At 43.4% G+C, this 72,089-nt stretch overlaps 1 protein-coding gene across 1 annotated transcript; it reads right to left on the bottom strand.

Annotated features, from left to right (window-relative positions):
• Window positions 1-19,285: 19,285 nt before the first annotated feature.
• Window positions 19,286-57,368, bottom strand: LOC137359216 (deleted in malignant brain tumors 1 protein-like). Its single transcript, XM_068025275.1, has 16 exons — window positions 57,056-57,368; window positions 53,583-53,615; window positions 52,514-52,828; window positions 40,140-40,454; window positions 37,304-37,618; window positions 34,154-34,468; window positions 32,721-33,038; window positions 32,557-32,637; window positions 32,157-32,474; window positions 31,966-32,007; window positions 31,454-31,564; window positions 28,383-28,490; window positions 23,956-24,066; window positions 22,066-22,197; window positions 20,493-20,649; window positions 19,286-19,839 (listed from the first exon to the last, which is right to left on the bottom strand). Exons 1-16 carry the CDS (start codon window positions 57,366-57,368, stop codon window positions 19,836-19,838), a joined length of 2,988 nt encoding a protein of 995 aa, XP_067881376.1. The 3' UTR covers window positions 19,286-19,835.
• Window positions 57,369-72,089: the final 14,721 nt, after the last annotated feature.

Below are 72,089 nucleotides of genomic sequence, written 5' to 3'. Positions count from 1 at the left end.
ACCACATCTAGATTATTGTGTATACTTTTGGTCTCCTGAAGGAGAGTATGCATGCATTGAGGGCAATTCAGAGAAGGATCACGATTCGACTGCTGAGGTCAAGGGGCTGTCTTGTGGGGAAAGGTTGAACAGGTTGAGCCTATGCTCCTTTGAGTTCAGAAGTATGAGAGAAGTATTGAAACATGCTAAAGTATGAGGGAGCTTGACCGGGGGATGATGAGAGGAAGTTTTCCCTCGAGGGGGAATCCAGAACTAGGCGGCATCAGTTGAGCATTTCAGAAGGAGATCAGGAGGAATTTGTTTTCTAAAAGGGTGATGAATTGTTGGAATTCTCGAGCCCAGAGAGCTGTGGAGGCTGAGCCATTGATTATATTCAGTCTATGGTGGAGAGAATTTTGAACTCTCGTGGATTCTGTGGTGATGACGAAGAAGCAGGAAAGGGAATTTGAGGCCAAGATCAGATCAGGAATGATCATATAGAATGGCGAAGAAACTCGAGGGGCCGAATGGCGTCCGCCTTCTCCCATTGCTTTTCTTCCTGCATACATAATCCTTGCATCTGATTCCAGTATAATTAGTTCTGACTTTAACCAAATAAAAGTATTGGGCTTGATTAACAAAATCATGACAGACATAAAGAAACTCATACAAGCCCGAACATCTAAAATATGAGGATATTCCATCATCCAACACCACATCCAGTAAAGAGAATAAACCAGTAATAATGCAAGGAATTGACTAACAGTGATCAAAGTTATTATGCAGCTGCTGCAGGACCAAATGAGCAGTGACTTATGACAATCCGTCATTCAAATGATCAAAGTGAACAGACGGCTGTGTAAAACATCCAGTGAGTAAAGCACTTTCAGGTACAGCAGTCAAATAATGCTAATTTACGCCATTAACAACTGGAGAAAAAGTGGCTTACCGGAAACTCCAAAGGCTGAAAAAATTGGATAGTAAATACGTCCCATCATATGGATTACTGGATATTTAGCTTCTTTGTGAAGCATTGACCTGTGTTGGTCTGAGAATCAGAGCTCTGGCAGTCACTATGAACTGATCCATTATAACAGATAGTAATTTATTCAGAGGATAAGTCTCCAATGACATGGGCTATACCCCTGATCATTGCTATTAGTGGCAGTCAATTGAACAAACATATTACATCAGCAACTTTGACTGCATTGTAAATAAAGTGGTGCAGACAAAACAAACATCTCAACATCCAGCAAATTATCTTCATCAGACCTCTGCCGGGGATAAGACTGCAAACGGTAATCATACAAGATTGATTCCACAATAATGCACAGCTGAGTTTACTGGTTTAAAATAATTGCAATGATAATATTCATTCGAAACTATTCATTTAGAAATGTCACCGATGTCTCCTCAGTATACACTGAATCCAAGGACGTAAGCAGTTAAAATGAGAAACTTTACAAGAAAAAAGTTTAATCCATGTGTGAGATTGCAGCTGATAACTTAGTGCAGGTGTCATTGGGAGAATGATACTCCTCTCTGTTATTTTTATTGCACATGTTTAGCGGTTTATTCTACTGTGGCTTCTGTAAAAATAGACCTGTGGCACTGACGGGCAATAACCCTCTGGTTCAATCCTGACTGGCAACAGGATCTCAACCTTCCTTCCATCCAACACTGTGCTGTACAAATCCATCCCTCAACAAGTCCAGCTCACCCAACACTGTCGCATTCACTCACCCTGATTAGATCTCAATCCGCACAACAACTTACATTTAAAATTATCGTTGCCAGGTAAGATCCGGTCATAACCAAAGCCATCATCATCTCTACACTCCTGTAAAACTGCATCAAAACTCACCCGTGATCGCTCCATACCTCCGAAATTGGCCGCTTATGGAAGGACTGACCTTGCTTGGTTCTGAACTCACTGATCTGACCAAAGCCAGAGAATCTCCAGCAATGGCTATTCTCCCACTACCAAAACTGTTCAATCAAAAGCCCCCGAACTAACGATTTTTGAATCCTCCTTATCCACTTCTGCATTCTTCCCAACGGCAACAACAACGACAGACATGGGATCATGTACTACATGTGTGCTGACAACACACAGCTCCAGCTCTCCACCATCATTCTCGACTCTCCACAGCCTTTGTGTGATCAGACAACAACTGTCAGTTTTGTGTGAGCTGCAGTTTTCTCCGGTTCAACGTACAGAACACCAAAGCAATCATCTTTTGCCCTACCACAAACACCCCCGACCTCTTTCCCCTTCGTAGTTGCTGCATCAGGCAGAAAATTATGTTTTGTAACCTTTACCCTATTCGTCCTTCCGATCTGAGCTTCCAATCTCACATCCTTTCCAAAATAAAGGATGACTACATCTGCCTCCCTAAATTGACGTTCTAGAGCCCTGTCTCAGCCCATCAGCCACTGACAAAACATATATTCGTCAACTCGACTTCCTCTCGGACAATCTACCACATCCTCATGCCTCTGACGCTTGCCTCTCAGTGAGACTTCCTTCCTTGTTTTCAAAGTTATCCATCTGATCAGATACAGAATCTCCAGTAATGGAATCTCCCCTCACCCCACATCAGCATTACCTTTGATGTTTCTCTTCATCCTCAATGGTGAATTTCCATAGGAGCTTTCACCGAAAGGTGTGGGCCATAATTTTACTTGTACACTGATGACATCCATATTCCCTCTCTCTGTCAAAGCTGCCCCTACTGTCTCTGTGTTATCAGACTATTTATGCAACATACTGTTTTGGATGGTCACAATTTTCTCCTATCAAATAGCGACAGGACTAAATCCATCACCTTTTGTCCTCACAAACTGTCTACCCCAGCCACCAATTCCAATACACATGATGGCTTCTGGCTTCGAGTTCCACTCGAATTGTCGCCACATTATGCTCCATACACGTGTTACTCCGTAAAAGAGGTGACCTTCTTCCACCTCAGCAGCACCTGCGACTCCACTCTTGCTCAGCCCAGCAGATATTGAAACACTCCTCTGTGTCTTTGTCACATTCAGACTCGACTTTACGAATGAACACCAGACTGACCTCCCATGCTCCACCTTTCATCCACTTATTTATCCAAAACATTGTTGCCTTTATCCTATGCCATACTGGGGTTCAGATCACTGCGAGCCAACAATAGTAATATCCTGACAATTTCAGCACATTGCCTTTGACACGAATCTGTCGCCTTGTTGCTGGCCAATTCCCCAGCCCAGCCAGCAGGCTGCCTCACCAATCATTGCTCTCTTTACTGATCGACATTGAATGGAGGACCCAGAAGTCTTGAGTTTATTTTTCTTTACCATGCATTTCAAAACCCTCACGACCTCCTCTGTCCCTACTCATACAATTGACTGTCGTGTTACTGTAATGCTTAATACACTTGTCACACAAATATCTGTCGAACAGTTATGAGATTTCAATATTACCCTTCGTGATTTTTGTACTTGGACATGCAAATCTCCCTGCTCCTCCACAGCTCCCAGCTTCTCACAATGAGGATAGCACTCTGATCTATCTTTCTTTGGTACAAAATTGAAGACCTTGCACCTCCCCGTATTGCACTCAATCGCCCCCAGTTTTACCAATCACTTAAATAATCAAGTCTCTTCACACCTTTGTTTCTATCATTTCCACCATTTACTGTGGCACTTAAGTTACACTCTTCAGCAAACTTAGATAAATGAGCCTCCATTCCCTCATCCTATTCATTTGGACATTTGATAAAAAGGTACCACCCGAGTTGAGATCACTGGGAGACAACAATAACAATAACCTGACAATTTCAGCACATAGCCTTTGACGCTAATCTGTCGCCACCCATTTGTCCAATTCCCCAGTCCAGCCAAGAGGTTGCCTGCAAGTAGAAACGCGTTATTTTTAGGCGGCTCTGATGTGGCATCTTGTCGAATGCCTTCTGGAAGTTCCTATAAATAAAACACACCACATTTACCACATTCGGCTTGCAGTTTTTTACCGGCCACATTCTTGCTGTTATCAGACCTATGCTGCAGAATTCTCTACTGAATCCTCTCTACCGTCATATAAGTGCTAACAACAATGCAATCGTCTGGTTATGGTTACCTTCCTAATACCTTTATTGGGCAGGATCGAAATGCCCATGAATAAATTGATATGACTTATCCTTCAACGTTTTTCCAGTTTAAATGCGCTAAATAATTTCAAGATGTTATTGTTTGGTTGTATTATCCTCCAGTCTTGCCCTCTCACAATCCATGCCCATGTCTTATTTTATTAAATATAACTCTAGGAACACTTGCCTGGTCCTACCATCTCTTCAGCTCCCACACTTCCTTTGATATCCTCATTGAAATTCGTTACCAATCTTTTGGTCATTTCTTATGTTTCCTTATTTAATTGTGTCTGTCTTTCCTCGGAGCACTCTGAATAACCTTGTGAAAGATTAGAGATATAGAGATATTGATTCTTGTACAGCAAAGACGGAGGCCATTCGGCCCATGCTGACTCACTTTAGAGCAATCAAGTCAACCCTACTCTTCCGCTCGCCTTAGACTGGCAAAGATATTTTTTTTCAGTGCTCATCCAATTTTCTGTTGAAATTATTGATTGCCTTTCTTTCCAGCACCCTCATGGGCATCTATTTCCAGATCAGTGCCACTCGCACATTCCCCCTGTATCCTTTGCACCTTCAACCTCACCATCAGTTAAATGGAACAGTTTTTGCTTGTCTAACCAATGTAAGCCTGTCATAATCATGTACAACTTCATGAATTCTCCCCGAATCTCCTTTGCTCCAGTGAGAATACCACTTGCTTTTCTAACCTTACATCGTGACCAAAACCCCTCAAACCTGGAAACATTCTGGTAAATGTCCTGTGAACCCTCTCAAGGACATTGAATCTTTCCTGGACTGTGATTTCAGAGCTAGTTGCAGCAACTTATTTGGGGTCGAACCAGAGCTTTATGAAGGTCCAGCAAATCTTCCTGGCTTTTGTACTTATGCCTCTATTTATGATTCCCAAGATCCCATATGCATTGCTAATCACTCGCTCAATATGCCCTGACACATTCAATGCTCGATGCACCTGACAACCAGGTCCCTCTGTTCCTGCATACTCTTTAGAAGTGCTCCATTGCCTCACCTATACCTTCTGTCAAAATGCATTACCTCAAACTTGTCTGTATTAAATTCCATTTCTCACGAGTCCTCCCAATCTTCTCACCTATCTATGTCCCTTTGAAGGCAGTTAGTAGCAGCCCCACCATTTGGGACCGTCCGCAATTTTTTTTTTTACTGTATTCCAAGGTTCAACTGATTTTAATATGAGCAACAAGAAAGAAAAACAGTTCCTAGCACTGACCGTTGGGGAATACCACTGTCTAACATGCTGCAGTTTGAATAAAAACTATTTAACTAACTATTTTTTGTAGGTGAGCCACTGTTGCATTCAATTGGACATTATGTGAGTCTCAACTTTGTCAACCAGCCTTATCTGTGGCACCCTGTTAAACAAGGGCTGCTGTGACAAGGGCTCCCTGGGATCCCTGGTGTACAGCAGAAATCTCAAAACCATCGAGAGGTCGGCTGCGTTTGCTGACATTGTAACCACTAGGTGGCGCAGTACTTGCACATGAGCAAATTCAGGCTCTTCAGCTGGAACGTCTCTGTCTGACACGTTCAGGCAGTTGCCAGGATTAAAGATGGTGCTGCTCAATGTATTACAGGAAATGCTTATAGCTCGATCGTTCGAACAAACTAACCTTACATTAAGTTGGATGGAAGCCCAGTAGTATGTTACTATGTAGTTATAGGATACTAAGTGTAAACCTCAGATCCATATAATATTCCAGTAACTCTATTAAGTACAAAAGACATTTCATGATTGAATTTCCATGTTCTGATACATTTGGGAGATAGTGAATTGGCACCCCGATTGATGGAGAAGAAAATTGGGCAGAGTATAACCGCCCCTCTGGCCGCTCTCATCCTCTGCAACTTGCTTTCTCCCCTCCTGCATTCAGGTCGCTTCCATCGCCCCCTTAGCCGTTCGCTCCTGACATCGCTGATCCTCTTCACTCCGCTTGGCGGATTGATCCCCACTCCTCGCCACCCCGCTTCCTGTGATCCACCTTCCTGCCGCTAGCTGTCGACCACAGCCTTCTTCTCGGCCACTAGGCCTCTCGTTTGCTGGTTCACAAAACGTCGCCCGAAGAAGAAAATCGAGCCGCGAGCTGTGACGGGGCAATTTAGGAGCGAATGGTCGAGAGGAGGGAAGCAGCGTGGCCCGGAGCGAATGCCTGAATCAGCAATGGGTGGGGGTGGGAGGGAGAGTGAACGGGGAGCAGGCAGCCTGAAAGCGGGGTGGCGTGAAGTCAGGAGTGGGAACAATCCGCCAGGGGTGTGGTGGGGGGGGGGCGACGGTGGGGCGCAGCAAGGTCTGGAGCGAGTGGCTGTGAGGAGGAAGCATTGAGGCCAGAAGCGGGTTGCCAGGGAGAGGGGAGAGTGGCGAGTGGGGATGGAACGAGGGACGGGGATCGAGGTCCATCCTCAAAGTCTCCCATTCAGCCGCACACTCCAGCCGAACTGGGGGCTGGATACCCAATGACGCTTTACTGCACATGCGCGGAGGCCAGGCGCCTGCTTGAGGATAACCCTTGTGCCGATATCAGACAAAAAATTAAATAAGAGCAAAATACTGCGGGTACTTGAAATCTGATATAAAGCAATACGTGCTCGATTTACTCAGTTGCTCTGGCAGCATCTGTAGAGGGAGAGACAGAGTTAACGTATCAAATCAGCGACCCTTCATCAGCGGATCCGAAATGACATTGACGATGACGTCATCATACGCATGCATCACTTGGTCCTGGTCCTGGCAAGACGTTTGCTGCGCATTTGCGCAGCTTGGAAAATCTGATTACAGATACTCGCGTTGTCAGGAGTTAGATTGGGAGGGATATCACCAGTTGTGCCAGCGCAAGATCCTGCAAATTCAGTGGCAGGACAGCCGCTCCAATATCAGTGCCCTCTCTCAGGCCAACATCCCCAGTATCGAGACACTGTTCATATTCCCTCAGTTATGTTGGGCGGGCCATAAATTTCACAGGCCTGACACGGGACTCCCAAAACAAGGTTTCTACTCTGTGCTTCGGCACGGCAAGAGGCTATCAGGAGAGCAGAGGAAATGCAACAATGTCGTTAAAGCCTCCTTGACAAAATATTTCATCTGCACTGATACGTGGAAATATCTTGCCCATTCTGCCCAAAATGGAGAAGAAGCATCCGTGAAGGTCCCGGCCAGTGCGAACAACATTGACGTACTCCGACAGTGACCAAGTGCAAACAGTGGAAGGAACGTTTGGAAATTCGAGCATCCCATTCATTCACCTCACCAAACACAATTTGCCCCAGCTAAAATGGAAGGAAGTCATTCTCATTCCCAAGGGACTGCCTAAGAAAAAGACTTTGTTAAACACTTTCTTGAAATCCATAGCGACAACCTCCATTGCATTCTCATCATCAACATTCCCTGTTACCTCATCTAACATCTAGAGATTTACTAGGATGTTGCCTGGTATGGAGGGAAGGTCTTACGAGGAAAGGCTGAGGGACTTGAGGTTGTTTTCGTTGGAGAGAAGGAGGAGGAGAGGTGACTTAATAGAGACATATAAGATAATCAGAAGGTTAGATAGAGTGGATAGTGAGCGTCTTTTTCCTCGGATGGTGATGGCAAACACGAGGGGACATAGCTTCAAGTTGAGGGGTGATAGATATAGGACAGATGTGAGAGGTAGTTTCTTTATGCAGAGAGTAGTAGGGGCGTGGAACGCCCTGCCTGCAGCAGTAGTAGATTCGCCAACTTTAAGGGCATTTAAGTGGTCATTGGATAGACATATGGATGAAAATGGAATAGTGCAGGTCAGATGGTTGCACAGGTCGGCGCAACATCGAGGGCCGAAGGGCCTGTACTGCGCTGTAATGTTCTAATTCTAATTCTAACAATTCAATTAAATACTTAATTGAGGTGGGCATCTGTGAATGAGTTTAAAGTTGGGTATTTAAAGCTCAGATTATTATTTCGCGCGATTTGGGCATCTCTGGCAAGGCCAGCATTTGTTGCCCAAGCATAATTTCCTTTGACAACCTAGAGGCTTGCTCCGCCATTCCACAGGGAATTTAAGAGTCAACCACGTTTCTGTGGGTCTGGAGTGACTGTATGCCTGACCTTGTAAATACGGCAGATTTCCTTCCAAAAAGGACATCAATACTACAATTAATGATAGATTAATGGCACCATTACTGATACCAGCTTTCAATTCCAGCTCTAACTTTTAGTTTGGATTATTTTTGATTAATTGAATGTAAATGCCACCAGCTGTCGTGGTGGAACTTGAATTGTGTCCCCAATGCATTATCCTGGAAATCTGGATTACTAGCTCAGTGCCATTACCACTCCGCCACCATCTCCCCAAGCAATCAGAAAAAGTAGCTACACAAGAACTAGTCAAAAACGATGGCAGGGACTCACTCAAGTATTGAGTGCAAAACGTATTGAATACTTGGATCCTGTTCCGACCCTTTGGAAGATGAACTCAATTAATATCCATGCTCCGCTGTTTCCTGTATTCCTGAATTTTATTTCCCTTACAGTATCTATGCAATTCTCTTTTGAATGTTAATATTCAATCTGAAACTAAGAGCCTTTATTAAGTGCAATCAACCCACAACAACACGCCGATAAAAATTGTTTCCCCATGTCGCTCCTCAATGCACATTTTGGATTCGGAAAGGAACATATGTGATTTTAAAAGAGAGAACTTCTGAGAAGGACGCGTAGCTTCAACCTTTCAGGCAGCGTACACTGCCCGTCATCAGGAGAAAGGACAAGATCAGATAGAAGAAATAGCTTTATGTCTGGTGGAGCATGGAAATGTGCGCAGGAAATTACTGCTGATCGGAAATGACGTGTTCTCATTCTTGTTGCTATTGGTAGGAGAATTGTGTTTCGTGGTATGTCGGTTTTTCTCTTCCTTCCACAATCAATTTTCATCTTTTGCTTTCCTCATTCCATTTCATTGGTACTTGCCTGCAACATTGCCTTATATAATATTCATTTTCAATGCATACTCCGTTAAATTTACTCTGCTTGCCTGCTGTTCCTGGGGGTGATGGAGCACACCTCCCATTCACGCCAATACACATTTTTGCTGTGAGTTCAGTTGAGAAATTTAGATCTTCCCGACGTAGTCTTAACATCTATCCTGTCAATCGTCCTTGAAATCGTATATGTTTCAATAAGGTCACCTCTTATTCTTCTAAACTCCAATAAATAAAGCCCTAACCTGTTTAGCCATTCTTGATAAGACAACCCGTTCATCCCAGGGATCAGCCTAGTGAATCGTTTCTGAACAGCCTCCAATGCCAGTATATCCTTCATTAAATATGGGGACCAAAACTGTACACAGTACTCCAGATGTGGCCACACCAATACCCTGCAACAAGACCTGCCGACTTTTAAATTCTAAGCCCCTAGCAATAAAGGCCAACATTCCTCATGCCTTCCTAATTACTTGCTGCACCTGCATGCGAACATTTTGAGTTTAATGTACAGGGAAACCCAGATCCCTCTGTACTGCAGAACTTTGTAGGCTTTCTCCATTTAAATAATAAACTGTCTTTTTATTCTTCCTACCAAAGTGGATGAACTCACACTTTCCACATTGAACTCCATCTGCCAAGTTGTCTTTCCCCCTCCACTCACTTAACCTATCTATATCCCTTTGCAGATTCTGTGTGTCCTCATCACAACATGCCTTCCCACCTATTTTTGTATCATCTTCAAATTTACATACACAGCGCTCTGTCCATTCCTCCAAGTCATTGATGTAGATAGTAAATAGTTGATATCCTAGGACCGATCCTTGTGGCACACCACTAGTTATGGCTTTCCAATCCGAAAAGACCCATTGATCACGACCCTCTGCCTTCTGTGTTGTGTGATACACAAGCAAAGCTAGGCCTCCGTTCGAAAGGATAGCGAATGGATTGTTCAGCAAATGTTCCAAAGGAACTTTCTGCCACAGGGGATGCTAAGCTCTCGAAATGAATTGCGTTTAGCTGATGATTGGCACTTCTGTATAATATTTTGATGTGTATGGGAGACGGACTACAAAGTTGCCAACGCGGATTGAAATGTGCCGTTTTGGCAAGTTGGGTCAGCGCAACAAGATCCAAAGTGTTCCTCCTTTATCATAAGCATTCATTTAAAACGTGGCCTTGAAACAATTGGAAGGCAAATGAACAGAACCCTGGAGGTGAAGAAGTAGAGATTGCAGGTGGTTGGCCATTGGCTAAAGATGTATTAATTGCCCGGACGCTGCATTTGGAAATGGCAGACTTAAAAGCACGCTTGGAGGAAAGTATGGAGTGATTTCCTGTGTGAGAACATCACAAGAAATGTGTGCTTGGAACTGTGGCCTTGACACATCTAAGGTGTTGTGGGTAAAATGACTATTGTGAATGTGAAAATAATAAAAAACAGAAGCATAAGACCATACGAAATAGGAGCAGGAGTCGGCCATTTAACCCCTCAAGCCTGCCCCGCCATTCAACAAGATCATGGCTGATCTGTCCCAGGCCTCAACTCCTCTTTCGGGCCAGCTTCGCATAACCCTCGACTCCCCGAGATGTCATAATCTATCTTCCTCGTCCTTAAATGCATTTAGTGACCTAGCCTCCAGAACTGTCTGACGTAGAGGATTCCAGAGAATCACCAGCGTCTGAAAGAAGAAATTCGTTTGCAACACAGTTTTAAATATGTGACCCCGTTTTCTGTAACTATGTCCACTAGTTCGAATACCCCACCAGTGGAAACACATTCTCAGCCTCTATTCTGTCAAGCCCACTTAGAATCATATATGTTTCAATAAGATCACCTCTCATTCTTCTAATTCCAATAAAGAAAGGGCTAATCTGTTTAGCTGTTCTTGATGAAGACAACCCTTCGTCCCAGGAAAGAGCCTAGTAATTATTTTATGAAGGGCCTCCAATGCTAGCATATCATTCCTTAAGTACGGGGACCAACACTGTATGCAGTACTCCAGGTGTGGCCTTACCAACATGCTGTACAGTTGTAACAAGACTTCCATACTTTTAAACTCCAACCCCCAGCAATAAAGGCCAAAATTCCACTTACCGTCCTAATTGCTCGCTGCAGCTGCATGATAACATTTTGTATTTAATGTACAAGAACACCCAGATCCCTCTGTACTGCAGTATTTTGTAGTCCTTCTCCATCTAAATAATAATTTGCCTTTTTACTCTTCCTACCAAATTGGATGACATCACACTTTCCCACAATGAACACTATCTTCCAAGTTTTTTATCCACTCACTTAACATATCTACATCCCTATGCAGCTTATTTCTGTCATCATCACAGCATGCCTTCTCACCTAAATTTGTATCGTCAGCAAATTTGGCTACACTACACACTGTCCCTTCCTCAAAGTTATCAACATAGATGGTAAATATTTGAGGCCCCAGGACCGATGCTTGTGGCACCCCTTTTGTTATGGCTTTCCAACCAGAAGAAGACCCATTAATCCTGACTCGCTGCCTTCTATGTGCTAGACAATCCTCGATCCATGCCAACACATTACCCCGAATACTCTCAGCTCTTATTTTGTGCAATAACCTTTTATGTGGCACCTAATTGAAAGCCTTCTGAAAATCGAAATACACAACATATACCAGTTCCCCTTTATCCCCTCTGCTCGTTATATCCTCAATGAATTTTAAGAAAATAGTCGAACATGATTTCCTTTTCATAAACCTATTTTGACTGTGTTTGATTGCATTCTGCTTTTCGAAATGACTTGCTATTTCTTCCTTAATAATGGACTTTAACATCATCCCATGTTGAGCTATATCTATATATTTAAGGTCTATATATTTGTGCTTTCTGTCTCCCTCCTTTCTTGAATCGAGGCGTCACATTAACGGTTTTCGAATCCGCTGGTACCCTGCGGAATCCAGTGAGTTTTGGTATATTACGACCAATGCCTTTACTATCTCTGCAGCCACTTATTTAAAAACCTTTGGATACAGGCCAGCAGGTGCTGCCGACGTGTCTGCCTTTATTCCCATAAGTTTGGCAAGCACCTTTTCCCTCGTGATAGAGATTGTTACAAGTTCCTCCCTCCCATTTACACATTGCTCATCTATTATTGTTGGGATGTTTGTAGCGTCCTCCACCGTAAAGACCAATACAAAATTAGCTGCCATTTCCCTGTTCCCTGTTATTAATTCCCCAGTCTCATCCACTAAGGATCCCACACTTACTTCAGCTACTCTCTTCCTTTTTATATAACCGTAGAAGCTCTTTGTGTATGTTTTTATATTTCTTGCCAATTTACTCTGAATCAATTTTCTCCCTCTTTATTAGGCTTTATGTCATCTGCTGCTGATATGTAAAAAAAAAAAACTATCCTCTGGCCTACCTCTAACTTTCGCCACTTTGTCCGCCTTTGTTTTTGATTTGATACTCTCCTTAACGTCCTTTTTGTTATCCACGGACCGTCCATAATTCTCATTGGGTCCTTCCTTCTGACCGGAATAAATGTTTGCTGAGTGTTATGAAATATCTGCTTAAAAGTCTGCCACTGTTCATCTGCTGTCTTTCCTTTTGGTCTATTTTACCAGCCCACATTAGAAAACTATTTCTTCATCCCTCTGTAATTGTCCTTGTTTAAGTTGAAGACACTGGTTTGAGACCTGAGTTGCTCACCCTCCAACTGCATTGGAAATTGTACCATGTTATGAACACATCCCGCTAGACGATCCTTAGCGACGAGATATTGTCTTGATCCTACCTCATTGCACATTACCAAATCTAAAATAGCCTGTTCCCGGGTAGATTCTGCAATGTGTAGTTCTATGAAACAATCCCTGATGCATTCTGCAAATTTGTCTTCCTTGCCAATTTGATTTGTCCAGTCGAAATGCAGATTAAAATCACCCATGATAATTGGAGTGCTGTTCTCACACGCCTCCATCATTTGCTGATTAATACTTTGTCCTACAGAGAGGCAACTCCACGGGGACCTATCGACCACCCGTTATTTCCTTCGCTTGCTATTCCTTATTTCTACCCAAACTGTTTCTACATCACGATCTATTGCATCTATATCCTAACTCAAAACTACACTAATCACTTCCTTTAATAGCAAAGCTACCCCACCTCCTTTTACTTTCTGTCTATTCTTCCAGAACGCCGAATTTCCTTGAACATTGAGTTTCCGGTTTTGGTCATCCTGCCACCACATCTCTGTGACAGCTATCAAATTATATTCATTTATTTCTATTTGTGCCGTCAGCTCATCCATCTTGTTACAAATGTTATGTGCATTCAGATAAACAGCCTTAAGCTTTGACTTTTTTAAAATCATTTTTACCTACTCTGGTTCTAATTTCTGCTGTACTCTTATGCTTGTATTCTCTGTCCCTTCCTGTCACACGCCGATTCATGTATGCCCCTCCACTAGCCTGCAACTCTGCTGTCTCTTACTTTTCGACTTTTTTAACTTCCCTTCTATTGGACCCTCCACCCACTATTTACTTTAAAGCCTGATCTAGAACCCTACTTATACGATTCTCCAGGACCCTGGTCCCAGCATGGTTCAAGTGAAGCCCATCCTAATAGAGCAGCTCTCTCTTTCCCCAGTAATGGTGCCAGTGTCCCATAAATCGGGACCCATTTCTCCCACAGTCATCTTTGAGCAATGCATTTACCTTTCTAATTTTATTTCCCCTATGCCAAATTGCACGTGGCTCAAGTAGTTAACTGGAGACTATTACCTTTGTGGTTCTTCTTTCTAATTTAGCCCTGAGTTGCTCATAGTACCTCAGGAGAACCTCTTGCCTAGTTCTAACTATGTCTTTGATAGCTATGTGGACCACGACACCTGGATCCTTCCCTTACACTCCAAGTTCCTCTCTCGCCCAGAAGAGATGTCCTTAACCTTGGCACCAGGCAGACAACACAACCTTTGGAGTTTTCTATCTTTGCTGCAGAGAGTTGCATCTATTCCCCTAACTATGCGATCCTCTATTACAACTACATTTCTCTGTTCTCCTCCCACTTGAATTGCGCTCTGAACGTGGGTGCTGTGGTCAGTTTGCTTATCCTCCTTGCAGTCTGTGCCATCGTCCACACTGGGAGCAAGGACCTCATACCAATTGGATAAGGGCAGTGGCGGTGGCGTAGTGGTATTATCACTGGACTAGTAACCCAGAGACCCAGGGTATTCCTCTGGGGACGTGGGTTCGAATCCCACCGCAGAAGATGATGGAATTTGAATTTAATTAATAAATCTGGAAGTAAAAGCTATTCTAATGATGGCCATGAAACCATTGTCGATTGTTGTAAAAACCCATCTGGCTCACTAATGTCCTTTAGGGAAGGAAATCTGCTGTCCTTACCTAGTCTGAACTACATGTGACTCCAGACCCACAGCAATGTGGTTAACTCTTACATGCCATCTGAAATGGCCGAGTAAACCAATCAGTTGTACCTAACCGCTATGAAGTGAATAAAAAGCAATGAAATCGTACGGAGCACCCGGCATCGACCTAGGCACTGGAAAAACAACTGCCAACCCAGCCCTATCGACCCTGTAAAGTCCTCCTTAATAACATCTGGGGGCTTGTGCCAAAGTTGGGTGAGCTGTCCCACAGACTAGTCAAGCAACAGCCTGACATAATAATACTCACGGAATCATAACTTCCAGACAATGTCCCAGACACTGCCTTCGCCATGCCCGGGTATGTCCTGTCCCACTGGCAGGACAGACCCTCCAGTGGTGGCGGGACAGTAGAATGCAGTAGGGAGAGAGTTGCTCTCGGAGACCTCAACATCGACTCTTGAACGCATGAATTCTCGTGGCATCAGGTCAACCATGGGCAAGGTAACCTCCTACTGATTACCACCTAATGCCCTCCCTCAGCTGATGACTTTGTACTCCACCATGTTGAACACCAGTTGGAGGAAGCAGTGAAGGTAGCAAGGACAGAAAATGTACTCTGGGTGGGGGATTGCAATGACCATCACCAAGAGTGGCTCGGCAGCACCACTACTGACCGAGCTGGCCGAGCTCTAAAGGGCATAACTGCTAGACTTGGTCTGTGGCAGGTGGTGGAGGAACCAACACGAGGGGAAAACATATTTGACCTCGTCCTCACCAATCTGCCTGCTGCAGATACTTCTGTCCATGACAGTATTGGTCGGAGTGACCACCGCACAGTCCTTATGGAGACGAAGTCCCGCCTACACATTGAGGGTACCGTCCGTCGTGTTCTGCGGCACTATCACACTGCTAAATGGCTTCAAGTTCGAACAAATCTAACAATGCAAAAGTGGGCATCAATGTGGCGCTGTGAGCCATCAGCAGCAGCAGAATTGTACTCAACCACACTTTGTAACCTAATGGCCCGGCATATCCCCAACTCTACCATTACCATCAAGCGAGGAGACCAACCCTGGTTGAATGAAGAGAGCAGGAGAGCATGCCAGGAGCGGCAACAAGCATACCTCAAAATGAGGTGTCAACCAATGAAGTTACAACCCAGGACTACTTGCATGCCACTAAGCAGCATGTGATAGACAGAGCTGAGCTATTCCATAGCCAACAGATCAGATCTAAGCTCTGCAGTCCTGCCACATCCAGCCGTGAATGCTAGTGGACAATTAAACAACTAAATGGAGGTGTGGCTCCACAAATGTCCACATCCTCAATGATGGGGGAGCCCAGCACATCAGTGCGAAAGATAAAGCTGAAGCATTTGCAACAATCTTCAGCCAGAAGTGCCGAGTTGATGATCCATCTCGGCCTCCTCCTAAACTCCCCAACATCACAGATTCCATACTTCAGCCAATTCGATTCGCTCCGCGTGATATCAAGAAACGACTGAAGGCACTGGATACTGCAGAAGCTATGGGCCCTGACAATATTCCGGCAATACGATTGAAGACCTGTGCTCCAGAAGGTGCCGTGCCCCTAGCCAAGGTGTTCCAGTATAGCTGCAAGACAGGCATCTACCCTGCAATGTGGAAAATTGTCCAGGTATGTCCTGTGCACAAAAAGTATGACAAGTCCAAGCCGGCCGATTACTGCCCCATCGGTCTACTCTCAATCATCAGTAAAGTGATGGAAGGTGTCATCAACAATGTCATCAAGCGGCACTTGATTAGCAATAACCTGCTCAGTGACGCTCAGTTTGGGTTCCGCCAAGGCCACTAAGTTGCTAACCTCATTACAGCCTTTTTTCAAACATGGAAAAAAGAGCTGAACTCAAGAGGTGAGGTAGGAGTGACTGCCCTTGACATCAAGGCAGCACCTGACCGAGTATGGCATCAAGGAGTCCTAGCAAAACTGAGGAATCATGGGGAAAACCCTCCGCTGGTGGAGTCATACCTAGCGCAAAGGAAGATGGCTGTGGTTGTTGGAGGTCAATCATCTCAGCTCCAGGACATCACTGCAGAGTTCCTCAGGGTAGTGTCCTGGGCCCAATCATCTTCAGCTTCTTCATCAATCACCTTCCTTCAATCACAAGGTCAGAAGTGGGGATGTTCGCTAATGATTGCACAATGTTCAGCACCATTCGTGACTCCTCAGATACTGAAGCAGTCCGTGTAGAAATGCAGCAAGACGTGGACAATATCCAGGCTTGGACTGATAAGTAGCAAGCAACAATCGCGCCACACAAGTGCCAGGCAATGACCATCTCCAACAAGAGAGAACCTATCCATCTCCCCTTGACATTCAATGGCATTACCATCGCTGAATCCCCCACTATAAACATCCTAGGGGCTACCACTGACCAGAAACTGAACTGGTGCAGCCATATAAATACCATGGCTATAAGAGCAGGTCAGAGCCTTGGAATCATCAGGCGAGTAACTCACATCCTGACTCCCCAAAGCCTGACCACCATCTACAAGGCACAAGTCAGGAGTGTGACTTGCCTGGACGGGTGCAGCTCCAACAACAGTCAAGAAGCTCGACACCATCCAAGCCAATGCAACCCGCTTGATTGGCACCCCATCCACAAACATTCGCTCCCTCCACCATGGACGCACAGTGGCAGCCGTGTGCACCATCTACAAAATGCACTGCAGCAATGCACCAAGGCTCCTTAGACAGCACATTTCAAACACGCGACCTCTACCAACTAGAAGGACAAGGTCAGCAAATGCATGGGAACACCACCACCTGCAAGTTCCCCTCCAAGTCACACACCATCCTGACTTGGAACTATATCGCCGTTCCTTCACTGTCGCTGGGTCAAAATCCTGGAACTCCCTTCCTAACAGCAGTATGGGTATACCTACCCCAAATGGACTGCAGCGGTTCAAGAAGGCAGCTCACAACCACCAAGGTGCACGTGGCTCAGGAAGTAATCCGGAGATTATTACCTTTGTGGTTCTGCTATTTAATTTAGCCCCAAGCTGCACATAGTCCCTCAGCAGAACCTCTTTCCTAGTCCTACCTATGTCGTCGGTACCTGCCTGGATTACAACAACTGGATCCTTAACCTCGCACTCCAAATTCCTCTCTCGCCCAGAAGAGATGTCCTTAACATTGGAACAAGGTAGGCAACACAGCCTTCGGGACTCATTGTTTGTGCTGCAGAGAACCGTATCTATTCCCCTAACAATGCTATCCCCTATTACTGCTATATGTCTTTTCTCACCCCTCACTTGAATGGCACTCTGCACCACTGTGATGTGCTCAGCTCATGAATTCTCCCTGCGGTCTGTGCCCTCGTCCACACCGGGAGCAAGAACCTCATACCTATTGACTCAGGGGACTGGCTGAGTCTCCTCCAAAGCTAAATTCGGGATCACCATCCCTTCATCAATCGCAGTCACACCCTCGTGTCCCTGACCATGGTCCAAATTTGATTTAATTAATCTAAGGGTGTGACAGTCTCCTGAAATACTGTGTCCAGGTAACTCTGCCCCTCCCTGATGTGTCGCACTGTCCGCAGCTCGGACTCCAGCTCATCAAATCTGAGTCGGAAGTACCTCGAGCAGCTAACACTTGCTGCAGATGTTGTCATCGTGGATCGCACCAGCTTCCACTAGTTCCCACATAGTACAGCTGCAACAGCAGCACATTGCCTGCCCAGCCATTTGTATTCTATTTAATTAATTAATTTGGATGTTCAATATTTTAAAAGTGAATTTCTTAAATGTACTCTTCATCTGTAATAACGTCTCTTGATTTAAACCACTTGGCTAATCAACAGAGACACGGACGAGATACCCAGCAATCACCTAACTGTTTTCCTGAGATGCCACAGCTCGGCTCTGACAGGTGGAGAGAGGTAGAAGGGGCTCCCTGCTACCGCTTTTTATCTCCCACCGCCGCTGCCCTTCTCACGTAGGTCCGGTCTCCATGTACAATGATAGTATGGGAATGGATGACTTGGTGTTCGCTGGTGTGGTTATGGTCCAGGAGGAACTCCGAAGATATGTCAGAGATTGAGAGTTCAGGCTCCCCAAGGTTCTTTTCAGCAAACAACAACAACGACTCCATTGTCAGCAGGTTTAATGACAATGTCATATTTGAGAGAATGAAGTGTTGCAGATCAAAGGGACATAGATCAGAGACAGTAAAGGTGGCGGGATTCGTTTAATCACACCTGCTTCCATCTCAACACAAACCTTAACGATTTTGCTCTTTGAATGCCCCTTTCCCTGGCTCGCCATTTACTAAAAGTAGTTAATCTCTACCATTATATAATTCTGAAGAAATGGCATTAAGGTGCAAAGCTACTTCTGTTTCTGTCTCCACAGTTGATTCCTGACCTGCTCAGTTTGTCGGGTATTATTTGTTTTCAATTCTAATAATGGTCGCCCTCTGCTGGTCTATACTGGTGTTTCAGTAGGTGCAGCAATGGAAAAAAAGTCACAATGTGTGGGAGAATAATGCACGGTGTCGTCGTTCTCCCGACTGAGTAACAATTGCGCTCTGCTGATGAATAATTGAAATATTTAGAATTAAAGTGCAAAAACACATTAATTTATGATCAGATTCTCCTGTTCTTCCGACATACTCTGGAATCCTCAGGGATAGTGTAGCGCAGTAAAACAATATATTGTATCCAGGAATTGGTGTGCATTTAATGCTTGAACATTAATATCGGCATTAACATTGATAAAGTCACAAATTCCAACTAAAAGGTTGAATGCATGCTTTTTTATTATTATTTCAATTTATTTCCATTGTACACCAGCACTTACATGATAAACTGCAGTAATTTGTCCACATTGAGTAGATGGCGGTGGAGGAAGCAGTTACAAGAAATGCAGATTAAAGAGACAGACAGTTTATTGATTGCCTGACGTCTTCCAAACCTTCTTTAATAGGATGTGGAAAAGTTAAGCGGTTACAAAACGAACTTTGTACAAACTTTTTATTATTAAGCAATGGTTTTAATCTCTGTGACAGTGTTGGTAATTACATGTAGAGTAATATATCTCAGTATTTGTAAAGACAGAGAAATGATCCGTAATCAATTTTTTTTGGTATTTTAATTAAACAGAAAACACGCACATTCAGGCAAAATATAGAGAAAAGCCAAATCTAGTTATTTCATCACAAAGTAAAGTGATGGTTCATTAAAATAAAGTGATGTTTATATGGTAAAGCAAAGCACATTCATCATGTTCACACTGTTGGGAAAGTTCATGCTATTCTCTCAAATTTAACACAGAATATTTTCCACCAGTCTGTGCCCACCTCCAGAAATCATATACAGGATTTAAGGCTGGTGTTTACCTGAAAGGATAAGATAAACGACTTGAGAGGGTTACAGCAATGTTAGCCATCAAACAAATACATCAATACAGTATAAGATCTCCTCAGAATATTTCTACTTCAATAAGCCTCCTATTTCTTTAGTAAGTACAAAAAATGTTCTCGCTGATACTTTGGAATCACTGACCATTGAAAACACCATTAATTATCATATTAATATCGGAAACAGCCGGGACTGCACAGTGTCAGCACTGTGCTGACACAGTGTCAGTGTCAGTGTCAGTGTTAGGGTGGCACTGTGGCGCAGTGGTTAGCACCGCAGCCTCACAGCTCCAGCGACTTGGGTTTAATTCTGGGTACTGCCTGTGTGGAGTTTGTAAGTTCTCCCTGTGTCTGCGTGGGTTTCCTCCGGCTGCTCCAGTTTGCTCCCACATGCCAAAGACTTGCAGGTTGACAGGTTGATTGGCCATTACATATTGCCCCTAGTATAGGCAGGTGGTAGGGAAATGTAGGAACAGGTAGGGATGTGGTAGCAATATGGAATTAGTGCAGGATTAGTGTAAATGTGTGGTTGATGGTCAGCACAGACTCGGTGGGCAGACGGGCCTGTTTCAGCGCTGTATCTCTAAATAAAACAAGAAAATATGGAACAAATAATAAAGCATTGCTCTTACCGGGTTGATGGAGATGTAAGTTGTTGATTTACACAGTCACTGCCCATCGTTGGTGGAATGTCTGCTGTTGCAAACGCTTCACAGTGAGCATCATCATTGTTTTCAGGAATAGAGGGAAGCAGCAAAGCCGGATCAGTGCGGGTCTGAGAGCTGTATACTGTAGAGAGAAAGATTATGTGTTAATTATTGGACAGAAAGCGGGTTCAGTGTGGGTCTGAGAGCTCTATACTGTGGAGAGAAAGATTATGGGTTAATGATTGGACTGAAAGCAGGTTCAGTGTGGGTCTGAGAGCTGAAAACTGTGGAGAGAAAGATAATGGATTAATGATTGGACTGAAAGCGGGTTCAGTGCGGGTCTGAGAGCTATATACTGTGGAGAGAAAGATTATGGATTAATGATTGGACTGAAAGCGGGTTCAGTGTGGGTCTGTGAGCTGTATACTGTGGAGAGAAAGATTATGCACTAATGATTGGACTGAAAGCGGGTTCAGTGCGGGTCTGAGAGCTGTATACTGTGGAGAGAAAGATTATGCACTAATGATTGGACTGAAAGCGGGTTCAGTGTGGGTCTGAGAGCTGTATACTGTGGAGAGAAAGATTATGGATTAATGATTGGACTGAAAGCGGGTTCAGTGTGGGCCTGAGAGCTGTATACTGTGGAGAGAAAGATTATGCACTAATGATTGGACAGAAAGCGGGTTCAGTGTGGGTCTGAGAGCTATATACTGTGGAGAGAAAGATTATGGGTTAATGATTGGACTGAAAGCGGGTTCAGTGTGGGTCTGAGAGCTATATACTGTGGAGAGAAAGATTATGGGTTAATGATTGGACTGAAAGCGGGTTCAGTGCGGGTCTGAGAGCTATTTACTGTGGAGAGAAAGATTATGGATTAATGATTGGACAGAAAGTGGGTTCAGTGCGGGTCTGAGAGCTATTTACTGTGGAGAGAAAGATTATGGATTAATGATTGGACAGAAAGTGGGTTCAGTGCGGGTCTGAGAGCTGTATACTGTGGAGAGAAAGATTATGGATTAATGATTGGACTGAAAGCGGGTTCAGTGTGGGTCTGAGAGCTATATACTGTGGAGAGAAAGATTATGGATTAATGATTGGACAGAAAGTGGGTTCAGTGTGGGTCTGAGAGCTGTATACTGTGGAGAGAAAGATTATGGATTAATGATTGGACTGAAAGCGGGTTCAGTGCGGGTCATCTATCTATGTGTCAATATTATAAAGGGGACTGGAATTTGTTGACCTCTGAATGTTTTCCACCTCCATTCACCCTGTTGTTTCAGCAACGCCCACTGGGTGACAGCTGATCAAATGGATCTGCTGAGACTGAATCAGAATGTTCAGATTGAGCACTTGAAGGATTACCAGTGGAAGTATTAATAAGAGAGCTATCACACACCGAATATAATCAGGATCTTTTTTCTAAAATAATTCAGGCATTGATGAATCTAATTTCCTTTAATCTCAACATGAATTTCAATCAAGCAGTCTGTGGTAACACAAATTGGAAAGAAATTCAATGTAGTGACAGACAGCTGTTGACTGTGAGAGTTCAACTCACCGAGAGTGGAGAGATCACCGCCGGCACTTGTCAGTGTGAAGAGATCATCAGGACCACTGTCCAGCAACAAGTGACTATCCTGAGTTTCAATGGCTCCAGTCAGAACATCATCATAATCACCCGGAACCAGACCTGACAGGAAATAATGATACTCACAGATATCAAATGGTAAGACGAAATACTTAGAATGATATTATTAGACGTCAATCTACCCGGGCTGGCAGGGTAGATTGTGATCTTCAGCTGTAGTGAGATTAGAGGTTAGCGAATGGTAGGACCATGTCATGTCGCAGTAGTTGAGTCTCCTTTGGCCCATGCTATATTTAAAAGGCAGCCCGCAATCGATGAAAGGCAGAAGCACTCTAGGACATCTGGTGGGCGGACTGACAACTGGAGTGTTTGGCAGATGGCAGCAGCCAGAGCGAGGGTGGCTCCAAGGTTTCCTCATGCCCCCCTTCAAGTGCTCCACCAGGCAACAAGTGCAAGGATCGAAGCACTTTTCCTTTGGGAGGGGTGGAGGAAGCCTGCTAGGCAGGCACGGAGGGCATGGCAGGCGATTGAGGAGGATGTGAGCAGCCGTGAGGTGCTCCCATGCAAGAGGCTTCAGTGCAGGAATAGGATCAATGCCCTAATGTAGTGTGGCAAGGTGAGTGCCGTGCCTCACATCAAGCTGACAACCTTAAGTGACACAAATATGAAAATGAAATTGGAGACGGGGTGCCCCTACTCATTGATTCAGATCCTCTTCAATCATAGTGCAGAGATCAGTAACTGCCTCCCTGGAAAGGCACGATCTTCAGTGACACTGCTGCTCCGAAATTTGCAGGAAGCAGAGCCAATGATGGTAAGCCCACTCTGGTGGGTAGCGTATTCTGCACTCAGAAGCTGCTTGCGTGCTACTGTGCACCCTGTTCATCCACACTCTCTTCCAGCCTCACGATTCTTGTCCCTGTCTGGGTGCTGCAGACCAACTCCCGGGGACTGCAGCTCTCTCCATCTCTGATTCTCCTCCACAATGGGAGGCCTCAAAACCGGAGTGGCTGACACCTATTGTAAATTGCTGCACTCACTTCTCAAGGCCTCCATTCTTTTTACTTTGTGTATCTAAGTTCCAAGTCAGAGAGGACGCTCATTCTGAATACTTATGTTTTGATCGCCAAGATGGGCCATCCTCCAGATTGGCAATACCGCGACACAGTATATCTCGCCCTCCCTCCAGTGCCACAATGCTTTCACACCCAAAACTGACCTTCCTCTGACCTTCCCCCTGCTGGTAGAAGGCGAGTCTCTGAAAACTGTTGTTCTCGCCCATCCTTTTCTAAATTGTGAATAGCTTGGAAAATTGCCATAAATTTCCTGTTTTATAGGCTCAGTTACCAGTCCAACGCCTTAAAGTGCAGCCTCCACCCACCAGCTCTGCCGACTCTGGGAATATCACCTAACAGTGTGAAGATGTCGAGCTTCCTTTGCACCGCTATCCAGTGGTATTTCCCCCACCCCTACCTCCCTCCCCCAACCCCGCCCCCCCGGCTGTCTGTGGTCACTGTGTGACAAAATTCTGCCCTCCGTTTTAATGTCACATGTATCCCATTGAATCACCCATCCAACATGCACACACATTTCACACATCACCGCCCAGACAACAGTGTCAGAAAACATCATGAACTGAAAATTTCATTCCATTATACTACTGGGTGCAATCGGGATGATTTTGTTGAAATCCAAATTATTTATCAATTTTTTTAAACTAAAATCACTCAGCAATGCTCCATATCTTCAGCAGCATCATTTTACGGTGATTAAGTTCTTTTATATTTAGTTGTTAGTTTTAGATAGCAGACAGCGTGATGGATTAAAAAACGTGACGGTGACAAGTGAAATTGTACCCACCCTGAAGACTGGATGAGTTCCTTTCAGGATTTTCTGATCCAGGATCCGTGTCGCCCAAACTGTGACTGGTGTAATATTCAATCTGATTGAGGGACTCAATGGAATCAGAAACTGTTAAACACAAACATGGATGGTTATTGGAGAGATTGATTGGGACGTTCGAGTAAATAGCATAATACCGTCATCATCTGGTGACAATGTCCTGGGACTTTGTATCTGACACGATTGTGAAACATTCATCACAGGGATTGCAGTGGTTCAAGTGCAACTGGAGATGGACCATAAATGTTGGCTCATATAGTGAGCAGTTAAAACAATACACAGTACAGCTGGTGAGTCAGATTTCAGACATTAGAGCAGAGACAATAGTGTAAAACATAGTCAGTTAGCACAGTTTCTTCACCCAGAATCCCTCCACTCTGTCCCTGTCTCTTTCCCTTTCAGAATCTCAAACGGCGCATTGGTTCCAAAACCGAAACCCACCCCGGACAATGGGGCAGAAAAGAGTGCAAGGAGGCTAATAACGGATTTGATCTTCGAGTCATCGAGTCGTACAGCATAGAAACAGGTCCCTTGGCCCTCCGCGTCATGCCGACCATAATGCCTATCTATACTAATCCCACCTGCCTGCATTAGTTCCATATCCCTCGATGCCTTGCTCTTTCAAGTACCTCTCCAGATGCCTCTTGAATGTTGATACTGTTCGTGCCTCCACCACCTCCTCTGGCAGCTCATTCCAGATACCCACTATTCTTCGTGTGAAAAATGTACCCCTTTGATCCCCTTTAAACATCCTCCCTCTCACCTTAAAGTTATGTCCTCTAGTTTTAGTCACCCCTACCATGGGAAACAGACTCTGGCTATCTACCCTATCTATGCCTCTCATAATTTTATTTACCTCTATCATGTCCCCTCTCAGCCTCCTTCGCTTCAGGGAAAACAGACCCAGCCTATCCAATCTCTCTTCAGAAATCAAGCCCTCCAAACCAGGTAACATCCTGGTGAACCCTTTCTGCACGCTCTCTAACTTTAGCACATCTTTCCTGTCATGCAGCGAAAAGAATTGCACACCGTACACCGAGTGCAGCCTAACCAATGGTATGTACAAGTGTAACATTACGTCCCAACTCTTGTACTCACTGCCTCAGCCAATGAAGGCAAGCACGCCATCAGCCTTGTTCCCCACCCTGTCTACCAGTGTTGCCACTTTCAGGGAGCAATGTACTTGCACACCATGGTCTCTCTGCTCAGCAACACTCCCCAGTGCCCTGCCATTCATTGTATATGTCCTGCCCTGGTTTAACATCCCAGAATGCATTACTTCGCACTTGCCTGCGTTAAATTCCATTTTCCAATCCCTTGCCTACTTTTCAGTTGATCTGCATCCTGTTGTAACCTTAGACAACCTTCTTCACTTTCCACTATACCTGCAATCTTGGTGTCATCTGCAAACTTACTAATCATGTCCCCTACTTCTCATCCAAGTCATTAATATATATGACAAACAACAGAGGGCTCAGCACCGATCCCTGCGGCGCACCACTGATCACCAGCCTCCAATCTGAAGAACATTATCATTACCAAAAGGATGTAGATGCTTTGGAGAGGGTACAGAGGTGGTTCACCAGGATGTTGCTTGGTATGGACGGCGCTAGCAATGAAGAGAGGTTAAGTAGATTAGGTTTGTTTTCATTAGAAAGACAGAGGTTGAGGGGGGACCTGATTGAGGTGTACAAAATGATGAGAGGTATAGACAGGGTGGATAGCAAGTAGCTTTTTCCCAAAGTGGGGGATTCAATTACTCGGGGTCACGAGTTCAAAGTGAGAGGGGAAAGGTTTAAGGGAGATATGCGTGGAAAGTTCTTTACACAGAGGGTGGTGGGTGCCTGGAACGCGTTGCCAGCGGAGGTGGTGGAAGCGGGCACGATAGCGTCTTTTACGATGTATCTAGACAGATACATGAATGGGCAGGAAGCAAAGAGATACAGACCCTTAGAAAATAGGCGACATGTTTAGATAGAGGATCTGGACGTCGCAGGCTTGGCGGGACGAAGGGCCTGTTCCTCTGCTGTAATTATCTTTGTTCTTTTGTTCTTTAACAACCCTCCACCACTACCCTCTGCCTCCTATCAGCCAGCCAATTTAGTATCCAATTGGCTACCTCACCCTGGATCCCATGTGTTCGAACCTTCCCGAACAACCTACCATGCGGGGTCTTGTCAAACGCCTTGCTAAAGTCCATGTACACAACGTCCACCGCCCTACCCTCGCTAATCCTTTTGGTCACCTCCTCAAAATACTCAATCAAATTCGTCAGACATGATTTCCCACGCACAAAGCCATGCTGACTATCCTCATCAGATCTTGCATTTCCAGATGCATATAAATCCTGTCTTTCAGAATCCCTGCGAATAACTTCCCCACCAATGATGTAAGGCTCACCAGCCTGTAGTTCGCTGGCTTATCCCTGCTTCCCTCCTTAAATAAAGGCACGACATTAGCTATCCTCCAGTCTTCCGGTACTTCACCTGTGGCTAACGATGATGCAAAACTCTCTGCCAAGGCCCCAGAAATCTCCTGACCTGGAAGAGGGTGTAGAAGGGTGGGTTAGTAAATTTGCAGATGACACTAAGGTCGGTGGAGTTGTGGATAGTGCCGAAGGATGTTGTCGGGTACAGAGAGACATAGATAGGCTGCAGAGCTGGGCTGAGAGATGGCAAATGGAGTTTAATGCGGAAAAGTGTGAGGTGATTCACTTTGGAAGGAGTAACAGGAATGCAGAGTACTGGGCTAATGGGAGGATTCTTGGTACTGTAGATGAACAGAGAGATCTTGGTGTCCAGGTGCATAAATCCCTGAAGGTTGCTAACCAGGTTAATAGGGCTGTTAAGAAGGCATATGGTGTGTTAGCTTTTATTAGTAGGGGGGTCGAGTTTCGGAGCCACGAGGTCATGCTGCAGCTGTACAAAACTCTGGTGAGACCGCACCTGGAGTATTGCGTGCAGTTCTGGTCACCGCATTAGAGGAAGGATGTGGAAGCTATGGAAAGGGTGCAGAGGAGATTTACTAGGATGTTGCCTGGTATGGAGGGAAGGTCTTACGAGGAAAGGCTGAGGGACTTGAGGTTGTTTTCGTTGGAGAGAAGGAGGAGGAGAGGTGACTTAATAGAGACATATAAGATAATCAGAGGGTTAGATAGGGTGGATAGTGAGCGTCTTTTTCCTCGGATGGTGATGGCAAACACGAGGGGACATAACTTCAAGTTGAGGGGTGATAGATATCGGACAGATGTGAGAGGTAGTTTCTTTACTCAGAGAGTAGTAAGGGCGTGGAACGCCCTGCCTGCAGCAGTAGTAGATTCGCCAACTTTAAGGGCATTTAAGTGGACATTGGATCGACACATGGATGAAAATGGAATAGTGTAGGTCAGATGGTTTCACAGGTCGGCGCAACATCGAGGACCGAAGGGCCTGTACTGCGCTGTAATGTTCTAAATTCCAAATTCCTCTCTTGCCTCCCATAGGATCCCAGGATACACCTGGTCAGGCCCTGGAGATTTATCCACCTTAATGCGCTTCAAAACCTCCAACACCTCCTCTCTTGTAATGTTGCTATACGTCAGGAGATCGCTGTCCCTTCCCTTGAACTCGTTAGCTTCCGTGACCTTCTGCACGGTAAATACAGACGAAAAGTATTCCTTTAAGACCTCGCCCATTTCCCGTGGCTCAACACACAGATTACCGCACCGGTCCTGAAAGGGATCTAATCTCTCCCTGGCTACCCATTTCCTCTTAATATACTTATAGAATCGTTCAGGATTCGCCTTTACCTTATCTGCCAGGGAAATCGTCTTTGTGTGTTTTGTTGTAACCTCAGAAATTTATCTGAATGATTAAATCGCTCTCCAAATATATCGCAGGACAAAGCTTTCATCGATTTGGTAGTGTTTTTGCTCCACTATCATGAAGTGGAATTTGCAGATTTCATTTTAAAGTTCAGCATACAAAGTGTTGGAATAAGCTTTTTGTAGAAACCACCGATTTCGGGTAAGAAGTTCCTGATGGGAACGTATTTCTAATCCAGTCACCCAGGGAAATAATATCTGAGATAATCTGACTGTCTCCTTCTGAGAGCAGTGACTATTTATGGTCCAGTTTAAATGGAATAAAATGACATGATAGTTACAAAGAAACAGAAATCACGTTCTTTTAGCAGTAGTGACGGGTGGGAATCTTCCCAAACCCATTGCTCATCTTCCTGTACACAGAGATATAGACACACTCGCACTGTGATAGGACTCCTTCACATGGTGATAGTGAACGGATTTCTGACAGTGTTCAGTCAGTAAACTGACCATTAAAATGAGGTATTTAAGTGGAAGTGACATTTGCCTCCTGAAAATTCGGTATGAAATATAAAACACAGACCTGAACGCCTGATCTGATAGGAATCCTTGCCAGGTGGAATATTCTCAATCTCTTCATAAATTGCATGGTACAAACCAGCCGGTGAACCCTTGCCACTCGTGATAGAACCTGTCAGATGGAAGGTGGGAATGATTAAAGTTTAGTTACAACCCATGAGCGTTTAACAGTAAATTATCTGCGAACACATCCAAATCACAGAGATGGTGATAGTAAAGAGACAAAGCCAGGTGTTGTGAATGCGGAGTAGTTTTGTTGTGCTTATTTTCGTATATGTCTATGTATCTATCTTTCTGCATACTCATATATTTACCTGCAGCAGACTGGGGACAAATTCAATAAAGTTTGTTCGAAACGATCTCCCCCTGACAAAGGCATGCTGACTGCCCCCGATTAATGCCTGCCTCTCCAAGTGGAGATTAATCTTGTTCCTCGGATTTTTTTTCCAATAGTTTCCCTACCACTGATGTTAGATTCAAAAGCCTGTAATTACCTGGTTTAGCCCTGCTACCCCTATTGAATAATGGTACCACATTCACTGTTCTCAGTCCTCTGGTACATCTCCTGTGACCAGACAGGATTTGAAAATATGTGTCAAAGCCCCTGCTATCTCCTCCCTTGTCTCAGATAACAGCCTGTGGCTCATCTCATCTGGGCCTGAGGATTTATCCATTTTAAGCCCACTAAATCATCTAATACTTCCTAACTTTCAACGTTAATTTGTTCAAGCATATCACCATCCCCCTTCCTGGTCTCTACACCGACATCATCCGTCTCCATGGTGAACACAGATGAAAAGTAATCATCAAAAACTTAATCTATGTCCTCTGTCTCCACACACTGATGGCTACTTTGGTCCCTAATCGGCCCCACTCTTTCCCTGGTTATCCTCTATCCCATAATATACTTAAAACAACGCCTTGGGAGTTTCCTTTATCTTGCTCACCAGTGTTTGTGCATGTCCCCTCTTCGCTCTCCGAAGTCATTTTTTAAGTACCCCTCTCCTTTCTATCCTCCTCAAGGGCAGCCGCTGTTATCAGCACTCTGATTCTGTCACAAGCCTCCTTGTGATTCCTTATCTAATCCTCCATATCCCTTGACATCCAGGGTTCCCTGGACTTGTTGCTCCTACCCTTCAACTTTACGGGAACATGTTGGCCCTGATATCTCACTATTTCCTTTTTAAATGGAAGAGCCCATGGGATCCATGGCAATTTAGCAAATTGGATCCAAAGTTGGCTTAGTGCAGGAGGCAGAGGGTGATGGTCGATGGTTGTTTTTGCGATTGGAAGCCAGTGACCAGTGGTGTACTACAGGAATCGGTTCTGGGACCCTTACGGTTTGGAATGTACATTAATGATTTAGATGTGAATATAGGAGTAATGTTAGTAAGTCCGCAGATGACACGAAAATTACTGATGTCATAAACAGTGAGGAGGAAAGCTTTAGATTGCAGGACGATAAAGATGGGCTGGCAAGATGGGAGGGGGAATAGCAAATGCAATTTAATCCTGAGAAGTGTGAGGTGATACATTTTGGGAGGACTAACAAGGCAAAGGAATATAGAATGGATTGTAGGACCCTAAGAAGTACAGAGGGTCAGAGGGACCTTGGCATACTTGCCCATAGATCAGTTAAGGCAGCACAACAGGGAGATAAGTTGGTTAGGAAGGCATATGCAATACTTGTATTTATGAGCCGAGGCATAGAATATAAGAGCAGGGAGGTTACGATGGAGCTGTATAAAATGATAGTTAAGTCACAACTGGAGTACTATGTACAGTTCTGAGCACCACTCCATCGGAAGGATGTGTGTGCACTGGACAGAGTGCTGAGGGGGTTCACCTGGGCTCGAGTATTTCAATTATGAAGCGAGACTGGATAGGCTAGGGTTGTTTTCTTGAGAGCAGAGAAGGCTGAGGGAGGACCTGATTGAGGCATACAAATTTATGAAGGGCATTGATATGATAGATAGGAAGAAACGTGCTCCGTTAGCGGCGGGGTCAGTAACCAAGGGGAATATATTTAAAGTAAGGGGCAGGAGTTTGAGAGGAGAATTGGGGAAGAAAATATTCACAAAGAGGATGTTTGGAGTCTGGAACACACTGCCAGAAGGAATGGTAGAGGCAGTACCCTCACAACATTTAAGGTATTTAGATGAGCACTTGAAATGCCATGGCATCCAAGGCTAAGGGACAAGGGCTGAGTAATGGGATTAGAATAGATAGGTGCTTGATGGCTGGCACAGACACGATGGGCGGAAGGGCGCGTTTCTCTGCTGTATAACTCGACTACTCTATGGCCCGTTCTCCTGCTTGTAAAATACCTCCAGTCTAGCGAGGTTACCAGGCTCGATCTTATCAGCTTTAGGACTGTCATGTCACATGAGCCTGTTCTGATCGGGTCCTTGTTTGAGACAACAGGCCTATGCTGTCCTAGATATAGAATCTTTCTTAATAAGAGAGATCGAGCCATTTCTAGAAGAACTCTATATTATTATGAAAAGTGTCATTTATTAAGAGTCCCATTTGTTATAGTAAATCAGGAGTTCGTTGAATGGGTGAAATATGAGTGGAAGCGTTGTTTTGGAATCTGGAATCACCGCTGGTGAATGCATAAGGTCCTATACAAATATCACTTGTAAAAGTAACAGACAGAGCCAGCTGGACAGCTCGAGATTGGATGCCCAGAGCCAGAATCTGAAGGGCTGGAATTGATACCCAATGGATGAAGGAAGATTAACAGTCAAATAAATAGCTGAATGCACAGCCCAAAAATGTCAAGAGAACTTCCGGATCCATTGTTCCAATAAGTACATTTTCCAGACTTTCATGAATTATGTGCTGAACTCTCACAATGAATGTGGACAATTCAAATCACTCTCCATTTCAAATGTCACATTCTATTAATTCCGGAGAACTTTGAATGGAGAAAATCAGCAAAAACGAGTACAATGTATTTCTAACAAGGCCAGTTGGCAGTCCATGGAAAGCTGCAATGAACGAGAGTTTTGCAAGGATATGACACAATATCTGGGATCTTGTGTTGGATCCGCGGTAAGATATGGACCTCACCTCTTCTGAGTGACTTTTTCTGTACAACCACTATCAGTGAGATCAACACAGAGATTAGCAGAACTCCGAAGCAGCCCGCAACTAGGATGGAAGTAGTTTTATATCCCTGTTCTTAATGACAATAATACAGAAAGTTTTAACACAGACACAGTCCATCTCACACAATAAAATATTTACAAGAAGTATTTAATAATTATATCCACTGCTTCCGGGCAATGAGTTGGGCTGAACATTCCCCATTATGAGTGGTGCACATTGCACCAGAGGAATGTGTGAGCCAGTCTAAATTACAGAGACAGGACCCCCATGTTTCTGATGAGTACAGGGCAGTTCAGGTACAGTCAGAAACTGGGATTAGCAGAATTTCAATCAGACCATTTGAAATATCCGGTGAGGCAAAGAATTATCCATTCAGTGAGAACGTGCTCATAGTATCTTCAGAAAATGACAACAATACCAATTCAACTAATACAAACCCTAACACTCGCTGGAATAGTAATAATGATAAGTACCTGCAGATGTGGACGGGAAAACAATTGGAGGCACATCGAGTCCTGTGGAATATATTGTACAAAAAAGTTCAGAAAGATGAAATTTCAGCACTTTCCATTTAAACGATAAATACTGTTCTTAATTTCCTGAAGTCATGAGTCAATTTAACAAAACAACCTTAACCCCACTCTCCAAACCCTGCCATCCTCACCGGAACAAATCACACTGGCATCTTCCTTGTGATCACAGTCAGATTGAGCTGGCGATGAGGAAGGACAGTCGGCCAGAGAAGATTCGCTTCCGGTGCACTTCACCTCATCCAGCCAGATAACACCGTCACCCTGGGAAAAATTAGCCCCTCCTGGGGCCAATAGAGCGTGGCCACAACCCAGCTGCCTGCAGACAACATTGGCATCGGCCATATCCCAGGAGTCATCACACACCGTGCCCCAGATGTTATTGCACAATATCTCCACTCTCCCGGAGCAGTTGGTGTTCCCTCCAAACAGGCGCAACCATTGTCCCGAATCTGTCAAAGAGAATCAATGATTATTATTGATGTAGTATAAGACAGGAGTACAATTGTTGGTATAGTAAAGAGGAAGTAGCACCTGGTGAAAGCACACGTTTACAATCATATTCTCGAATGCAGTCCTCTGATCTATGGAGCTGCTCCTTTGCTGCATTTGCTTCTGTTGAGAAGAGAAACATGCTGACTGTGTCAGACACCGATGTTTCAAATGACACTTGCACATTGAGAGGTTTGTATTGTTACCTGAACAAACAACACCAGCATCCTCCCTGTGTTCACAGTTGTGTTTACCCCACGGTTCTGTTTGACACTGCCAAAGGAACGATTCATGTGAAATACACTTCATCCCATCGAGCCAAATGGTTCCGGATCCTTCTCCGAATGACTGAGTGTAATAATCGATAGAACTGAGGGGACCGCACTGTAATTGTTTACAGATCAATTCTGCAACAGGTCTATCAAGTGTATCCGAGCACACTGTTCCCCAGGTGCCATTGTAGAACACTTCCACTCTCCCCTCACAGCGATGTTTCCCATTCAGCAGCTGCAGCTCTTTGTGCTCTGTTAATGACACAAGAAATATCCAGATGTTTAGATTGATAACTTGCTATATGTTCATATTGCACAGTTCAACACATGCTGCACCGGTTGTGGTCACTGATTGTCGGTAATTATTTCAGAAAAACTGACAGCCCATAATGTAATGAAGAATAATAAACACGGATTTCACAACAGGAAGACAAACAACGTTATTGAATTAATTGAATAAGTTACAGAAAGATAATTCAGTCGATGCAATATGCATGTTTGTTTTTCTCCAAAGGCCTCTGTCAAGGTACCACATAGTAGGATCATTACTGGGGTCAGAGCATGTGGAGTTAGGAGATCAGTGGAAGAATGGTAGAAAACTGGCGACAAAGCAAACCGTCATTGTTAAAGATGGTAACCCAGAATGGTGGAAGGTGGGAAGTTGTGTTACACAGGGCTGGTGTCACTGCTGCTCAACATTTACATGAATGATTTGGACTTAGACAAGGGGCACATCATTTCAAAATTTAAGATGACAGCAATTTGGGGATATAGTTAACACTAAGAAAGCCAAGGACAAAATATGGAAGACGTTAATAAACGGGCAGAATGGGCATACAATTGCCAAATGAGTTTTAATACAGATAAGTCGAAGTTGGTGAGTTTTGATAGGAAGAATAAAGATGCCACATGTGCTTGCTTGGAAAATACGAGTGAAAATGATGTAGATATCTCGGGATACAGAGACACTAATCACTAATAAACTGACAGAGACCGAAGCTTTTGATCATAAATATAGGATAATCATGAATAAATCTGAAAGGAAATTCAGGAGAGTTTTTGTTTTACCTGGGGAGTGGTTTGAATTTTGAATTCTGAACACATGCAATTGTTGAAGTGAACAGCACGGATGCCTTTCAGGTAAAGCTATATAAGTACATGAGGGAGAAAGAACTAGGCGGATATGCAAAGAGGGTTAGATGCAGTAATGTGGGGCGATAATCGTGGGCAACATCAGCACCACATTGACCAATTAGGCCGAATGGCCAGATTCTGTGCTGTTCATTTTATGTAATTTGATGTAATAGCTTCCCTGTGAAGCCACGTGCACAACACTACGGAAAATGCGTATTTGGAAGCACCGTTACCTGAACACATGACCCTCACATCTTCTTTATGAGAACAGTCGTGGTTACCCCACGATGCTGAGGGACATTTCCAGAGAAATGATTCGTTACTGGAACACTTCAGTTCATCCAACCAAACTGGCCCTGAGCCTGGTCCACAAGATGCAGGAAGTGCCATGTCCAATGCCTTTCCACAACCCAGCTGTTTGCAAACCACGTCAGCGTCCGCCAGATCCCAGGAATCATCACAAACTGAGCCCCAGGTCCCATTGTAATAAATCTCCACTCGGCCAGTACATGGGCTTCCACCGTCAGACAGCCTTAACTGCACGTGGTCTGTTGGACAACAGTACATGAGGGTTATACTTTCAATACACATTCACCTCATCACTCATTACAACTCATTGTGCCATCACCAGCATTAAAAACAACATGTTAAATGTGCATGTGACAGTTAAATAAAACAATACAACAGAATATATGTTTACACTTACTTCTTGCATAGAATGTAAAGAACAGAAATGTTTCAGATATCCTACGACATCTGACTTTGACAAGTCTCCCGTTTCCCTTTTATGTTTTGAACGCGGTTTACGGTGTTGCGCAGGCAATCACTCACACGATTAACAGTTAATTTATACTCATGTTATGTAACTGTATCAGTTTCTTGTCCATGTATGTTACCCTTATTTGTTATGTTCATAAGACATTTACTGCTATCTCCTTTTTCCTTCATCTCTGTGGAAGCGAACAAAAATGTGAATTCAGGGTGATGGTATGGGGTGCGGGTGGGGGTGGGGAACAGATAGGAAGTTAGACCTGGTGGGTTAGCGAAGAAAGAGAAGTAGTGGAGGCGAATGAATGGATGTTTTTGAACTTTGTGCCAAAAAAGTGCACGAACTCCTCTCACTTATTTTTGGAGTTGAGGGTGGACGAAGCAGGGGAGGGGTTCAGGAGGAAGATTTATGATGGAGGAGATATGCTGTACGTTTTCATTGCCTTCCTGCATGATCTTTGTCTAACGGGTGGTTTTAGTGAAGAAGAGCAGGGCCCGATGATGCTTTATGTGATTGATCCATTCAGGATTATATTACCAGATAGTTCGCCAGATGTCACCGTGCCTTTCTGTTTTTTTAATTCTTTCATGGGCTGTGGGTGTCACTGGCAAGGCCAGCATTTGTTTAATCTACTCTATTTATTTCTTCCACTTCATACTGGAGAATGTAACGTTCACAAGTTCTACCCTTAGACATCAGCCTTGCAATATGCTGTATCTTCGTGCAGAACTATGTTCTAGGGTTGTGTTGATTGGAACATTATCACAAATCAATTTAATATTAATTGCATAACAGAATCACTTACTTTTGTAAGGATGGGACTCTGCCATTGACAATGAAGACATCTGAGTAATTTTAGAGATAAACCACACGTCTGAACAGAGAATATGCAGACCTATCTGTCCATACAGACTGCTGCTATTATGTTCAATGAGCAGACGAATCTTGTGAGGCACATTATCAATTGCTATTGTCTGTAAAATATCAATGAACTAAACTACCAATTATATCAATATGTGACTGTTGGAGGGAACAACGAAGGCAGAAAACAGGATCTCTCTGCAAAATGTTGGACAGGATCAGGAAGTGTCACTGGACAATTGAACTCCAGATGTGTAGACCTCCTGGCTGAGCAGGAAACCAGTATTCAATCTGGACTGGACCAAAATGATTGGACTAATTGCGTCAGGCACTTTGGGGAATAAGAATCAGGATGTGACCCATCACATAGAGAAGCAGAAGACAAGGAGAAGACACATGGCTTCTGTAGGCGGACATAAATGTTGGGTGGAGCTGGACATCAACCTAACTAAAGAACAAGATGCATACTCTACTCTGTCCAGTGACTGAGTGTGTAATAACCAATCGGCTCTGTAAACTTCTGACGTGAAATGATGGAATGTATTGAATTCCACTGTGTCCGAAAAAAATACTTACTGTAACCAATCGGTATCAAATCTGAATCATTAACTATCTCATGTGTTGTCGGATCCACTCTGTCATATTTAAACAAATGCTCGTTGGAACAACCCCAGAACATCTGTCGAGGCTTTCATTCTGCACAATACAACTTCCCCAGAACACATGCCTGCATTGACATGCTGCACAATGGAACTTTGAAGCATATAGTCCAAAACATCTGTCTACTTTTACACACAGCCGAATGAAACTTACACCAGAACAACTCCCACACAGCTACCTCCACTTATATACTGTACAATAGAACTGATTGCAAGCTCGGCGCCGGATTTGACACCAGAGATGAGATTCCAATTCCATATTCTATTTATCACAAGGCCGTTATCTTTAACCTCTATCACCCTTCACCTCCCTTCCGGCCTCAGCCCATCTGCTGCTGAAATGCTCACCCATGATTTGTTGTCTGTAGAACCGCATCTTTCAATGTTCTCCCGGGTGATCACCCATCCTGCATCCTCCAGAAACATCAGCTCATCCAAACCTTTGTCGCCTGTCCTCCATGAAGCCTCTCTCAGGAGCGCTACTGCACTCACTGGTTTCCCTGCCACCAATGCCTCGAGTTTTCAATTATGATCTTCATGTTCAGACACATTCATGCTCTCCCCCTGCCATTAGTATAACCTCCTCCAGCCTGAATCATTTCGAGAGCTCTACATTTCTTTGAATCCAGCTTCTTGTATATCTCCCACTTCCATCCCCCACAACTTTCAGTCTAGCCTTTAACCATCTAACCACCCAGATGAGAATTTCCACCCCAAACATCTCTGTGTCTCCGCCTCTTCAAATCCAACCATCTGACTGAAAATGTCGTCACCCACTTGAGCATCTCTTTGTCTGGCTCTGTGTCAGTTTTCTGTCGATTACATTCCTGATAAACTCTTTGTGATGTATGTGTTTATTGAAAGTTCTGTAAGAAAAAAGTTCTTGTTGTTTAATTGTGTCCATGTCCTCTCTCTCTGCACACCACCCCCATCCATCCCCAGCTCCCCGACCGCCCACCATCCTCATTCCCTGCCCCCAAGTGAAATTACTGATTTGAGACACGCAGGAACAAGTAACCTGCATTATCACTTTTCTCAGCAGATTAGACATTTCACTTCTTTGTTTTTGTAAAAGCAGTGAAGAATTTGTTTACCTGAACACAGGACCCCAACATCCATACTGTCAGTGAGAGACGAATTCAATGTGAACAAACTGCAGTTCTGGAGCTGCAATTCATTTCCGACACATTGGACATCATTCACCCAGACGGGTCCTTCACCCTTTCCGTCCTTTGGATAGTTATAAGTGGCTGTCGCTTCACCACAGCCCAGCTGTGTGCAGACCACGTTGGCATCATTCAGGGTCCAGAGTCTGTCCTGCAATCTCCTCCAGCTGCCGGTGTAGTAAATCTCCACTCGCCCATCACACCAGCTTCCCCCGTTAGTCAGCCTTAGTGACCAATTTTCATCTACAATATGAAACACAATGGTGAAATTGAAGCATAATTCACTGCCACTAGAAAAGTTATTAATTTTGATGGTTACTATTTCTGTCATCATTGTTCAGAAGGCTTGTCGGCAGATGTCGTTCACCATCACCTTTTCTCAGTAAATACATTTTGGAGACATACCGAGTGGCTTCCGCTGTTTAAACTGGGGGCCAAGGGTAAAATGAACTGGAGGTGAGCGCGGCACATACCGGCAATTGATCAGTCATGAGACTGAAGGGTGGGGCAGGGGCTTTAAATGGCTCCTGACAGATGACAGTTCCTTTCATCCCATATGGAGAGAAACAGACCAGTTTACGTTGCCACAATGCTTCCGATGACATCTGAAGTCGCCTCACAGGCAATGAAGCACTTTTGATTCGTGGTCACTAATGCAATAGGTGACAGACCCGAGGGACTGAAGGTTGTCCTCCTGTCCACATGGACTGATATTTCCTGCTCTCGCCCTGTACTTGAAGCGTCATCAACTTTTCTTCCAATTTCTCCCCCGCATTTTCACATAGTCCATCTTCAACTCTTCCATTCACTTCCTTAACATCTCTGTCTCTAATTCTGGGGATAGGCTATTAACCAATATCAAGAGTAAGCCCAGTGACTCTCACAGTTATCATGTCTATGATTCCTCAAACCACGATTCCTAGAATGATTCTATCACATTCTTCCACTTTCTCCATCTGCATTGTATCTGTCTGGTGATGCAACCGATCAGACCAGTGCTTCCAGATATGTCTTCCTTTTTCCACATCCGAGGACTCTCCTCACCTCCTCATCCACCCACCATGGTTGACAGGGCCCCATCACGCCCATTCCATTTCCCATACCTCTGCTTTCACCCTTTCCCCCCCTCGCAGAACCATGATAGGATTCTGCTTCTCCTCATCTTCCACTCAATCAGCTTCCATATTCAACAGATGATCTTCCACCATTTCCACCACCTTTAATGTGATACCACTACCAAGCACAGCTTCCCCTTCCCTCCACTTTTAACATTCCAAAGAGACCATTCGCTCTGTGACACCCTGATGCACTCTTCAATCATTCTCAGCACCCATTCCCACAGGAACTTTCCAGGCAAGCGCAGAAGATGCAACCACTGCCTTGTTACCTCCACATTTCTCACCGTCCAAGTCGACAAACATTGCTTCCAAGTAAAACAACAATTTGCTCGTACTGCTTTCTCTTTAGTATACTGTATTTACTGTGTTGACTGATTATGATGCGTCTCCTTTACATTGGCACAGCAAACACAGTGGAGTGATTACTTTGCAGAACACCTTTGTTTAGTCTGCAAGCTTTACCTTTAGCTTCCAGTTGCCTGTCATTTTCATTGTATACTGTACTCCCACTCTGACCTCTCCACCCTCTTTCTCCTGGACAGTTCCAATGCAGGATAACATAAGTTTGAGAAACAGCACTTCCTCTTTCCACTAGACTCTTTACAGCATTTTCGAATGAACACTGAGATCAGCAATTTCAGATCAGATTCCCTCCCCCTTTTTTCTTTATTGGACGATATTTGCCTTCCAATTTGCACCTCCTCTAGAAATGTGCTTTTTACTTGGCCCATTCCAACATATTTTTGTTCTGCATTGTCCGTTTTACCATTTCATCTCTCCTGTCTTTAACCACATCACGGAGCGTTCCTTTCATTCTTTCCTTGTTTCCCCCTTTCTTTAAAAAAACTGCTAAATCTCGAAGTTCTGATGAAAGATCCACAAACTGAAAGGTTGATACTCTTTCTCTCACCATAGATGCTGCCGGAACTGCTGAGTATTTCCAGCACTTACTGTTTTTATTACCTATATTTTAGGTTGTGAAACGTGGGAGCACTTTTGCGTTGAGCAATGGCCCACATTATCAGATAACTGAGCAGATATTCTGTTAAATGAGGGTGCTGGCTGAGAGATAAATGTAATCCTGGAAACTGGGAGAATTTAAATTTGCATCATGTTTGTGAAATTTTCAAAGACACAGCACATTGGTGAAATAACGAATTACGTCATTCACTATCATTTTATTGCAATCGGTGTGGTGGAACTTAAAATATATCTCACACTATGTATCTTGCAACAAGTTCACAGTGTTTTCTATTAAACAGCTGATCTTTGCAGAGAATTCCATGATCATTCATATTTGAACTGCCGACATTGATAACAGTTTCAATGCTCGAGCAACATTTCCATTCCATGGCAATGGTCCTGGGAGCATCTTGCTGATTCTATAGCCCTTGAATAATGCCCCAGATTTACCCGGAAATAGATATTATATGACGAGAAGTACTTCCAACTAGTCATTGTATGTATTAAATGTTTACTGGAGTGAAGCTTTGATTCATTTGTAATTTAATTCAGACCAATAAACCCACAACCACATCTCAGAATCTTCGTGACAAAGGAAGCATGGGATCAGCAAAACAAGTGAATCAGAAACCTGTGGAAATAGTCAATGATGCTTGAAAGCAGAATTGACTGAGATGACTCACCCGTACAGATGACACTTGCATCGTTTTCATGTGAGAAGCTAAACTGTTGCCAGGATGAAACAGGACAATCCCACAATCGCGTCTCGTTCCCCAAGCACCTGTAATTTTCCTTCCACACTGGACCAGTTCCCTTCCCAAAGTGAGCTCCTCCCGGGATTGAGTTTACTGTCCCACACTGCAGGTGCTCACAGACCACGTTGGCGTCTTCCATATCAAAGTAACGGTCACACAGCGTTCCCCACTGGTCTCTATGTAGCACCTCCACCCGGCCAGAGCATCTGTTCATCCCACCAACCAATCGAGGTTCAGGTTTCCCTGTATTGGAAACAAATACAAATCCAAATAATTTCTAAATCATCCTCTGCATCGAAACAGCAAAATAGAAAATGGGTAAAAAAAAGTAGAATTTTATCTACACGATTATCCAGCCATACTTTACACAAATTATCTATCAAAAAACAATTAGAATTACTACAGCAACACAAAAGTAAAATACTGCGGCTGTTGGAGATCTGATATGAAACAGAAAATGCTGGAAATACTGAGCAGGGCTAGCAGCATCTGTGGAGAGAACAAGAGAGTTATGTTTCAGGTCTGTGTCCTTTCCTACACAATAATTACTACAGGACCTCTTTAAGAAGTTGGCTGAATACTCAAAAGTTATCAGCTCTTTTTTCAAACGTTAATCGATTGTTGGACTTTATCTCTTGGGTCTTGGAATATAAAACTCAGAAGGATGTGATGTTTCTGTTGTATCTGTTGTCGCTTTTGGGCACCGCACTTCACAAAACCATTGGCTTTGGAGGTGGTGCTGGACAGAGTCACTAGAATGACAACAATGCTTAAAGCATTACATTATGAAGACAAGTTGCATAAACTTTGTTTGCAGTAGATTGCGTTTAGAATGATTAGACCTTATCGAGTTGACGTGTATAAAATGTTTAAGGGGTTTGATAGATGCGCTAGAGTAGATCAGGAGAACAAATTCAAAACAAGGCCATTTAGGAGCTGCTTTTCTTCACGTGGGATGTGGACATCTCTGGCAGTTATTTCTCAACTTTATTTGCCATTGAAATCGTTGTCAGGACCTTCTTCTTGAACTGAAATTGACTGCCTGGGCAATGTTCCTCTGCAAGTTCGAAGGTAGTTAGAGTTAAGTAAAAGGTTTTAGGCATTGTTTGTACCTTTAGCTGCATGTGTCATAAACAGAGTGGGAAGTTTAGAATTTGGTAATTAGTGTGTAAGACTGAAATCTAGCCTTAACATTTAGAATTTAACTTGTAATATAAAAAAGCTGCAAGGCAGTTCATGTTAGCAGTTAATCGTGCAAGTCAAGTTAGCAGTAAGCAGTCAATCAGCTGTGATTGTCCGAACTGGGGTAATTATTGTCAGCTGGAAACGGTCTAAACTGTTGCAACTTGAATGTGCCTGCAAAGGCATATAACATTAGACTTCATTGCAGCAGGATTTGAGTGCAGGAGCAGGGATGTCTTACTTCAGGGCCTTGGTGAGACCACATCTGGAGTACTGTGTGAAGTTTTGGTCTCCTTATCTGAGAAAGGATGCCCTTGCCATGGACAGAGGGCAAAGACGATTTACTAGGCTGGTTTCTAGGATGGCAGGATTTACGTATGAGGAGAGATTGGGTCTTCTCGGCCGATATTCAATAGAGTTTAGAAGAACGAGATAGGATCTCATAGAAACCTATAATATTCGAACAGGACGAGGCAGGCTCGATGCAGGGAGGATGTTTCCGATAGCTGTGGAGTCCAGAACCAGGTGTCACAGTCTCAGGAGACGGGGTATGCTATTGAGAACCGAGATGAGGAGAAATGTCTTCACTCAGTGGGTGGTGAACCTGCGGAATTCTCTACCGCAGAAGGCAGGGGAGGCCAAACAATTACATATTTTCAAGAAGGAGATGGATATCTTTCTTCATGCCAAAGGGATCAAGGGGTATGGGGACGAAACGAAACAGGGTAATGAATTTGATGATCAAACATGTTTTTTTTAATGGCTTGGCAGGCCCGAAGGGCCGACTGGCCTATGCCAACTCCTAGTCCTATTTTCTGTGTTTCTATTTTTCGTCTTCTAGTAAGGCAGAGTTTTACCACAGATTGCAGTGTTAACTGAATACATTTTGAAAATAGTGGGAAGTTAGAGTTTGCTCAGAGTAAGAATTCGGTGTAGAGGGGGAAAAGGAGTTTTTTTTTCATTCTTTCACAGGGAGTGGACGTTTTTGGCCAGGCCAGCATTTATTACCCAACCCGAATTTCCCTTGCAACGATGGTGCTGAGCCGCCTTCTTGTACTGCTGCAGTGCATGCGCTCTCAGTACACCCACAGTGCTGTTAGGAAGGGAGTTCCAGGATTTGACCCAGCTACTGTGATGAAACGTTGATATAGTTCCAAATCAGGATGGTGTGCGGCTTGGAGGGGAACTTGCAAATGGTGCTTTTCCCATCCATCTGCTGTCCTTGTCCTTCTAAGTGGCAGAGGTTTATAAGGAGGTGCTTTGTTTTGTCTGTTAAGCTTCAGTAAGTTAGTGGAGTCACCGATTTAACATAGCGCCACGGCCAGCAGCAGCAGAGAGGCAGAGACCAGACAAATAGAGGGGAAGCAGTTGTCAGGTCAGAGTATGAGGGGACGTGGATAATTTGCAAATAAGTACTAAGTTAATTGGTGAGTGCTTAGTGTTTCGGCGTTAGCTAACCAGTAAAATAGCTTCAAAGCTAAAATGCATCTACACATAATTTTACCTTTTAAATAAAGACAGACTATGTTCTCGCAGAGCAGTTATTTTTTTCTGGATGTAGGGTTTTGTGGATAACGGAATTATCCCGAGGGAGCATGTCCATAGTCGATGTCTCCACCTGCAAACTCTCTGGCTCAGGGTCATAGAGCTGGAGTGGGAATTGGAGATACTCCAACACATACGGCAGCAAAAGGAGTATTGGACAGTTTGCTGCAGATTTTAGTCACATCTTGTAGAGTGGTGCGGGGTCAGAATGAGGCTGTTGCAGTTTATAGTGCACTGCAATGGAAATCCAGATTTGTTGGTGAACGAGGATATGCAGAAAATGGATCTATCCAACAGGAACAATGTACTGGCTATTTGTGAGGATAAGGATGAAGACTGTCAGAAGGGCAGCCAGAATGTTGACCGGGATACGTTGGAACAGGAAGCTGTGCAAAAGGTGGAGGAGTGGAGCACAATGTAATACTTTTAAGTAGTTCAATCATTAGGGTTTTAGGAGTCCCAAACAGTATTTGCCCAACTTGTGCGAAGTGAGGGATATCTCAAATCAGATTGCGAGAATGCAGGGGAAATATTCAGTCGTTGTGGACAATGCAAGGACCAACAGCATAGGAAAGAAAAGGCAAGAGTTTCTTTTCAGAGAGTACCTGGTGCTGAACTATAAAAGAAGATCTCAAGGATTATAATCTCTGGATTATTATACAAGCCGCTTGCACATTTGAATGGGGAGTGGGGGTGGGGGATTAGGGAGGTCAACACGTGGTTGAAGGTGTTGATGTTGGAAAGAGGTGTTACTTTTCATGGTACCCACCACTTGTACTGGGATATTAAATAACTGTTCTGTTGGAATGCGCTTCACCTGAACTGGGTTGGAATAAGGGTCCTAGAATAAAGGATAAATATGGTTGTTACAGGAATCTTAAACTAGTAAGTGGGTGAAGGGAAGCTGGTGGGGTCTGGCTGAGGGGGTAGAGCAACGTTGGGAATCTAACGTAAATAGGCAATACCGGGAGAGAAAAAACTGAAACATGCAATATTTGAGTAAGACAATTTTACAGCTTTACAACAATTGAATCTGCTCTGAAAACAGCAGTTGCTTTCTTGACAAAACAGTTGCTAGAAATACTGGCAGACCTCGACGTTTTGGGCAGTGTACTCTGCCCATTGTCTGGAGAAACAACTGGAACTGGTGGAAGCGATCGGTTTATATGTAGTGGAGAATGGGAATATGGACAGGATCTTAGGTTATTACATGTTCTTGTTCTGCCTGCTATTAGTCTGTTAATTATATTCCGTGAAAGGTCTGTACATTCCATTGTCCTTGCTGCTGTTTGGTCAGCTACAGTGTATCGTGGCAGGTAAATCCATACTATAGTTCTGGTCGTGGTATGTTGGCTGCAGAGCAGGGGATGGTGTGTCTCTTGAGGAGACACAACCAGATATCCACTGAGGTGCAGGCCACTGTCAGGGGGACGTTGTGGTGTTTATAGATCACCATAGCTTCCCTGATGCAGTGAATGGGACAAGCCTGCCATCGTCAAGTAAGCTCAACTCAAAGACCACAGCATTGAATGGTCCAATTCCAAACTCACCTCATCTATTATGGACTGGCATGCAAGACACAGTTGCATCATAAGTATAAAAGAAAACAAAAACATGGAAAAATAGGGAAAAGAGCCCAGATTCTCGTGAATGGCAGATATACAAAGAATAGCAAAGGGTGACAAAATAGATCGCAAGAGCTACAATACTTTTACAATAACTTCTAAAATAGTTTGTAAGTAAGAGCAATGTGGCCTCATTAAAATGACAATGGTGATATTATAAATGAAAATAAGGAAATGGCGGAAATTATACATAATTACTTTGCATCAGTATGGACGTGGACGTCACTTTTCTTAAGGTTCCTTGTTGCGACAGTTGACCAAAAGCTGCCTTGACGTCGAGGACAGTCACTTTCATCTCACTTCTGGAATTCAGCTCTTTTTTCCATTTTTGGACAAAGGGTGTAATGAGGCCTGAAGCTGAGTGGTCCGACAAACCCAAACTGAGCATCAGTGAGTAGTTTATTGGTACGTACTGCTTGATAGCGCTGAAAACAACACCCTCCATCACTTTGTTAATGATTGAGAGCAAACTGCTGGGACAGTAATTGGAAAATTGCAATTGTTACACGGCTATTTAAAGAATGTTATCGAGGGAATTGAGGGAATTATAGATTGGTTCGCCTAACAGCTGTTGTCAGGAAATTACTAGAGTGTACATTTAAAGATGGAGTGTCTGATCACCTTGAAAAGTTACAGCCAATCAGAGATAGGCAACATGCATTTGTACAAGGTAGATCATGCCTGATGAACCTGCTCAATTGTTTTGTGGAGGTAACTAAAGTAGAGGGCAGGGGAAGCTCAATGGATGTTAATCAGATGGACTTCCAGAAAGCAAACAACAAAATCCCTCATAAATGATTGTTGGCTAAAGTTGCAGCTCATAGGATTTAGGGCAAATTATTGATTCTTTAGGACGTGAGCTAAGTGGCAGGAGACAGACAGCAGGGATAATGGGCAGATCATCTAACGGGCAGGATGTGATGGCGCCGTCCCACAGGAGCCTCTACTATTTATTAATGAATTAGATGGCTGGACAAAAAGCCACATATAATTGACATACTCAATATTGCAAGTGAAAAAAATCAACGATATTGTCATCATGCATATTTTAAGCATACATTTGCAACAACGAAAAAAATAGATTAAGTGACTGTGTAAAACCATTACAATATTGGCAAGTGTGAGGTGTCCAATTTGGAATTTAAAATGTTCCAGTATTTTCGAAATGGTGAAAAAACGGAAAATAGACTTCAGGGTCATGGGCAAGGATAGGAAAAAAAGAACAGCAAATGGAATGCTGGGCTTTATATCTAGAGGAACGGAATACAAGGGGCTGAAAATTATGCTACAGCTAAAAACAAAATCCTGGTCAGGTCACATCTACAGTAGTGTTCAGCTGTGTGCAAACAAAAAAGTACTTTGGGCAGTTAGAACTGTGCAAGAAGTATTGTGCGACAAGAACTGATGCGAGGAGTACTATTGATCATATTTTGCAAAAATGATTTCGACTCAGGAAAGGGACAAACAATTACAATATTCATTAATGACATGTTCTTGGGACAATAGTTAATACTAAGGCAGATTGTGATAAAATACATGACGTTAACGAAATTGTGAATGATTTCTAATGCAGATAAATGTACACTTACACATTAGGGTCAGAAGAATGAGAACACATTTTCCTTGGACAATGATAATCTAAATTGTGTCGAGAAGCAATGGGATTCAGGGGTACAGATAGAAAAATGAATACAATAGCAATACGGGTTAACAAAGCTACAGAAAATACAAAAGCATTGAGGATTATTTTCAGGGAGATAAGTTGAAAGGGGAGCCATAGCCAGCACAAGGAAAGATTTGCTGTTGATTGGAGTCGGTTGATTGGGTGCGAACTGGTCAGTGTTTCCCTGCTTTTCGAGGAAGTATGCAACTGGGCAATTTTCCACCGTATCAGTTGGATCCTAGTGCTGTAACTGTACTGGATCAGCTAGGCTCCAGTTGTTGCTAGTTTTAGAGCACTGATCTTCAGCACTGCAGCTGGAGTGTTATCGGGCCCCTATTCTTTGTTATGTGCAGTGTGCTCAGCCGCTTCTTAATGTTGTGCACTGTAAATTTAGGAATGGACCGAAAAATAGAAAGCATTTGCACAGCAGTAGCTCATTGGCATGGATTGTCACGCACTACTTCTCACCTTTTGCCAGTCTGAATAACTACCTTTCACCCACACTTTGTTGACTGTTTTGTCGCCAGTTTTCTGCAGTCTGTCATGATCACCCTTCACAGTATGCAATTAATTACCTTGAAACCACATTCACAGTTTTAGGTTTAAAAACTGGACAGACCGCTTGTGACCAGCAAGATGCAACAGTCAGCATATGATCATAGAATGTTTACAACACAGAAGGAGGACATTCAGCCCGTTGTGTCAATGCTTGTTATCGGCAAGAGCTCCTCAGCTGGTCCTATGCTTCTGCCCTTTCCCCATAGCCATGCAAAGATTTTCTCTTCAGGTGCTTGTCCAATTCCACATTGAAAGCCACAATTGAATCTGTCTCCATCAGACTCGCAGGTAGAACATTCCAGATCCTAACCACTCGCTGTGTAAATAACTTATTCCTCATGTCACTGTTGGTTCTTTTCCCATCCACCTTATAACAGTGTTCTCTGGTTATTGACCTTTCTGCCAAGAGGAACACTTTCTCTCTATCTACTCTGTCTATTCCCCTCATGATTTTGAACACCTCTATCAAATTTCCCCGCAGCCTTCTCTGTTCTCAGGAGAGCGACCACAGTTTCTCCAAACTATCATTGTAACTGAAGTATTTCATCCCTTGAACCTTCCTTGTAAATCCTTTCTGCACCCATTCTATAGCATTCACATTCTTCTAATGTGCCGTGCCCAGAATTGTACACAATACGCCAGTTGAGGTGAAGCCAGTGTTCCACAAAAGTTCATAATAACTTCCTTACTTTTTTACATGAAACCGCTACTTAAAAAGGCCAACATCCCATTGACTATTAACCAATTTCTCAACCTGCCCTGCTACCTTCAACGATTTGATCAGAAATACTCCCAGGTGACTCTTGGCTGCAGCCACTTTCTAATTGTACCCTTGAAAAGAGACTGGCAGCAAGCATTAAAAGAAATCCCAAAGTATTCTATAGACAGAGAAATAGTAAAGGGGTGGTAAAAGGAGGAGTGGGGTCGATGAGGGATCAGAAAGAGGATTTACATATGGAGGTAGCGGGTATAGTTCAGGTATTATCTAAATTCTCTGCGCCTGTCTTTGCCAAGGAAGAAGATGCACCCCAGGCAATGGTTACAGAGGAGGTAATTCAGATACTGGAGGGGTTTAAATTAATAAAGAGGATGTATCAGATATACCCTGTTAATAAGAACATACGTATGAACATACAAATTAGGAGCAGGAGGTGGACACTCGACTCGTCGAGCCTGCTCCATCATTCAATATGTTCATGGCTGAACTGATTACCCCACATTTCCACTGACCCCCGATAACCTTCCACCCCCTTGATTATCAAGAATCTACCTACCTCTGCCTTAAAAAATTCAAACACTCTGCTTCCACTGCCTTTTGAGGAAGAGAATTCCAAAGAGTCACAACCCACTGAGAAAAACATTCTCCTCGTCTCTGTCTTAAATGGCCACCCTTATCTTTAAACAGTGACCCCTAGTTCTAGCTTCTCCCACAAGGGGACACATCTTTTCCAAAACCACCCTGTCAAGACCTCTCATGATATTATATGTTGCAATCATGTCACCTCTTACTCTTGTAAATTCCAGCGGAAGCAAGCCTAGCCTGTCAAATCTTTCCTCGTATAGCAGGTCACCCATTCCAGATATTCGTCGAGTAAACCTTCTCTGTACTGCCTCCAACGCATTTACATCAGTCCTTAAATAAGGAGACAAGTATGGTACACAATATTCCAGATGTGGTCTCACCAATACCCTGTGTCGCTGAAGCATAGCCTCCCTACTTCTGTATTCAATTCCACTCGCGATAAATGATGACATTTTCCTAGCTTCTTTAATTACTTGTTGTACCTGCATACTAACGTTTTGCGTTTTATACACTAAGACACCCATATCTCTCTGTATCTCAGAGCTCTGCAATCTCTCACCATTTAGATAATATGCTTCCCTTCTATTCATACTCCCAAAGTGGACAATTTCCCAGTTTCTGACATTATACTCCATTTGCCAGGTCTTTGCCCACTCACTTAACCTATCTATATCCCTTTGCAGACTCCTTATGTCCTCTTCTCAAGTTACATTCTTACCTATCTTTGTGTCATTAGCAAATTTAGCAAGCATACCGTCGGTCCCGGCATCTAAGTCATTTCTATAAATTGTGAAACGTTGAGGCCCCAGCACAGATCCCTATGGCACACCACTCGTTACTTCTTGTCAACCAAAAAAATGACCCATTTATGCATACTCTCTGTTTCCTGTGAACTAACCAATCTTCCATCCATGTTAATATGTTTCCCCCTATACCATGAACTTTTATTTTCTGCAATAGCCTTTGATGTGGCACCTTCTCAAATGCCTTCTGGAAATCTAAGTACAATACATCGACCAGTTCCCCTTTACCAACAGCACATGGAACTCCCTCAAAGAACTCCAATCAATTGGTTACACATGATCTGCCTTTCACAAATCCATGTTGACTATGCCTGATTACCTTGGATGTTTCTAAATGCCCCGCCATAACATCTTTAATAATAGCTTGTAACATTTTCCCTAAGGCAGGTGTTAAACTAATTGGCCTATAGTTTCTTGCTTGCTGCTTCCCTCCCTTTCTGACCAACGGAGTTGCATTCGCTATTTTCCAATCTAAATTAACCTTCCCCGAATCGAGGGAATGTTGGAAAATTCAAATTAACGAATCAACTACCTCACTTGCCACTTCTTTTAACACCCTAGGATGAAGTCCATCGGGTCCCGGGAACTTGTCAGCGTGCAGCTCCAACAATTTGCTCAGTACCTTTTCCCTGGTGTTTGAAATTTTCTTGAGTTCCTCCGTCCCTTCTATTTCCCGACTTACAGCTAAAACTGGGATGTTCCTTTTATACTCAATAGTGAAGACCCATGCCAAATATCTGTTCAATTCATCTGTCATCTCCTTATTTTCCATTATTAACTCCACAGACTCACATTTTATAAGTTCAACGCTCACTTTATTACCTCTTTTCTTTTTTTTTAAATGTATATGTATATAAACACTTACTATCTGTCCTTATATATATATCTAGCCTTCTCTCGTCTTCTAATGCTACCTGACTTATCAATATTTTTGTCATCCTTTGTTTTTTAAAAATATTCTGTCCAATCCTTTGACCTGCCTCCCAGTTTTGCGCAATTACAGGCTTTTTCTTTAAGACCTTTGGCTGTTTTACTTAACCACGGATGGTGGGACCCACTCTTGGAATGTTTCTTTCTCGTTGAAATATGAGAAATTGTGCAATCTGAAATATTCCCTTAAATGTCTGCCACTGAAGCTCTATTGACCTATCCCGCAACCTGATTTGCCAATTCACTTTAGCTAGCTCTGCATTCATGGTCTCATAATTGCCCTTATTTAAGTTTAAAATATTAGTCTTGGACCCACTCTACTCTCCCTCAAACTGAATGTAAAATTCAATCATATCATGATCGCTGCTACCTCGGGGCACCTTAACTGTAAGGTCATTAATTATTCCTACCTCATTGCACAATACCAGATCTCGTATATCCTACTCTCTGGTTGGCTCCACAAGGTATTGTTCCAAGGAATTATCCCGAGAATATTCTATGCAGTCCTCATCTAGGCTATCTCTGCCCATCTGACTTTTCCAGTCTAAATTTAGGCGAAGATCTGCCCCTAATTATCACTGCACCGTTCTGACAGGCTGCCATTCATTTATTCATTTATAACCGGCCCCACAGTGTGGTTAATGTCAGGTGGTCTGTACACCACTTCTGACAAGCAAATTCTTGCCTTAATGATTTTTCATCTCTACCCGAACAGCTTCTACATCCTGGTCTCCTGAACTTAGATCATCCCTCACCATTGCGCTAATGCCATCATTAATTAACAGATCTACCCCTCCACCTATTCCTAGCTTCCTGCCCTTCCTAAATGCCATGTATCCTTCAATCTTCAGGTCCCTGTCTATATATATAAATGAACTAAACCTTGGTGCACAGGGCACAATTTCAACGTTTGCAGATGATGCAAAACTTGGAAGCATCGTGAACTGTGAGGAGGATAGCACAGATCTTCAAAAGGACATTGACAATTTGGTGGAATGGGCAGGCAGTTGGCGGATGAAGTTCAATGCAGAGAAATGTGAAGTGATTCATTTTGGTCGGACTGACATGAAGATAAAATATCAAATGAAGGGTTCAATTCTAAAGGGGTTACAGGAGCAGAGGGACCTTGGTTTAATAGTGCATAAGTCATTGACGGTGGCAGGCTAGGTTGAGAGAGCGTTAAATAAAGCATACACGGCCCTGGGCTTTATTAATAGGTGCATCGAGTGCAAGAGCAAGGAATTAAGTTGAACTTGTATGAGACACTAGTTTGGCCTCAGCTGGAGTATTGCATCCAGTTCTGGGCGCCGCACTTGAGGAAAGATGTGAGGGCATTGGAGAGAATACAGAGACGTTTCATGAGAATGGTTCCAGGGATGAGGAATTTCAGTTATGAAGATAGATTGGAGAAGTTAGGACTGTTTTCCTTGGAGAAGAGAAGGCTGAGAGGTGATTTGATAGAGATATTCAAAACACTGAGGGTCCTGGACAGAGTAGAAAGAGGGAAATTGTTTCCACTGGTGAAAGGACCGAGAAGGAGAGGGTACAGATTGAATGCATTTGGTATAAAAAGCGAAAGTGACATGAGAGAAATATTTTTTCATGCAGCAAGTATTTAAGATCTGGAATGTTTGGCTGAGAACGTAGTGAGGCAGGTTCAATTGAAGCATTCAAAAGAGAATTCGACAGTATGTGAAAAGGAAGAAGGTGCAGAGTTATGGAGAGAAGGCAGGGGAATGGAACTGAGTGAATTTCTCTTTCAGAGGGCCCATGCAGACATGATGGGCCGAATAGCCCCCTTCTGCACTGTAACAGTTCAGTGATTCTGTGATATTGCCTCTCCTCCTTGTTCCAACCAGAATGTATCAGTTCCCACTTCTCTGAATTAAATTTCATCTGCCACCTGTCCGTCCATTTTACCAGCCTTTCTTTGTCTTCTTGAAGTCGATCACTATCCTCCTGACAGTAACTGGTCAGGATTTCAGTAAAACTCGGCGCTTTTCTTCCAATAGTTCAATGGTGTTGAGTTTAATCGTTTCAACTGTTTCCTGAACTATGTTATCTCTTTTGTTTAATATTCTGTGCATTTCACTTTCTCAATATTAGCCAAAATGTAAATGGCAATGCGCAAGCAGCTGTGGGATCTTACAGAGCAGTTATCTTTGTGATACCCACAATAACTGCGGACCCATTACTTCAGCTCCCCGAGGCTGAGGAACCTCCCTCCCTCCCTCCCTTCCCTGCTCCCCAGTCTCAGCTTCACAATCTGTGTGCTATATCAGATCTGAGGCCAAGCGATCATTGCAGGTGGACAGCTGGGCTGACAGTACATGCCCGGCAGCGGCTGCTGGGTTGATGAATGGAGAGTTGGATTGAGGTTGTGACATTTCCAGCCGTTCAGATAATTCACTGCGGATCCAGGGAAAATCTCAATGGAAACTGCTCTGTCAGCATTGTGAATGTGCTGACTATCAGGTATTGGCTGCTCCCGCTGGAGAATGTTTCTTAAATATAATACTAATTATATACTTTTAAACAGTGATCCTAATATTAAAAATAATTCTAACCGGAGATAACTGGAATTATTATCATCTGACTTTTCGGGAATGGACCGTCCTGGATTGTTTTACTTTCACTTCTTCACAGAAGCTATCAGCCGTGGCGGGAGATGAGAGACTGAGAAAGATTTTTACCTGAGCAGATGACGCCGGCATCATTGGAGTGTGAAACGGAATAGTGATCCCATTGAGCTGACTCACAGTCCCGCAGAGTGGCCTCGGTCCCGCTGCACTTCACATTCCACGTCACAATGGGTCCCGACCCTTCCCCAAAGTGAGCCCGGACCGCTGCAGAGACCGCGGTCCCGCAGCCCAGCTCCCGACACACAACAGTGGCGTCCTGCAGGTCCCAGACATTGTCATACACAGTCCCCCACTGTCCCCTGTAGTGAATCTCAACTCTCCCAGCGCACCGACTGCCTCCATTCACCAGTCTCAGCTTCACCGTCTCTGTAAAATATCAGAAATATCATCAAGCGGTTGGAGTGTGATAAACCCACAGGCTCCCAGCGCCCGGACCCTCCCCAATCACCAGGTATGAATTGACAGGAATAATAGTCTGCACTCAGAACACTAATAAAAATCGGAGTATATATTACACACGAAAAAAGGCAAGGGAAATACTAATACACGGTGCAAACGAGCAGGGAACCAGGAGACAGCCGGATATTCCCACCAACACAGCGGCTCCAATAAGAACTGGGTGGGGACAGGCTCAGAATAGTTCTAACATGCAGAAGTGGGGAGATGGGCGCGGCTGTAATGATCACATGTTTACGTGCTCAGGACTCATTGGACGAACGCAGTGAGACCCCAACATCAGGAAAGAGCAGAGGAAATTGCACCCACACCCAGTACAGCCAATGAAGACAGGGCTGGATGGTGATGTGATCTTGATGTCAGCGCAGATTGGTTAGCTGCAACTTTGGACCGGCAGCAGTGTCAGTGGTGCTGATCCTTCACACTTTGCTCTTCAGACACCCTCAGTTATTGTCCCTCTGCATGAAGGCAGCAGTCATCTCTCAGCTAAAATTAAAGATCTTTAGTCACAGTATGAGGGACACCCTCCCTTTCTGACTCTCAACTGGGCAGTGCGTTAATCCGTGATCAAAGAAAATGCTGAGATTTTCGCCCAAGTTTCATATTTAATGGGATGGATTAGAGCAGAGAGATAGCAGATAGTGTGAAAATAAAGGGCGATTACCTGACGGGTCAGCCTTACTGTTCCCAGGTCTGCCTGAAATGAGAAGTTAACAATTAGAGTTCACTAGGGCAAGAAATGAATGAAACTGTCAGAAAGATAAAACACAAGTACAACTAACTGCAGGGTCATTATTCCCGTGCCTTGCAGAAGAAATTATATCGGGATCTGTGATTTCATTCCTGAAAACAGAAAATACAGTTTCTGCACAACATTAATATTGGTAATGGGATAAAATATATCCAGAATTGTTTTCACATATACACACACTGACACCCAGATACACTCTCTCCTTGTGCTGATGGTGGGTGGGCTGCATGTATTACCAGTCTGAAGGTACTCTGAGAAGGCGATGGTGATGGTCCTCTCCCTTACAGAATCTTCCAACGAAACAGCACGGAGGGACGCCATTCGGCCCATGGTGCCTATGCTGTCTCTTCGTAAGAGCTGTCTAATTAGTCCCACTCCCATTCCCAATCGCCCTGTAAATTTGTGCTGATGGTGCTCTGATCATTGATGACCCGTATGCAGATACCCTGAGAAGAGGGTGTTGATGGATACCCTTTTAAACCCACAATGATGGCACTGTCAGTGAATTCAGCTTTCCGATCTAAAGTTTGAGAAGGGATGGCAACACAAATTAAAGATTTTCCGATCCTGCTGTCGATTTCAATGCCTTTCAATTTACTGCAAATTCTTCCACCTGTAACTTTCATATATTCTGGAAACGTGTAATTGGGCTATTCTGTCGTTCAATAAATTATATAGCTTCCTCAAACGAAACAAAACAAGATTAACGGTCTGTCAGCCTCCTAACTCCGGGCTGACTGTTTCTTACTAAGCTCTTGCAGTTCTGATATTCTTGTAACCTGCCATCGCCGACGTGCCCTGTTCTTTTACCCATTAATGATGTTCGATCAATGGTCCTGCCGTTTACTGGTTAAGCGTTTCTGCTTTTCAAAAATTCAGTCACTCGGTTGACCTGAACCCAATCCCCCTGATCACAATGTGTCTCACAGGTCTCCAGGTGTTTTTCTGTTCGCAACTTGGGGTGGCACAGTGGTGCAGTGGTATGCACCGCAGCCTCACAGCTCCAGCAACCCGGGTTCAATTCTGGGTACTGCCTGTGTGGCGTTTGCAAGTTCTCCCTGTGTCTGTGTGAGTTTTCTCCGGGTGCTCCGGTTTCCTGCCAAAAGACTTGCAGGTTGGTAGGTAAATTGAGCATTACAAATTGCCCCTAGTATAAGTAGGTGGTCGGGGAATGTAGGGATAGGTGAGGATGTGGTAGGAATATGGGATGAGTGTCGGATTAGTATAAATGGGTGGTTGATGGTCGGCACAGACTCGGTGGGCCGAAGGGCCTGTTTCAGTGCTGTATCTCAAAACTAAACTAAACATTATATACGACAGGCGGTGTGTTGACCTGTTCCCCAACTCCCTGGTGAAATTATATCTCCCATGTGTTATTGTCTCTTTGTATACTCTGGTGATATATTAGAGACAACGGGACACCGATTCCTGTCCTCAGCTATGCTTCCCGAGTAATACCATCATTAATTAACAGAGCTACCCCTCCACCTGTTCCTAGCTTCCTGCCCTTCCTAAATGCCATGTATCCTTCAATCTTCAGGTCCCTGTCTATATATATAAATGAACTAAACCTTGGTGTACAGGGCACAATTTCAACGTTTGCAGATGATACAAAACTTGGAAGCATCGTGAACTGTGAGGATGATAGTACAGATCTTCAAAAAAACATTGACAATTTGGTGGAATGGGCAGGCAGTTGGCGGATGAAGTTCAATGCAGAGAAATGTGAAGTGATTCATTTTGGTCGGACTGACATGAAGATAAAATATCAAATGAAGGGTTCAATTCTAAAGGGGTTACAGGAGCAGAGGGACCTTGGTTTAATAGTGCATAAGTCATTGACGGTGGCAGGCTAGGTTGAGAGAGCGTTAAATAAAGCATAAACGACACTTGGCTTTATTAATAGGTGCATAGAGTGCAAGAGCAAGGAATTAAGTTGAACTTGTATGAGACACTAGTTCGGCGTCAGCTGGAGTATTGCATCCAGTTCTGGGCGCCGCACTTGAGGAAAGATGTGAGGGCATTGGAGAGAATACAGAGGCGTTTCATGTGAATGGTTCCAGGGATGAGGAATTTCAGTTATGAAGATAGATTGGAGAAGTTAGGACTGTTTTCCTTGGAGAAGAGAAGGCTGAGAGGTGATTTGATAGAGATATTCAAAACACTGAGGGTCCTGGACAGAGTAGATAGAGAGAAATTGTTTCCACTGGTGAAAGGACTGAGAAGGAGAGGGTACAGATTTAATGCATTTGGTATAAAAAGCGAAAGTGACATGAGGAAAATCTTTTTTCATGCAGCAAGTATTTAAGATCTGGAATGTTTGGCTGAGAACGGGGTGAGGCAGATTCAACTGAAGCATTCAAAAGGGAATTAGACAGTATATGAAAAGGAAGAATATGCAGAGTTATGGAGAGAAGGCAGGGGAATGGAACTGAGTGAATTTCTCTTTCAGAGGGTCCATGCAGACATGATGGGCCGAATAGCCCCCTTCTGCACTGCAACAGTTCAGTGATTCTGTGATATTGCCTCTCCTCCTTGTTCCAACCAGAATGTATCAGTTCCCACTTCTCTGCATTCAATTTCATCTGCCACCTGTCCGTCCATTTCACCAGCCTTTCTTTGTCTTCTTGAAGTCGATCACTGTCCTCCTGACAGTAAGTGGTCAGGATTTCAGTAAAACTCGGCGCTTTTCTTCCAATAGTTCAATGGTGTTGAGTTTAATCGTTGCAACTGCTTCCTGAACTATGTTATCTCTTTTGTTTAATATTCTGTGCATTACACTTTCTCAATATTTGCCAAAATGTAAATGGCAATGCGCAAGCAGCGGTGGGATCTTACAGGGCAGTTATCTTTGTGATTCCCACAATAACTGCGGACCCATTACTTCAGCTCCCCGAGGCTGAGGAACCTCCATCCCTCCCTCCCTCCCTTCCCTGCTCCCCAGTCTCAACTTCACAATCTGTGTGATATATCAGATCTGAGGCCAAGCGATCATTGCAGGTGGACAGCTGGGCTGACAGTACATGCCCGGCAGCGGCTGCTGGGCTGATGAATGGAGATTTGGATTGAGATTGTGACATTTCCAGCCGTTCAGATCATTCACTGCGGATCTAGGGAAAATCTCAATGGAAACTGCACTGTCTGCATTGTAAATGTGCTGAGTATCAGGTATTGGCTGCTCCCGGTGGAGAATGTTTATTAAATATAATACTAATGATATAATTTTAAACAGTGATCCTAATATTAACATTAATTCTAACCGGAGATAACTGGAATTATTATCATCTGCCTTTCCGGGGATGGACCGTCCCGGATTGTTTTACTTTCACTTCTTCACAGAATCTATCAGCCGCGGCGGGAGATGAGAGACAGAGAAATATTTTTACCTGAGCAGATGACGCCGGCATCAGAGGAGTGTGACCCGGAATAGTGATCCCATTGAACTGACTCACAGTCCCGCAGAGCGGCCTCGGTCCCGCCGCACTTTACATTAGACGTCACAATGGGTCCGGACCCTTCCCCAAAGTGAGGTCCACGTGGTGCAGAGACCGCGGTCCCGCAGCCCAGCTCCCGACACACAACAGCGGCGTCTGGCAGGTCCCAGAATCTGTCATACACAGTCCCCCACTGCCCCCTGTAGTGAATCTCCACTCTCCCAGCGCACCGACTGCCCCCATTCACCAGTCGCAGCGTCACCATCTCTGTAACATATCAGAAATATCATCGAGCGGTTGCAGTGTGTTAAACCCACAGGTTCCCAGCGCCCGGACCCTCCCCAATCACCAGTCTCAGCTTCACCGTCTCTTTAAAATATCCAAAATATCTAGCGGTTCTCGTGTGTTGAACCCACAGGTTCCCAGTGCACAGACCCTCCCCATTCACCAGGTATGAATTGACAGGAATATCAGTCTGCATTCAGAACACTAATAAAAATCGGAGTATATATTACACACGAAAAAAGGAAAGGGAAATGCTAATACACGGTGCAAACGAGCAGGGAACCGGGAGACAGCCGGATATTCCCAGCAACAAAGCGGCTCCAATGAGAACTGGGTGGGGACAGGCTCAGAATAGTTTGAACCTGCAGAAATGGGGAGATGGGCGTGACTGTAATGATCACATGTTTACGTGCTCAGAACTCATTGGACGAACACAGTGAGATCCCAGCACCAGGAAAGAGCAGAGGAAATTGCACCCACACCCAGTACAGCCAATGAAGACAGGGCTGGATGGTGATGTGATCTTGATGTCAGTGCAGATTGGTTAGCTGGACCTTTGGACCGGTAGCAGTGTCAGTGGAGCTGATCCTTCACACTTTGCTTTTTAGAGACCCTCAGTTATTGTCCCTCTGCATGAAGACAGCAGTCATCTCTCAGCTAGGTAACAGTGTGAGTGGAGCCGATCCTTCACACTTTGCTTTTTAGAGACCCTCAGTTATTGTCCCTCTGCATGAAGGCAGCACTCATCTCTCAGCTAAAGTTAAAGATCTTTAGTCACAGTATGAGGGACACTCTCCCTTTCTGACTCTCAACTGGGCAGCGGGTTAATCCGTGATCAAAGAAAATGCTGAGATTGTTGCCCAAGCTTAATATTTAATGGGATGGATTAGAGCAGAGAGAGAGCAGATAGTGTGAAAATAAAGGGCGATTACCTGACGGGTCAGCCTTACTGTTCCCAGGTCTGCCTGAAATGAGAAGTTAACAATTAGAGTTCACTAGCGCAATAAATGAATGAAACTGTCAGAACGAAAAAACACAAATACAACTAACTGCAGGGTCATTATTCCCGTGCCTTGCAGAAGAAGTTATATCGGGATCTGTGATTTCATTCCTTAAAACAGAAAATACAGTTTCTGCAACACTTTAATATTGGTAATGGGATAAAATATATGCAGAATTATTTTCACATATACACACACTGACACCCGGATACACTCTCTCCTTGCGCTGATGGTGCGTGGGCTGCATGTATTACCAGTGTGAAGGTGCTCTGAGAAGGCGATGGTGATGGTCCTCTCCCTCATAGAATCTTACAATGAAACAGCACAGAGGGACGCCATTCGGCCCATGGTGTCTCTTCGTAAGAGCTGTCTAATTAGTATCACTCCCATTCCCAATCGCCCTGCAAATTTGTGCTGATGGTGCTCTGATCATTGATGACCCGTATGTAGATGCCCTGAGAAGAGGATGGTGATGGACACGCTTTAAAACCACCTGATGATGGCACTCTCAGTGAATTCAGCTTTCCGATCTAAAGTTCGAGAAGGGATGGCAACACAAATTAAAGATTTTCCGATCCTGTGGTAGATTTCAATGCCTTTCAATTTACTGCAAATTCTTCCACCTGTAACGTTCAAAGTTTCTGTAAACGTGTAATTGGGCTATTCTGCCGTTCAATAAATTATATAGCTTCCTCAAACGAAACAAAACAAGATTAACAGTCTGTCAGCCTCCTAACTCCGTGCTGACTGTTTCTTACTAAGCTCCTGCAGTCCTGATTCTCTTGTAACCTGCCCTCGCCGACGTGCCCTGTTCTTTTACCCATTAATGATGTTCGATCAATGGTCCTCCCGTTTACTGGTTAAGCGTTTCCGATTTTCAAACATTCTGTCACTCGGTTGACCTGAACCCAATCCCCCTGATCACAATGTGTCTCACAGATCTCCAGGTGTTTTTCTATTCTCAACATTATATACTACAGACGGTGTGTTGACCTGATCCCAATCCCCCTGATCACAATGTGTCTCACAGATCTCCAGGTGTTTTTCTATTCGCAACATGGGGTGGCACAGTGACGCAGTGGTTTTCACCGCAGCCTCACAGCTCCAGCAACCCAGGTTCAATTCTGGGTACTGCCTGTGTGGCGTTTGCAAGTTCTCCCTGTGTCTGTGTGGGTTTTCTCCGGGTGCTCCGGTTTCCTTCCAAAAGACTTGCACGTTGGTAGGTAAATTGACCATTATAAACTGCCCCTAGTATAAGTAGATGGTAGGGGAATATAGGGATAGGTGAGAATTTGGTAGGATAATGGGATTAGTGTAGGATTAGTATAAATGGGTGGTTGATGGTCGGCACAGACTCGCTGGGCCGAAGGGCCTGTTTCAGTGCTGTATCTCTAAACTAAACATCATATACTACAGACGGTGTGTTGACCTGCTCCCCAACTCCCTGGTGAAATTATATCTCCCATGTATTATTGTCTCTTTGTATACTCTGGTGATATATTATAGACAACGGGACACCGATTCCTGTCCTCAGCTGTGCTTCCCGAGTAATTTTGAATGCGTTACTGTTTCCCAACTATATCTCACTGGTCTCTTAATGATCCCAATTCTGGAATGTAAAGAGTGTGTGACTTCCTCCCAGTCCTGGAGCCATAGTATTCCTACTGACTTTCCCTGATAAAAGTCAGTTCCCACAAATTCCCCTTTTCAAGTGATCCAATGACAGACGTGGGGGAGCGGGGGGAAATAATCTTTCAGTATTTACTGAAAAACTGTTCCAGTCTCAGTGTTTCTGTAGAGTCCGTGAATCGTCTTCAATCCACTCATTCATTTCCCCTACTCTTCATGCATTTATCATTTCAGCCTGTAACCATCCATGTCACGTGGGATTTTTTTCTCCAGATAATCCAGTGGTTCAAGGAGAAAGCCCACGAACACCCTCTTAGGGAAACCAGGGATAGACAATGCATGGGTGGAGGACAACATCGCCAACATGACGACAGTGGTTCAAGAAAACACCCCGCCAACCTATCTGGCTAAGTGGGGTTGTTCAGTAAATTCTGCATGGCCAGCGAACTCATATTCTGAAAATGAATTTAAACAATTATAACCGAGATACCCATACTTGCCTATTCGGCCAGTTTATCTCTTACTGTCTCAGAGAAATGTTCAGTCAATCCCCTTTCTCAATCATTACTATTTTTCCATTTATCTAAACTACTCCTCATTTCTGCTGATTCCTCCATTTTGCTCTCAGATCCTTCCTCGCAGTTTCTAAGTGCTCTCATTATTTTTCTTGAAAAGGTTTGAATGCATTTCTGTGTCCCGTTTTTCAAATCTCCGATATATGCAGAGAATATACTCACTATTCCAACACTCTTCTGGTCGGCCTCCTACCCGAGGTAAACTTCAGCTGATCTAAAACTCTGCTGCTATTATGCTGGCATGAACAGTCCCGCTGCCACTGACTCCCGGATCCCAACGCATGAGATTTCAGTGTTCACACCGTTACCTTCCTGATGTTTAGACTAATGGGTTTGGTGCAAAACTGTTAAGTTGTTTTAACATTTTATACATATGTTAAATTACTATGGTACGGTATTACTATAAACAGTAATTTAGAAATATTAATTATAAATAACAATAAACTCAAAGGTGGTGAACTGAAACGGGACAAACGTGGGATATTCAAAGCCCAAAATTTAAACTCTTGAATGAGTTACAAAACCAGGGACAGCGGTGGTTTAGGGGATACAAAATACAGTCAATGCAGAGAGTTTGTGAGTGCATTCTTCGAACCGCAGATTATTAGATGGGTCAAGAATCAAAATAATTATATTATATCAAACTATTTTAGGTCCAATTTGAACTACTTCCACAATTAAATGAGGTCTTGTGGATTTCAGAAGCAAATTAATTGATAGAATTACAGTTATTGTAGCTTACATTCACAAGTAAAGCACTGGACAGAAGGAAATCATATCAAACAATCCGGATTCTGTGTGTCAATACTATTATCAGTAACGTTTAGCAATCTATCTCCATAACACATCAACTAGTGTCTGAAGAAACGTTACCACGGTTCGAAATAACCAAACACGCATCGAACATTAACAGTACCGAGACAAATTGTTCTGGGCACTGTCTGTTGAATTTCTATATGCAAATAAATTCAGAATTTGTTCCACAAGGTGACCAGAGTATGGCATATGTAGAAGGACATTAAAGAATTTAATAGGAGTAGGATTAGGCCATACTGCCTACCCAGACACTCCGCCATTCAATAAGATCATGGATGATCTACTGCCCCAGATCAACTTTCCCACCTTTTCCCAGAGATTGGGAAACAACTCTGGATCTTTCATTAAACACTGCATCGCGCCATATATAAAGTATGGGATATGTGGAAAGAGATTCAGAAATACGTCTGGATATTAAATACTAGGGCTGCACAGTGGCGCAGTGGTTATTACCGCAGCCTCGCAGCTCCAGGGACCCGGGTTCGATTCCGGGTACTGACTGTGTGGAGCTTGCAAGTTCTCCCTGTGTCTGCGTGGGTTTCCTCCGGGTTCTCCGGTTTCCTCCCACAAGCCAAAAGACTTGCAGGTTGATAGGTAAATTGGCCATTATAAATTGTCACTAGGATAGGTAGGTGGTAGGGAAATATAGGAACAGGTGGGGATGTTTGGTAGGAATATGGGATTAGTGTAGGATTAATATAAATGGGTGGTTGATGTTCGGCACAGACTCGGTGGGCACTCGGTGGGCCGAAGGGCCTGTTTCAGTGCTGTATCTCGAAAAAAAATCTACATCAAATGTATGAATCATGTAGAAAGAGACTGAGAAAGACTAATTATGACACAACACCGTGCATATAAATGTATGAAATAGAAATCATGATTTCATGTCAAAAGACATAGTTTTGAAGATTGTCGGTGATGAAATAAAATTGTTCATCCGCAAAATCCCCTGAAAACAGTAGCATAATTTCTGGAGGGTATAATCGATAACACTATTAATAATCAGTACAAATGAAGCAATATGGATTCCACTTCCAGCTAATGTATTATACAATATTTATTGTCCTTTCTGAATATCCCAAATGCTGTACAAACTATTTAATCTAATTCTCTCCAGCACATGGCACTTCACTGAGAAATTCCGCGGACAGAAATCTCAATGTGGGATGAGTTGACTGGGTGCAGATCCCGGTATTCTACAGTTCTGACTACCACACACTCGATTGTAACACTGACTACTTTCTACTTCCAGGAGCCTCCGTTTTAAACGTCTGATTAAAATTTTAACTCCAGTCTGCTGCGTCCTTACAAGAGCCATAGGAAACAATATAAAACCAACTCTTGCCTCATTTCTGTTCGATTTTGGTAATAAAACTAAATTTAACTCATAATTCCTCTGGAAATGCAATTAAATATTAATCAGGTGACAAATATTAGATCCGTTTTTGCTTTTTGCGACAAAAATGAATAACAGTTCCTTATTTGAATTTGATGAACTTAAAATCAAACAGGACAGAATGTATTCAATGACAAATTTATAAATTAAGGAAACTGTTTCAATATTCACTTGTCCGATTTCAATAAATGACAAATCAAAATAAATATGCACATTCCCCAGAAATTGATTTTGATCTGGGGCCAAAAGCTAATAAAAAGATTCAGGGAGTCAGATAGATTTCATACTTTCTCTCTGTTCTGTGGCTTGCAGAAAATATTCTTAAATTACCCTCAGAATCAGATTTTTAGAATACAATCCCTTTTACAAAACCAAAAGAAAATTAATCATGGAAGTCTGAAATAACATTAAGGGAGCGTTTCCCTGTCGTGAACCAGCATTTGCTGTCGATAGACATAAACAAATGTAACCAAACCCGCACTGGAAACAGTGAGAAACTGAATCGAATCATCGACCGAAAAACTGCGCAAAAATATCGAGCTGGTGGAAGGAGACTATTCATGATATCTCATCAAACACTTCACAATGGTTTACATAAAAGGAACATGTGGAAGGAGACTTTGTCACATTAATTAGTACTTGACGCTGAACATACGATATGTGAAATAAGTTGAGAATTTATAATTCAAAGTTCTAAAGTTCAAGGTCATCATTAAGTAAACAATCATAAATGGAAAATCTTCCAGAGATTTTGGAATATTCAGTAACATTATCTTTTGGAGAGGCACTTCACAATTACAGTAATAACTAATGCTAATTGAAATAATATTGTTTCTGCCTCTAGTTAATACATTATACAATATTTATAGATCATGTACAACACTCCAACGTGGAACAAACGATTTAAATCATTTCAGTTCCATTCAGCACATCACACAGGTTCAGACAGCACTTCTACTGTGAAATAACTGGGACAGAAATGCCCGTGTGGCTTCAGTCAGCAGCAGATTTAGCTTTGACTGCTGTTCTATAATCCCTGCATTACCATCGAACCCAAACCCCGAGACCTTCTATTCTCACTGTGATCACTTTCTACTGCTGGATTGCTGTATTTAAATAATTTGCTTAGAATTTCAACTTCAGTCAGTTGTGTTGGTACAAGAGCCGCAGAGGACCAAATAAAACAATTTGCCACAGTATTTGTTTTCAATTTTGCATTTAAATCAAAGTTTTGCACATGTCCCACCTGGCAATTTAGAAGACCTGTTGATCAGATGCAAGATATTATAAAAACAATGTTTTCTGAGTGCGAAAGAATGGATAATTGTTCCCTATTTAATATTGATGGAATGTACAATCAAACCAACAGCCCAAGATTCGTATTCAACGTGAATTCTACAAATGAGATAAACTATGTCAATATTCGCTTCATATGATAGCAATGATTCACAGTGTTTTTTGTCAGAAAGCATGCCTGCTTTTTAAAAATGATTCTGAGCAACTAGCGATTGGAGAAAAGGATACAGGGAGTCATGTGCAATTCATTGTTTATCTTTTCTGTGGCTTGACTAGCATTTTCTTTAAATAATCTACAAAACAGGCTTTTACGATCCAATTAGTTAAAATTCACGGAAATACAATTCGTTAAACACATAAAGTATCTGATAACACTGGGACTAAGCTGGCCTGTCAGTAAACCAATAAAGTTTGTCACAGACAGAGATTAATAAATGTAACCAAACACACACGGGAAATAGTGAGAAACAGAATGGAATCATCAATGGAATAAAACAACAAATATCGAGCCGTTGGAACAATCATAAAGAACAATATCGCTAACTCTTTACACACAACATGACACTGTGTGAAAATATGTGATTGGGAAAACTTAACTATCTTCAGGCATTGTACAAAAAAATGGAGGCAATGGAATAATTAATTTAGTATAAAAGATAATAATTTTGAAGATCATCACTAACTGATCAATAATACAGAGCAAATTCCCCAATGATTTAGGAACTTTTAGTAACATCATTTTTTGCAGAGTGCTCTTGATAATTATACTAATCATGAAAACGAATTGAAAAATATTGGTTCCACCTCCAGTTGAGTGGTTATTATAGATTGAAGGTAACACTTCAACATTGAACAAATTATTTTAAAATATTTAGTTTCATGAACTGTATCACTAGGAGACCAGACAACACTTGTGTTGAGACACATCTGTGACAGAAATGTGTGTGGTGGTTCATGGTGGCATTCGATGTAGTTTTGACTGGTGATCTACACTCAGTGAGATAACTTACACCCAGACTCTGATACACTCTATTCAAACAAAGTCGGCGCTCTACTTCTATCAGACTCGCTTTAAATAATCAGATTAAAATTTCAATTCCAGCTGGCTGTGTCAGTATAAGAAACACAGGGGGAAATATAAAACAAACTCCCGCAGTCTTTGTGTTCGACACAAATTCAACTGGGAATTTAAAATACCTATGAATTAGATGTAGAATATTCCAAACTCGTTTACTGTAACCAAAACAATATTACTGTCAGCAATAGCTCAATTGCTAGCACTCTCGCCTCTGAGTCAGGAGATGGTGGGTTCAAGTCTAATTCCAGAGACTTGAGCACAGAATCTGGGCTGCCACTCGAGTGCAGTACTGAGTGTGTACTGCACTGCCCAAGTGCTTTCCATCGGAGGAGAAGTTAAACCGAGGCTCCGTCGGCCTTTTCAGGTGCACTATTTGGAGGATTGGCAGGGGTATTATCCCCAGTGCTCTGGCGAATGTTGATCCCTCAATCAAGATTGTCACACACAAAAAAAACATTCTGGTCATTATCACATTGCTGTTTGTCGGCGCTTGCTGTGTGTAAATTAGCAGCCACGTTTCCTATATTACAGTATGGACAACACTATAAAACAATATAGAATTGACAGCAAAGCCCTTTGGGACGTCCTGACGTCGTAAATTGCGCTATATAAGCGCAAGGCATTTTTATATAAATGGAGGTTTATTCCTATTTGTAGTTGAAAGAACTTAAAATTGAAACGTTCAATCCAAAATTTGTAGTAAATGAAACTACTACAAATTATATTACACAGTTCCATTTCATACCATCCCAATGAATGACAACTGTAAATAAAATAGATCCGTTTTCCGTAAATTGATCCCGGACACTGACATATTCTATTCGAACAGCGAAGTGTCTCTTTTTGTAACAGACCCTGCTTAAATCGACCCATGAGATTTTCAACGCCAGTCTGCTCTGCACGAGCGGCTGGTGGAAGGCAATAAACAAGTACCGATATTTCATTAAACTCTACACAAGAAAATTAAAATGTATAAAGCATTATTTACTTTCTACATCTCCTGAATGGGTTCTGTATTAAAGATGATAATTAGATTAATAATATACATCTTGTAATAATAATCAGTGTATCAGTAAATAACATAATGCATTCAATAATCTTTAACTTACAGTTCAAAAGCTGCAGTAGAGATAGGGTCAGGAAGGTTTGCATCATGGTTCTGGCGCTGGGTGCAGCGATGAGAACGGAACATTAACCGAACGCAGTTCTCAGACACTAAGAGCTCCTGACAGCAGCTTCTGATACTCTGGCAGTTGTGGAAATAAATTCTTTGACAGACGTTTCTGCAGAAACCAATGTTTCCTTCCAAATAACCAATAGATTTTGACTTGTGTGAACCGTGAATTACAGGCTGTTAAAATAAACCAATGTGAAGAATCGTGACCATTAATGGATAAAATGAACCCAGGTTCCAACTATCAGCCTATCCTGCGAGGATAATGACGTGTGACAGTGTGAAAAGTAAATGAATGACTGATCTGGCGTCCAGATCATAGATTCATCGATGCACAGGAAAGGCCATTCGGCTACTTTAGTCAGAGTCGTCCCTTTGAAAGAGCTGTCAAATTTATTGTCACATATGTAGCTTTTTCTCGTAACCCTGCAAATTATTCCATTGCAAGCACTTGTTTAATTGTCTTTATAAATTCCTCTTGAATCTGATTTCATCACTCTTTCGGTTCGTGCTTTCCAGATCTAAACAAGCCTCAGTGTGAAGAAATGTCTCTTCACTACATTTCTAGTTATTCTGCCGGTTCTACAGAAGGTCTCGGATCCAGGCCGATCTCTTGAACTGCAGAGAAGAGGTAGGTGAGGCAGGGTTACCAGAGCCAGTACGCAAGGCCCCGGTGAGAGGGCCTGGGTGGTTTTCTTGTGGTGCAGGAGGAGGGAGGTCCCGGGGAATGAACTGGTTCCTGGTGAGGGTGCTCTGTGCGTCACAAATTGGCCATGAAGGTGGCAACGCCCCATCCCACCCGCAAGGCCACAGGGAGAATGCTTCGTTTTACAAGGTGTCCTCTCCATATGGTGGAGGACATCGCTGCTGGTAAGATTCCAGCGGCGGTGGAATGATCCCATAATTGTCCCTTAATAGGCCACTTAAGATCCTCAATCTGCCATTGGGCGGGAAGGCTGTTGTCGGCCTATCCTGCCTCATGGATCACTGGACGATGGGGAGGCGCTGGGATCCTCATCCTGCCAAATCCCTTGCCACACACCGCTTTTCCCTGTGCCCTCTCCCCACCCCTCCTGGCTTCCAATCACGCCTCTGGGGGCCAGTAAAATCCTGGCCATGATCTCTGATGACAAACGTAGTCATGAGAGGAAATAATTTCCGCATTCTTATTCTACCATAACCCCTCATTATTTTGAACTCTGTTAGATCTGGGATGGCGGGACTGACGTATGAGGAGAGATTGAGTCGGTTAGGATTATATTCACTGGAGTTCAGAAGAGTGAGGGAGGGTCTCATGGAAGCCTACAAAATTCCAACAGGACTTGACAGGGTAGATGCAGGAAGGATGTTCCCGATGTTGGGGGATTCCAGAACCAGGGGTCACAGTCTAAGGATGCAGCTAAGCCTTTCAGGACAGAGTTAAGAAGACATTTCTTCACCCAGAGGGTGGTGAGCCGTTGGAATTCGTTACCACTGAAAGCAGTTGATGCCAAAATATTGTATGATTTTTAAGAAGGAGTGAGTTACAGCTCTTGGGTCTAAAGGGTTCAAAGGGTATGGGGCGAAAGCGGGAACAGGTTACTGAGTTGGATGATCATCCATGATCATAATGAATGGCGGAGCAGATTCGAAGGGCCAATTGGCCTACTCCTGCTCCTACTTTCTATGTTTCTATCCCACTGAACTTTCCCTGCTCCAATAAGAAAAATCCAAGCTCCTGAATTCTCTCCATGTAAATGAATTCCCTCACCCGTGGTGCCTTCTTGATAATCCTCCTTTGTACGTTTTGCAGGGCCTTGAAGTTCTTCCAAGGTATTCATGCCCGGAATTGCACATAGGACGCCAGCTGAGTCATAACAATTGATCTATAAAGTAGTAGCTTGATGCCCGTTATGTTTGAATTCAATAACCCCATTTTCAAAGCAAATATCTCATACACTTTCTCAATCAGCTTCTCTACTTGCCCTGCAATCCTTAAAGATTTATGAACATGCATTCCCCTGTCCCTCTGTTCTTGCACCTCCTGAAAATGGTACTATTTATGTTATATTGATATGATGTCTTCACAATGAACATCATTTCTGACTTGACCACAAGAAGTTGCATCTACCGTTGATCTGCCCATTTCAGCAGACTGTCTACCCTGAAGTCTGCTATTATAATATTCACGATTTAATGCAGAGCCATGTTTTTCACCATCCACAAATGTAAAAAATATACATTCTAAACCGAAGGCTATGTAATTTGCATGTCGAAGGTAAAAACAGTAGTCTTAAAACCAACCCCCGGGCAACAGCCACTCTCGCCTGTCAGAAGAGCATCCATTCACCACTGTTCTCTACCTCCTATCTCTTACACAATCGACTACTCGAGCTGACATCGTCCCTTTATTAATATGCATTCCCATTTTCTGAATAAGTCTGTTATGAGGTACTTCGTCCGCATTGGATGCCCAAATACACAAGGCCTACTTGATTAAATAACTCAATCAGCTAAGTTACACGCGATTAGCCTTTTATAAATCCGAGATGGTTTTCTCATCTTACCCCATGCTTCTGCAAGTGAGAATTAATTTTGTCCTTGATGAAGGCCTCTAGTAGATCTCTCAACTTTCACTGTGGTGAGACAGATTAGCGTGTAGTCACATGGTTTTCCCTCTCCTCTCGTTTTGAAAAGGAGTCGAACGTTTGCCAAATTCCAGTCCTTTGGCCCCAGTGCGATATACAAGGAGGATTGAAACATTGTGGTCAGGGCTGATCTTATCTCTACCCAGCTTCCTTTATCTCCCAGAATGCTTCCCATCTGGACCAGGGGTGTTGTCGACATTTAGTCACAAACTGTTTAGCAACGCTGAAAAAAGACAGAGGGTGGTGGTTGATGGCAAATGTTCATCCTGGAGTTTAGTTACTAATGGTGCACCGCAAGGATCTGTTTTGGGGCCACTGCTGTTTGTCATTTTTATAAATGACCTGCCAGAGGGTGTAGAAGGGTGGGTTAGTAAATTTGCGGATGACACTAAGGTCGGTGGAGTTGTGGATAGTGCCGAAGGATGTTGTAGGGTACAGAGGGACATAGATAGGCTGCAGAGCTGGGCTGAGAGATGGCAAATGGAGTTTAATGCGGAAAGGTGCGAGGTGATTCACTTTGGAAGGAGTAACAGGAATGCAGAGTACTGGGCTAATGGGAAGATTCTTGTTAGTGCAGATGAACAGAGAGATCTTGGTGTCCAGGTGCATAAATCCCTGAAGGTTGCTACCCAGGTTAATAGGGCTGTTAAGAAGGCATATGGTGTGTTAGCTTTTATTAGAAGGAGGATCGAGTTTCGGAGCCACGAGGTCATGCTGCAGCTGTACAAAACTCTGGTGAGGCCGCACCCGGAGTATTGCGTGCAGTTCAGGTCACCACATTATAGGAAGGATGTGGAAGCTATGGAAAGGGTACAGAGGAGAGTTACTAGGATGTTGCCTGGTATGGAGGGAAGGTCTTACGAGGAAAGGCTGAGGGACTTGAGGTTGTTTTCGTTGGAGAGAAGGAGGAGGAGAGGTGACTTAATAGAGACGTATAAGATTATCAGAGGGTTAGATAGGGTGGATAGTGAGAGTCTTTTTCCTCGGATGGTGATGGCAAACACGAGGGGACATAGCTTTAAGTTGAGGGGTGATAGATATAGGATAGATGTCAGAGGTAGTTTCTTTGCTCAGAGAGTAGTAGGGGCGTGGAACGCCCTGCCTGCAACAGTCGTAGACTCGCCAACTTTAAGGGCATTTAAGTGGTCATTGGATAGACATATGGATGAAAATGGAATAGTGTAGGTCAGATGGTTTCACAGGTCGGCGCAACATCGAGGGCCGAAGGGCCTGTACTGCGCTGTAATGTTCTAATTCTAATTCTGATTCTAATTCTAACGCGTTCCCTTCTATTTTATCCTATGCAGGATATCTACATCCCTTCCCTCGATTGGGACATTAATTTCAGCCTCTTCTTTTTTGAAGGCAGTTGCAAATTACTCATTCTGTACCTCAGTCACGCCCTCTGCCTCGACAGGAATATTTATTTGCTTCTCCATAATCGGCTGCACCGTTCCTTTAATTTTACTTGTATCTGTTTTACAAGATTTCTGATCCCCTTTACTGTTAGCTGCTAATCTTTTCTATGCTTTCCCTTTGTCTGTCTTGTATTCTTTTCCAATTCTCCCTGTACACTCTGCTTTCTATTTGGTTTTAGATTATATTCTTGAATTGGAATTTGCAATGAATCCCTCCTTTCTCTTTTCCTTTAAATGACAATTCATTTTTCATCCAGAGAGTGCAGCATTTAATTCCCCATCTTCACCTCTAGATTTGAGTATTCCAATGCATTCCTGGCCAATCTCCCTGTTTGCATCCTCAGTCATCCTGAGGATGTCCAAACCTCTGCTGCCTATATACAACTCTCGCAAGGAGACGTTCATCCATCACCTCTGCACACGCATTAGCTTCTGGTCATGCAGCTTATCAATACTGAAATTCCCACGTTTATTTTATAATCTCCCCATGAGCTCTTCTTTCCCTATCTCTGTAATCTCTTTCAGCCCTATAAGATATTTGTCCTCCTTCAATTCCGGATACCTGAGCATTCCCAAATTTAATCGCTCCACCGCTGGTGGTCTTATTTTCATCTGCCAAGATCCGAAATTCTGGAATTCCCACCATAAACCTCTGCCTCTCTACATATTTTTCCTCCTTTAAGATGCTGCTTAAAACTTACCACCTTGACGAAGCATTTGGTCATCTGACATAATATCTGTTAACGCTGCTCGCTATCAAATTGTGTTTGATAATATGACTTGGAAATTTTAACTATGTAAGGACACCTCATAAATAAGAAGTTGTTGATCTTGTTTTCCACCTTCTCCTTTACTCTTCTCCAGTTAGAAGTGTGCTTTAGAATGAAGTGTATTTAGCTCTATGCCACCGTGGCTGAAAGGGCCTTTGAACCTCTCCATTCCAGTTCCACTATCATTCCTTCCATCCTTCCTTAACCATAATGAAGTTGCCCTTACCCTCAACTTTCACTCCACCAGATTCTACATTCAATGAAATATCCTCCATCACTTCTGCCAACTTCACCACAATGCTCCCACCAGACATCCTCTGCTCTATTTTCAGCATTCTGAAGGTACAGCTTGACCCACTCTTCCTTCACTCAAAACACCCACTACTCTTCCAATGTCACCTCCCCAGGAAAGTGTTGGTGATGCATGACCTGCCCTTTCACCTTCTCTCCTTCAACTGTCAGGACCACAAACAGTGATTTATTTGTATTTTTGTTTTTGTTTAATCAATGCATTAATTCTTAACAATTGTCCTCAACACCATGGAGATGAAGCATACATTCTGCAATTGCTTTGCTGAGTTCTTCCATTATGTCCAGTAGCTTCCATTCACTTGCCATTACAATTCCCTGTCCCACTCAGAGCTGACCCCTCTGTGTTCAGCCGCCTACATTGTTTCAATTTTTCTGACTCAGCATCAACTTCAAAAATAAAAACACGTGGGAACTATTGCCCCCATTTGTTTTTGACAGCAGGTTCTGGTAATGATTCTGTTCTTCATTTAATCACTACTGCCTTCCACCCCATCTCAGTTTCTCTCTTTATTTCCTTCCTCCGTTCCTCTATTCCCAGCCTCTTTGCTTACTGAAACACTGTTACAGCACAACATTTTCTAGTTCTGAAGAAAGTTCTCCAGCAGGAAG

This window comes from Heterodontus francisci, unplaced genomic scaffold, assembly GCF_036365525.1.
Source record: "Heterodontus francisci isolate sHetFra1 unplaced genomic scaffold, sHetFra1.hap1 HAP1_SCAFFOLD_124, whole genome shotgun sequence".
In the NCBI taxonomy this organism is placed as follows: domain Eukaryota; kingdom Metazoa; phylum Chordata; class Chondrichthyes; order Heterodontiformes; family Heterodontidae; genus Heterodontus; species Heterodontus francisci.
Note: the sequence above shows the minus strand (reverse complement) of the source record. Positions and strands in the feature narration are given on the sequence as shown.

What these genes read in the sequence shown, in the direction of transcription:
- LOC137359216 (XM_068025275.1), bottom strand. Translation starts at nt 57,368, where the DNA reads ATGGTGACGCTGCGACTGGTGAATGGGGGCAGTCGGTGCGCTGGGAGA. An exon ending in CAGTAAGGCTGACCCGTCAG is followed by an intron (nt 52,829 to 53,582) that starts GTAATCGCCCTT and finishes GATATTTTACAG; the next exon opens with AGACGGTGAAGCTGAGACTG. An exon ending in CTATCAGATCAGGCGTTCAG is followed by an intron (nt 24,067 to 28,382) that starts GTCTGTGTTTTA and finishes TGTGTTTAACAG; the next exon opens with TTTCTGATTCCATTGAGTCC.